Below are 70,275 nucleotides of genomic sequence, written 5' to 3'. Positions count from 1 at the left end.
CTGTGTCATCTGCACCATGCTGGGACAAAGTAGATATGACTGAAACCATCCTTATGTTCATCCCGCCACGCACTATTGTAATAATCTTTGTAGAAAATATGGCTTGTGAGGTGTCATTTGAAAACTAAGAACATCCTGGTCAATAATATCAAGGCAAAACATATGTAGCAACAGTCTATGGACAGTTACGAATTCCCCCTGTATGATGTTATAAGCACACAAGTTGTGAAACAGCTCTCTCCTAAACAAAGGAATGTGTGTTTACCTCAAGCAACACGTAAGTGATAACCAGGGTCCTCAGGTCACGAGAGGAAGAAATGGCAGGAGTCGAGGCAGAGCTGCAGTTCAGCGTAAACCGGGGAGAAGATAGAGCATGGAGCCACCTTCCCCACCAGACCCCATGTCGCCTTCTTGACCGTTTGAATAAACTTTGCTTTGAGGGATAATCATCAGCAGAATCCACTTCGAAGGGTGGCTGAACTATGAAAGTACCAGGGATGGCCATGGCTGGGCATGGGACACTGGGCTGGGGAGGATGGGACTCTGAGGCAGCATGGAGCATTCTCTGTCTCTGCCACTTGGCTGGCTGGTTCCTGCTGACATGCGCAGGGACTAGCTGATTGCTATATGTGGGGCTGGAAGGACTTTTCCCCCAGGTCACCCTGGCAATGACCCTCGAGGGGTTTCACCTTCTTCTACAGTGGAGGGTGTGGGTCACCTGCCAGGATCGTCTGCATCTATCTCACCTAATCATGCCCCTGACATTGCAGGGCCTCAGGCATTGGTTCACCTGGGTCCCTCCTGTTCTCTGCCTGAGGCACACAGTAGCTCTGTCTCTGGTGGGTTGTAATACTTGGTCTCATTGTGGTTGTGGGGTTTGGTGTGCAGGTGCTGGGTGGAATGTGATAGACAAGAGGTCAGACTAGGCGATCTGGTGGTTATACACGTATTACAGAATGTGGTTTCACTCTGAATTCCCCAAGAAACTGACACAAAGCTTTAGTATAGTGGCTAACAATGGAGTGTCCTCAGCAGAACTCCAGGCTGGCTCCTCAGAGCAGTGGTTTCCAAACTGCGGGTCGCGACCCAGTACTGGGTCGCGGAATGGAAGGCACTAGGTCCTGGTGGCTCTGGTTGGCACCGCCGACTGGGCTGTTAAAAGTCCCGTCAGCGGTGCTGCCCGGCTAAGGCAGGCTAGTCCCTACCTGTGCCGACACCATGCTGCGCCCCGGAAACGGATGGCAGCAGGTCCAGCTCCTAGGCGGGGTGACCCCACAGTGCTCCGCATGCTGTCCCCACCCCGAGCACCGGCTCCGCACTCCCATTGGCCGGTTCCTGGCCAATGGGAGCTGGGGGGAGGGCAGTGCCTGTGGGCAAGAGCCATGCGGTGCTGCTGGCGTGCCTCCACCTAGGAACCGACCCGCTGCTGGCCGCTTCCGGGTGCCAGGACAGGCAGGAAGCCTGCCTCAGCACTCCCCCTGTGCCGCTGACCGGGGGCCACCCAAGGAAAGCCCGTACCCCAACCTGCACTCCAATCCCCTGCCCCAGCCCCGAGCACCCCACAAACCCAGAGCCCGTTCCTGCACCCCAAACCCCTCATCCCCAGCCCCAGCCCAGAGTCCTGACCCCTCCCGCACCCCAACCCCCTGCCCCAGCCTTGAGCTCCTCCCACACCCCAAACCCTTCATCCCCAGCTCCGTTGGGTCACAGACATCCAAAATTTTCTTCAACTGGGTCGCCAGAAAAAAAGTTTGAAAACCACTGCCTTAGAGGGTAGCTGAATGCTATTACACAAACTTAGCTCTGTCCCCCCATGACAAAAGCTAACCACAAAAGGAGATGTGCAACAAACCTCTGGAAAATACAGGACTCATCAAGGGAAGGTTTTCCAGCCAGAAAGGTGGACCAGTATGGCCAGCCTCAGGAGACCAGAACTCATGAGTTTTTCAAAAGGACTGTTCAGAGTTTGTTGGTCTGTCTCTTGCCGTTTAACTCCCCCTGCCCATCCCCAGTGTGTGTGAGAGAGGATTAGTGTGGCCAGCGCTCCCAGATGAATTGAGTGAGGTGATTCCCAGCTGCAGAAGCTGTCCCCTCACCTCTGCCTGTCCCTGCCCTGCAATGAATTCTGCCCTCGCTCAGCCCCCATGCCATTGGTTCTGCCCCCAACCTCCTCCCCGCTCCTTCTGGGGCACTTCACCCCGTTCCCGCCCCTCCCGCAGTGGGTGCAGCAGGAGGGAGAGGGAGATGTGGGGGAAGGGTAGAGGCGCTGTCCCATCCCCATTGCTCACGGCGGGAAAGGGGGAGAGCTGTCCTTAGCTGCTGGGCACTTTAGATCCCTCCCCCTTCCCATGAGAACAATGTCCGCGCATGGGGTGGGGGGCGAGGGGTTGTCCTGCAACAGCTCCGATTGGTTGCTCTGCCCCAGGAGGTGGGCACCTGGAGCAGGCAGCCAATCAGAGGGCTCAGGTTCACCAGTGGGCTGAACCTCCTCGCAACACTGCAGACTGGATGCAGTCCGGCCGAAATCCCACCCCTGCGAGAACACCATGAGAGCCGGCAGCCCTGGCAGGGTGACCAGACAGCAAGTGTGAAACCTCGGGACAGAGTGTGGGGGTAATAGCTGCCAGTATAAGAAAAAGCCCCAAATATCAGGACTATCCCTATAAAAATCAGGATATCTGGTCACCGTAAGCCCCGGAGGCCTCCTCAGTTCCCTTCTGCAGCCGGTGCTTCAGTGTGGCTCTCTGGCAGGGTCTGCCTTCACTGGGGGCTCTTACTCGGGTCTCGACCCCCGACCCTGATCCCATCCACACACAAAACCCTCTCACCCCAGTGTGGTGGTGCTTTACACTGGGCTGACTGGCCTGGCTGGGGCTGGTAACCTGCACAAGTGCGCTTAGTAGAGCCCCGTCCCACTGTCACTGGGGCCGGTAACCTGCCCACTTTGCAGCGAGCACGCAGACTAAGCCACTCGATTACTGACACTGCCTCCTCACGCTTCCCCCCCGTGCCCAGAAGAACAGACAGGTTCCCCCACAATTCCCTGGGAATTAATCAATGGGCATCCCAGCTCAGTACAGCACAAAGCCCCATGCGCCCCCAGGAGACCTAGCCGACACACACAGGAGAGCACAGCACCAGTGCGGACGCGCTAACTCAAGTCTGACGCTCCCACCCAGGCGAGGCTAAGCCAGGTCCAGTCCCCCCATGCTAGCTCAGCGGTGAAGACATGCCCTGGTGGGATGAGAACACTTGCCAGCACACAAAGCGTAAGGAAGTGACATTATCCGTATCAAAAACGCGAGCATTCAACAACATCGCTGACTTTTCTCGGAGTTAAAACTTCCTGTGCCATGACAGTCGTGCCATGGCAGCCTCTCCTCCGCGTTAATCTCTCTGCACGGGCTGGGCACCATCGCGCCAGCAGACTCAGGGTCGCTCACACCGTGACGTTCTAGGAGCCAGCAGAACAAGCTAACACCCTCCTCCTTCCACCCCCAAACTCAGAGGACTAGCCAGTATTTGGTTAAAGGCTGGCTGATTAACACAGCCGCTGGCTCTTTGGGTGATGGCCCGGCGGTGGGACGGTCAGCCATCTCTGCAGACTCCTGAGTCCACCATTAAACGTCTTCCCCTCACTCCCGGCCTGCAGAAGACTAGGGGAGCAGAGTATAGAGGCCTGCTTCTGCTTCTCCCTTGTTTTCTCTGGGAGGAGGAGCAGGCTGTGGCCGAGGTTCGGCACAGATGAATAAGAGTTTAACTAATACCCTTGTTCCCTTTCAGCTCAAGGAAGGGAAGGGAGGGGCAGATTGCCCAGCAGGCTCTTGGAGTTGTTATGATAGCACTCAAGCCGTGCTGGAAACGGGGTTTCATGTCAAACCCATTTTTTTCCCCGGAACATTTGTATTGACAAGACAAGCAAAGACTTGTTATTCTGTACTGAGAGCACACGGCTGGGGTGGGGGTCCTCAGCGCCCCAGGGACCTCCATTCTCCCCAGCCACGCATGCCACAGTTCCCTTCTCACCTGGGACTAAGCCTGCCTTGCAGCGGGGGTCAGAATGCAGGGCAAGCAGGAAAAACAGCAGACAGTGCCCGGGCCCCCTTGTGTACCTTCAAGGGAGCTTTGCCTTTTCCCTGGGATGCCAGGTACCGTGGTGTAACAGGCGCCTCTGTTCTCCTCTGGCCGAAGCAGGGTTCTCAAATCGGGTGGACGGTGCACTCAATACGGCCCCAGCCTCCCTCCTGACCGTGACAGCAACAGGCCCCAGGTGCAGCCAGCGCGGCATGCGGGCACAGGGAGAGAGTCCATCAGCACTGGGAATTCCTCAATGGAGTGTGTGTCTCCAGGCAAACACAGAAACCCCGAAGGGGAGGGAGTGCAAACACAACACTCAGATCCGATTCATCCCGTCAGCCTGGCTGTCCCCTCGCTTGCACAGGGACTGGAGAAAAGCCTGTTCTTAAGCCAGCAGAGGACACGACACAGCTTCCAAGTCAGGATCGCTCTCAGTTAAGGGCCATCGCTGTCAGAGGAAACCGACCTGTTCCATGTGGAGCCTGGAAACAGTCACTGCTCAAATATCAGACCAGCCAGCGGCAACGAAAGGCAGGAGACTTGAGCATCAAGCTGCCGAAAAACCCGTGGTACGCAGCCCACGGCACAGAGGCACTGCCTTTCCCAGCCACGCTGCCTCCGACCTGCAATGCTATGCGAGAGCAACTGCCCAGGACAAATCTGGTCTTCATTATCAGTCCTGAGTGAGCTGAGCTCATGCATCCCTGGCTTACCCTGCAATCAGAGCAGCACACATACCGCAGTGCTGAACACCCAGCTGAGTCCGCCCGGAGCTGGTGAAGTCATGCGAAGGATAACGCGCCATGGAGGGAGGCAGGGAGGTGGCATTTGGTCTCCAAACATAGAGTTCTCCCCTCACTATAGGTCGTTTCCTCCCACCGCAGGAGGGCCTGTCCTAGGGTCTGTCTACACTGTGAGCTAGGGGTGTGATTCCCAGCTCGCATACACACACACCCATACACACGCTCTCTCTAATGCTAGCTAACTTCATGCTACGAAGAGTCGTGTAGTCACAGTACCACCAGCATGGGCTGGCTGCCCAGAGCACAAACCCTTCCAGGCCCTGAGGACGTGTACTCAGCGCAGCTAAACCTTGCTTCTGATGCCAGTGCTCCCCGGCTGTGCTATGACTTTCAGCAGGGGCCATGATGGGGGTGCCAGGGCTCACTTCAGGGGGACATTCAAGGGGCAGTGGGTGTCGCTATAGGGGGCCTTCAGGGGGTGCTGGGCTAGCTGCAGGGGCATTCAGGTGGTGATGGGGCTGGCTACCGTAGTGCTGCTCAGTGGGGAGCAGAAGCAACAGTCTTTCCAGTGGCTGGTTTGGGGCTGGTTCTTGGTATGGCCCCTGCACCTGGGTCGGTGCAGTGGGGTAACCTCAGCTGGGTTGGCTGCTAAGTTAGAAGCTGTGGGCGTGGGTCCCAGGTGGGGACTGGACCCTCGGCTGCCCCTCTCTCTTGCCAGGGATATCTCCTCTATGCCATAGGATGGAGGCACTGTCTTGCCACCTCCATTCATGCTGGAGCTAAGCTGCTCCTGCACCCAGATGCCTTTTCACCCCTCCTGCTCACCTGAGCATTGTCTCCTTCCCAGCATAGACGCCAACTCTGTGGGTGCTCCAGGGGTTGGAGCACCCACAGGGAAAAATTAGTGGGTGCTCTGCACCCAGCGGCAGCTCCCCGCCCCCCACCCCCGCTCCTCCACCTCCTCTGCCTCCTCCCCCGCTCCTCCACCTACCTCCCAGTGGTGGGGCCAGGGTGGGATTTGAGTCGAATAGGGGCAGGGAGGGGGCGGAGTTGGGGCGGGGACTTTGGGGAAGGGGTTGGAATGGGGGTGGGAGGGGGCAGGGCCGGGGGCAGAGTGGGGGTCAAGCACCCACCAGCACCACCAGAAGTTGGCACCTATGCTTCCCAGCCACCCTCCTGAAGCTCAACCCCTGCCCCCTGCTGCACTGCCCAGGCCTGGGCCATAGAGCGGGACCTGGGCCGGGCAGCTCTGGGGATGGAAAAGCGAGGGAGTCTCTGGATAGCGGTGCAGAGGGGAGGGGGAGTCTCTTGCTGATGGTGGGAAGCTATTCCCTGTAAATAGGGTGGAGAGCGGAGCATTTACATTGGGGATATTAGCACTGCATAGTTGCCCATCTCCCAGCCCACACTAGGCTTGCCAACAGGGACCCGGGGCCGCAGACGGAGCCTGGGCAACGCCATCTGGGTTTGCGGAGTTCGAGCCCCATCCCTTGTGCCCCTTGTGACCAAGAACCTGCAAGCCACAGACTGTGTGTTGCTTCTCCTGTCCAGAGGGCTAGAGCCGAGGCTATTGTCACATGCTATAGTGAGGCGGAGTGACCTCCCTCGGATCATTATAGCATTCAACAAATAATTCATACCAGTGTGCGTCTTATTAACAAACCCACCACACTGCAAATACCAAAGAGTCTGTTATGTACACATGTAGAGCGTCAGGCAATTTAAGGCTAGTCTGGCCCATTGTGAAATATCTAGTCTGACCTTGGGCACAACACAGGCCAGAAAATCCCAGCCAGCGAAGAGAGGAAGGGCAGTAAACTAGCAATGCAAGGGGAAGGAGGCAAACGAATCCCACCCAACTAGTGACCAGGGATGAGCTAAGGCAGAAAGAGACATCCAGTCTTGATTTAAAAGCTCTGAGTGATTGAAAAGGTAAGTTGTTCCGATGGTTAAAAACTTTCACTGTTAAAAATCTGCCTCTTGAGTTAACTATAAATGCAGTTAAAAGAAGGTTGAATTAAGCAGGCTAGTATCTGCTTACACTATAGAAAATTGTTCAGAATATATTTTTAAGAAGATCTTAAAAAAAAAAGGTTAAATGAATGCCCATGCGTGATAAAGTAGATTATTGTAATGTTAGAACACTGAAAAATTCTGTTTAGTGCCTCTTTCATCAAAGCAAACTTGCTAAAATAAGTGCTCTATTCTGCGCCTGGGGAATAACGTGTGTGTGTGTTCTAGGATAAATCAGAGAGATTTTATTCAATAGGATTTTCTCTTTGTGTGCTGCCCCTCTGAACAGTCAGCCTGGCAGCATATGAGGATATAGGATGAAGAGAAAGCAGCAGAAAGTAATGGAGGGTGGACTAACAATTTAAAATGAATGCGTCTTACCAGGTACAATCAGATGAAATCTTTGGGGGGCTTTTTCTTCAGTCTTTTCATTTTTTCTCTGCTCTGCTATGTTTTTTCCCCCATTATCACTTAAAAAGCTGTGTTGCCAACTCTTGTGATTTCATTGCGATTTTCACAATATTTGGTCTTTTTGGTAAAGTCTCAGCTCCTGGAATCAGGTGAATAGGTGAGAATCAGCTTCCATTATGAAAACGTTTCTAGACCCTGTAGTTGCAGAGAACTGGAAAACATGACCTGAGTGTGACCTAAAGGCTCTGAAATCAAATGGCCAAAAAAACAAACAAACAAACAAACCCCAAACCCACCGCTGTAACAGGGAGGCACTCACTTCTTGTGAGTGCCTCCTTGTTCGCACATGTATCTGCATCTCTCTGTTTATGGTGACCCCTGTTGGCGGTTTCTCAGGTGGTTTTGATAACTCAACCCTTTGGCCAAGTCACACACACAGTCGGTGGGCTTTCAACAAAACCAAACCCCTTCCAGGCTAAACAGTTCAACAGTAAAAGTCTCAGTCTGCAGTCTTTTCACAGGCCCAGCCCTGGAATTGAGCCATACCCCCTGGGCTTTCTCCCTGGAGGCAATGGTTTCGCCTTCTCTGGGCCCTTCTGCCCGCAGCTGGGCCACTAAGTAGTTCAGTTCCTCTTCTAGGGATGTATCAAAGTCCAATGCACTCCAATATTCAGGCCACTTCCCCAGTGGCTAATGGGAGAGACCCAGGTCCTAGCCCAGGGGCCCTATGACTAGCAGCCACATGTTGTTGTGTCTCCTTTAACAAACTGTGGCTCCAGTTCCCTGGGTCACTTCCCCGTGGCTCCAGCCTTCACCAACGCTTCACCGTAGGGCTGTGGTCTTGGGCTCAATCCCAGCAGCCACCCAAGAGCTCCTTCTTGCTCCCCTGGTCCCCGCCAGCAACTGCTTTGTCTGCGACCCTGTAGCTCACTCAGCCATCCAGGAACATCATCCATTCTCCTCCAGCTCCAGGCAGCAACTGCCTGACTCTAGCTCTGCAGCTCCATTTATATGGCCACCCTGGGCTCTGATTGGCTGCTCCCTGCAACCACTCTAGGACGCATGGAGGACCTCTATTGCTCCTTTCTGGGATGGGGTGTGGTAGAACCCCGAGGCCTCCAGCAGGGAGCCTCTGGGCCTGGTACACCCTGTCACACTCACATAAAATGTATTATATTTTTTAAATCTCATAAATTTAAAGTTAATCTCGTGATTTGGGGGGTTAAGTTCATGACTGTTGAATTGCTGAGGTTGAGAATACTGAATCCACTTTGGAAATATATAGAGGAAAGGAGACACAGTGTCAATCACTTAGTATCTAAATTATATTCTTCTGTGTTGTGAAAACACGCTTTATACCTAAATAGTCTGATCTTCCGAGGTACTGAGCAACTCACAATCTTACAACTTCAATTAACTTCAGCAGGAGCTCTGAGCCCTCAGTATCTCTGAAAATCGGGCCAGGACTGAGCATGTGTGAATGTAAGTCACCCTGGAAAAAAACATATTTCAGATGGAACCACAATGAGAGGCCTCGTGTGCAAAATGATAGGTCTGGGATGCTCAGGCAGCCCACTGATTGGATTGCATTATAATAACTATTACAAGGTTGAAAGTATTGGGCCGTAACCTGATGAGAAGAACCATTGCATTATTGCATGACTCCAGTCTCGGAGAACAAGAGGTCTGGCCATTTGTTCTTGTGGTTTGGCATGTTAACGTTATTTTCCATAGATATGTGTTCGTATTTTTAGGCTGATAGATACATAAGAATGGCCATACTGGGTGAGACCAATGGTCCATCTAGCCCAATATACTGTCTTCCAACCAGATGCTTCAGAGGGAACGAACAAAACAGGGGAATTTATTGAGTGATCCATCCCCGTCATCCAGTCCCAGCTTCTGATGGTCATTGTACAAATCTGTACAATGGTATAAGAATTAGAACAGTCCCACACAAACTGGATTCCTGCTGCAGTCTGGACTGCAAATAAAGGACCAGGGTATTAAAAAGGTATTTAAGAAATATCTAATCTATGGAAGAACCTCAATTCATACAGGAGGGAAACTCGAATAATGAATGAACAGAAACCTTAGCTAGCCCAAGACATCCGACATGGACATGAAATGGCATGTGGTGAGGGCAGGGGGGATGTAATTAAGATTTACTTCAACCTCCCAGATAGTGATTTGAAAACCCTGGAAATGTACTGTACTATGGAAAAGGAAATCACAGAGAGTAAATTACTGTGTCTTGAGCCAACGGGTTTGACGTCTCTGCTGGAAACTATTTCACAGGCTTCTCTCAAAAAGGAAGTTTGACAACTTAAAACAAATTAGTCCCTCGGATCAAGTAACAGGTTTAGACACTGGCAATCAGGACTAGTTATTACTAAACCCCAAACATTTGTGGGCTCTCTTCTCTGAGGATTTCTGGTCCCTTTATACAACATTTCCCGGAAGGTTATTCAAGTGCAGTGTGGAGGAGCCCACTGTGAAGCAACTGCCACATTGTAGAGTTAAGCTCTCACATGACAGGAAATGCAGAAGGGGAGGTTAAACGCACAGCCTTAATACTGATAGTTTGTGCCCGGCATCCTGAGCCTGTGGTTACTTACTTGATCATAGACTGGTTCTCAGCTAATACAGGGTATTCCTGATGTGTGAGTATCTAAATTATACTGTGTACCTTGACATGTCTTGCATTTACATTATACCGCTCTCTGAGGACTAATCCGCACCCTCCCATGGTGATACATGGTCGCGCTAATCAGGGATCTTTTCGCACTCAGTGGACAATACCAGAGGCTGCTGAGGAAGGTGGAAGACATGACACACCTGGCTGTGCAATACCATCCTATGACAGACGATCTCCTCCTGACCTCAGCAAGCGGTCAGCCTATGCCCTGAAGCATGAAGCTCAATAGACATTGTAGATTCTGGTCCATGTTCTCACCCCTCTTCTGGCCACTTTGTGCTTGTTACAGTTCAGGGGTGAGCTGCACTTGTGACCTCTGTCCCAGTCTCCCTGTGGGCATTGCTCTCCCTGAGAGGCCTACACCTTTGCTTCTCTCAGAATAGAATCCTAGGGTACACCTCACTTTTGACAAGACTGCTGGATCACAGCACCCCCTTTTCCCAGCCACACTAGCTCCAGCAGGTTCAAGTGGTTTTGGCCCCTGCTCTAGAATCCTTTCTGGAAATTGTGAACAGCTTGTTCAAAACAGAGTGTGGTTTATTTATCCCTGGGAACATCACAAGCAGAGAGAAGGCTTAAAATAACAAAAGCCCAAATGCATCTGATCTCACCTTAAACTTCATAGACTCATAGATTCCAAGGCCAGAAGGGACCATTGTGATCATTTAGTTTGGCCTCCTGTGTAACACCAGCCAGAGAACTGCCCCCAAATAATTCCTAGAGCAGATATTTTAGAAAGACATCCAACCTTGCCCTTTCCTTGTCCCAGCCACACCTTCTGAGGAGTCAGAGGTCAAGGCTGCGTCTCTGCAGATGCTCTATCTTAGGCTGTGCCTCTGAGTTAACATTTATTCATTTCAAACTTCCTTTGTCTGCCCTGGACCCCTCGTCCTGGTCCAGGCTGCTAGAAGTGTTGGTCTTCTCTTTCAGTCTACATGCTGTCAGCGTCTGCAGGAAGGACCCCGATGATCATACGACCTCTAGCAGAACAGCAAACTAGCATATAGGGACAGAGGGGTTTTTTTTTCAATTAATCCTGGTATCTCCCATGCTCATCACGCTATCGCCCAGTGGTTGGGGTGAGAGGGAGAAGTTCAGCAACTCTCCAACGGTCCCTTGGAGACTCTTGTCAGCTGATGTCAATCTGAGCAACTGCAAAGCTGTTATAATTTGTGCTGGGGATATGGTCAGCTCAGGCGCCGACTCCGTGGGTGCTCCGGGGCTGGAGCACCCACGGGGAAAAATTGGTGGGTGTTCTGCACCCACCGGCAGCTCCCCACCCCGCCCCAGCTCACCTCTGCCTCTGCCAACTCCCCTGAGCGCACCTTCCCCACTTCTCCCCCTAGCTCCCAGTGCTTCCTGCTGTGAAACAGCTGTTTTGTGGCAGCAAGCGCTGGGAGGGAGGGGGGAGGAGGGGGAATGTGGGGAGCTAGGGAAAGAGGCGGGGCTGGGGCGGGGATTTGGGGAAGGGGTCCAATAGGAGCAGGGAGGGGGTGGGGACTTTGGGGAAGGGGTTAGAATGGGGGTGGGGCAGGGCAGGGGTGGAGTCGGGGTGGGGCTGGGGGATTGAGCACCCACCGGCACCAGGAAAAGTTGGCATCTCTGATGGTCAGGGCACTTTGGGAATCTCAGGACAGGGAAGAATTGGAACTTCTGTTCTTATCCATCAGTCTCTGGTCCTTCCTTAAAATTACTAGACTATACCCTCAACAGAATGCAGCAGACATGGGTGCCACAGGGAGACCTTGGAAGAGACTAGTTGCAGATTTATGCAAATTCAGAGGACATCATTACCTGATCATAGTGGTATATAGAAACAATGTACTGGAAAGACAGAACATGTTGCTGTGTTATCAAGACAGAGAAGTGCACTGTTGCTCATTATAGTATTCTGGAACAACTCGTGACGGAGAATGGACCACAATTCACTGCAGCACAATTTGAGTCATTCCAAACAAAATATAATTTTGATCTAATTACTTGGAGCCCACAAGTGAACGGAGAGCAAAGTGAGCTGTACAGACAGCCAAGAAAATCCAACCATTCTTTGCTCTTCTGAAATACAGATCAATGCCAATAGCAGCTACTGGATATAGTCCATCACAAGCCCTGATGGGAAGACAAGTCAGAACTACTGTTCCAACTTTGGGAAAGAATCTATCTCCAAGTAGCCAGACAAGAAGAGAGTAGCAAAATTAGATAAAAAGGCAAATGAAATCTTATGAACACTTTTGCAACAGATATCACTCAGTTAAAGAACTGCCAGGTCTAGAACCTGGTGACTGTGTTCATGTCAAATTGGTTGGAGAAAAGGGATGGACTTCTCCATCTGTCATAAAGCAAAAGAATTCAGTGCCCAGATCATACAGCATGTGACTGAGAACGACAGTGGAGAGTTCAACAGAAACTATCAACATCTACAGTTTGTTCCTCGGAAAGAACAATAAACAGAGCAAACTTTACAGATGGCAGATGCAGAACAAGAAGATGACGACTCAGATTACAAACCAATCACTGCCAGCCATTGCAACTAATGGACAGCCAGATCATCAAGTTGTTATGCATTCGAGTTGTGTAATTAGAAAACTAGTATGATTCAAAGATGCTTAACAGACTGATCCCTACTGAACTTCAAAGACAGCATATTTACAGTGTAAATTGCAAATTGTAGGAGCGTAGAGCTTAAAGGGGGAGATGTAATGGAATGCTCAATTGTATTGTACCATTCAGCCACTTGGTGGTGCTGTGTGTAAAATATCATATTTGAAGGAACCTCAGCCATACCTGGCAGAGCATTGAAGGATCTTGTGATGAACACAGGTGGGGTGTATAAAAAGCAAGCTCTGTGACCAGTCCAGATCTGGTACAGGAGCATGACAATCCCCAGTCGATCTGGATTGGCCCAGCAGCCCAGTGTGTAAATTAGGAGGGATAGAGTACAGCTCTGTCTTGAGCATCTCAGGCCATGTCTACTCTACAAACTTTGGTCAACACACATCACACTGGTGTAAAGCTGCCGTACTTAGTGTATTACTCCTGTGCGTGCATGCTTGGCCGCTTGCATCAGCACTGTATGGACTCACCAGGAGTGCTTGGGTTGCTGCAATGTGCAGTGCACTGTGAGTAAGCATCCCAGCGTTCCACGCACCACCCTCCAGCACAATGCCTTCTGGGGAATTGCAACAATGCATGATGGAGTACTCATGAGTTGGGGGGCAGGCTCGGAGCAAGAGGTCAAGTTCCCATCATTCAATGTTCTCCATCCCATAATGCCATCCCGATGTCACAATTTTTGTGCCTTTCTTTTAAATCCCACGAACGGTGATGCACTTGTCGCTGTCCACCATCTTTGACAGAAGCATGGAGCTTGCACAGCCGTGCACTATTGTCATGAGTGTTGCAAACACAGGATGAATGATCCTCCAGTATTTGCAGCGCTGCCAGAAGAACTGCAACAACAGGGGGCATGACAGTTTCTTTGACAGACAGCTAAGGGAAGTTGGGAAAAACAATTCAAGGTTGTTGGTGGCATTAATGGACTGGCTGCGGACAGCGGTATCCCGCTTCCGGGCCCAAGAAGTGAGCACTGACTGGTGGGATCATATCGCAATGCAGGTTTGGAATGACGAGCAGCAGGGTACAGAACTTCTTGCCACAAGGCCACATTCCTAGATCTGTGCCCGGAGCTCACCCAAGCCCTCCAGCACAGGGACAGCAGAGAGAGAGCTGGACTGAGAGTGGAGAAGCGAGTGGCGAGTGCACAGTGTGGAAGCTTGCAATGCCACAGTGCAACTGCTCTGTGGCAAGTCATTTTGGAGTTAGAAAATCCACTGCAGGGGCCACTGTCATGCAAGTGTGCAGGGCCATTACTTGCCTCCTCTTATACAGGATTGTGGCTCTTGGCAATTTGCAGAACATCATGGATGGATTTGCAGCTATAGGGTTCCTGAAGGGCAGTGGGGCAATAGATGGCACACATATCCCTATTTTGTCACCAGCCCACCTTGCCACAGAGTACATCAACAGAAAGAGCTTGTTTTCCTGTGGTTATGCAAGCACTGGTGGATCACCAGGGATGCTTCACGGACATCAGTGTGGGCTAGTCAGGGAAGGTGCATGACGCTCGCATCTTTTAAGACCACAGGACAGTTCAGAAAGCTGCAAGCAGGGACTTTCCTTCTCAACCAGCAAATTACCACTGGTGATGTTGAAATACCAATGGTGATCCTGGGCGACCCAGCCTACCCCTTGCTCCCCCACCTCATGAGGCTGCACACTGCCTACCTCAACAGCATCAAGGAATGCTTCGACTACCACCTCAGCAGGTGCAGAAAGACCGTTGAATGTGCTTGTGATAGACAGAAGGGATGCTGGTGGTGTTTACTCACTAGATTAGACCTCACTGAGAAAAATATCCCAAAGGCCTGTTGTATCCTGCAAACTAGTTGTGAGGCAAGGTGGAGTTGCTGCCAGGGTGGAGGTGGAGCAGCCGTCTGCCGGGTTTGACCAGCCGTCTGCCAGGTTTGACCAGCCGTCTGCCGGGTTTGACCAGCCGTCTGCCGGGTTTGACCAGCCGGACATAAGGGCCATTAGAAGAGCTCAGCGTGGATCTAGTGGCTGACGGAGTCACAACGGAAAGCTAAAGAGACATTTCAGAACTCCCTTTCCTTATTCCCATAAGAGTTTTAAACAAGACATGCTTATTGCCACTGCAGCTTTGGAGTCACTCCCGGAGTGAGGGGGTGGGGGGGCAGTGAACGAGGAGGGAATTGATTGGTCGCACAGTACAATAAGACTTTGGACTCTGTTTCCATGGGTATGAGCACAGGGCAATGGCACTGCACACTTGCACCATTTTCCACTGGTGGCCGTGGTTTCAGCTAGCTCCTGCCTGAGGGCCACAAAGGCAGAGATTGCACAGCTGCTGCTAGGGTCCCAAAGCTGCCTGGGTCTGTCTGGCGCTAACCTGTGTGTTGCAACGGTGCTTGCCACAGTCATTGTGGAGTGGCGTGAGATCAGCCTGCCATCCCTAGAAGCCTTCAGGACAGGATTGCAGAGAACCGCCAGGAGAATTTCATCGAGCTCTCTCAGGAGGATACAAGGGACTTCCCTGGGTACACAAAGACGCTGCTTCCCATCCCCTGCCTAAGCCTACAAGGGAATGAACAGCAGATAACAACTCTACCTCTGGTTGCGGTAGCGTTTCCTCTTCTCGGGCCAATAAAACAATGCCAAGTAGGTATCTGTGCCCTGCTAACTTGGGGTTGGGCCAGGTGCTGTCTGCACGTTTACACGTTTTAGGGAGAATGCACGCACCCCTTCCCCGAGGCTCCTTCCCCGGACCAGGCTCGGTTAGCGGAGTCTCAAACAGATCCTGGCTCCTGGCATCGCTGGACCCCACCCGCACTGTGTGTCCCTTCTCCTCCTCGCTGTTCGCAGCGGGGGCTCTGACAGTCCTCACGCGGGGGCTGGGTGGCCAGGCAATGTTGTCTCGCGGTCGGGGCTAAGGCCCATGACCGGCAGGGGGGTTGTTGGAAGGTGAGCACAGGCCCTCCCACTCCACCAGGCTCCGACCCAAGGCCCTTTGAGGGCTATCAGTGCAGTGACAGCTGAGGCTGCTTAAGGCTGCCCTCCCTGGGCCCCTTCCTATCGCCCCCGCAATTGTCCCAAAGTCACCTTTCCAGGTTCAGGCGGTGCGAAGGGCGCCTCCTGGTGGCAGCATGCAGCACAGTAGCCCCTTCTCTGCTGGGCAGCAGCTGCCTCCTCCCACGCTGTGGTCTGGGCCACCCGCGGGCCAAGGGCTTTCCCCTGCCGGGGTAGACCAAACAAAAAATAAAGGGGGTTGCCAGAGTTCATATGAGGGGGGCTGTCTCTCTGACAGGCCCTCCCTTTCCTCAGGGAGGGCCCTTGGGCAGTTGTCGTAGGGAGAGATTTCTGCCTTCCCTCTGCTCTCCCCTGCTGGAGCTGCAGGTCACATATGTGCTCTCTTCCCTGGTGCGCCACCAAACGAGCTGCTCCCCTGACTGTTCACTGCTCCTCCGGGGGAGCATTTCCGACAGGTGCCACGGGGCTGGGCTGGCTGGGCCCACAGTAGTTCCTTAACCCCTGGTTGCCCAGGGTGGGGTTTGTACACCCCATCATGGGTTTCCTGTCTCAGGCTCTACTGAGGTACGAACAGTGGCCTGCAAGGTGCTGATGGGGTCTCCACCAAGTATGGCATGCAGCTCGCTGTCAAAGCAGCAGGTCTGCAGCTTGGCCCCAGATTGACTGTCGGCCTCCCTTGGCCTGCTGCAGTTCCTTCACTGTCACGTGGCTGATCCCTGTCGACCCCTCCTCCTGCATCCCCCATGCAATCTTTTCATACAGGTCCATGTTTCCATGGCTGGGTCTGCACAACCTCTGCTCCTCACAGGCCTAGGAGAGGCAGTACCTCCTGTCTGCTCCAGGCCGGAGTGGGTGGCATGCTCGGTGGGCAGTTGCACACAACCAGGGAGAGCTGCTAGGTGTGCTCGCCACGCTGGGCAATCAGAGAAAAGCCTTTCAAAAATATGCGGGGGAGGGGGGCCTTCCAGGCTCTGTGACCCTTGGGCAAAGGCATTCACAAGTCACTCATGGGCATTCTGGGACAGCTGCTGGAGGACTGTTAGGGTCGAGACAGGTTGGGCGGTGTCTACATTTCCACCATGTCAAACACAGTATGTGGCCCATGGCTCAGTGCCATTCAGGAGGTGGTTTTACCATGTCGCTGTAACAGGGCGCTTACATTGCTGGGAGACAAATTTGAGCACAGACACATGCCCCACAAAGGCGATGCGTGGTGACTTATGCCAAGCTAACTCTGTAGTGTAGACCAGGCGTAAACATTCAAATGTATAATTATTATTCAGCTCTCTCCGGCAAAGAGCCGTTTCTCACATCGTTCACAAAAGCCAAGAGCTAAAAGCAAGGAAATGATTACTTAAGAGTCTCATAAATCTCCCAGTGCCAGCAGAGCAAACCCAAGTGCATTCTTCTTATCTAAAGAAAGGCCTGTTTCATGGTAACATGATGCCCTGAGCTCGGACACAGAATAAATATTATCCGTTTCAGCAGCAATCTCCGCACGTAAACACAGCACAAAGGCAGACGGAGATGGTGCTGAGCACACATTGCTGCACCAGAGTTAAGGCTGCAATGTGGTTTCTGCGTAAAGCTTATTTTTGCCTATTCTCAGATATCCACATCGACAATCTGAGACCCGCTATGCCAGCTCTGGTAGCAAAACAGATTTTTGGGGTGCAAATTTGAGCTACTCTGCTCCCAGGGTGCCTGCGATACAGACTCCTCCGCAGTTACCTGGCTTGAACCCTGGAAATGTATCCTAATGTTTTGGATCAGAAGGGAAACAGCCGGGGCAAGATCCATCTCGGACCGATGGGACTATGCTGCCTTCGGTGTGAACTAGTGTCCGGCACCATCAAAGGGAGGATTTGGGGGCTGCTCCTAGTCTGGAGCCCAGTGCTCTGCTTGGTGTTAATGGGGGTTGGCAGCGGTGCTGAGGCTCTCTCCTTTGACGACTTGGTGGCCCTCCATCGAGTCATTGCAGCCTTAAGGCTCTCTCCAGCATCCTGGCTCCCAGGGGTCTGCAGCTGTCTAGGAAACAGCAATGCAACCCAGCAGCAAAGCCTGTGAGCTCAAGCAGGGGCAGCGCTGGCTCGGAAAATCCTGCTGGAGCGTTAGCAATACCCAGGCTGGAATTGCTGTTCAGGTAGAGTCAGGTTGCAGGTAAGGTTTTACTGAAAACTGAATCTTGCATCTTCTCTAAAAATCTATCAAACCCCGGCAGGTCAGCGGTTCCAAGAAGTCCCTTCTAGCCCTGGCTTGACTCAAACTCTGCTTCCTCGTATAGCCGAGCCAGCCCCCAGCCACCTCACCGAAAGACTGGCAGACTCCATGTGCTTTGTGACGCTGGCTCTACGCCGGATTCCCGCATGCCCACCTCAGCAAAGCACAGGGAGACTGATTAATCTGCCTAGCACGTTGCCTGGAATGACATTTCTGTGGAACGTCTGAGCCAGGGCACTGCAGGAAGGGCAAAGCTAGTTAAAGTCATGGCCTAGAACCCAGGAGAACTGGCTTTGATCCCTGGCCCTGCTACAGTTTTCTGGGCAAATCACATAAAGCAGCCTCTTGGGAGGAGACTCATCCCTAGCCACTGCTGGGCTTTGGGGAGCTCTTGTTTTTTCCACCGACAATAGTGACCATTATCCAGGTGTTTGTGGAACAGGCTCGCAGCACTCCCATCTCTGGGGACTTGTTGGACTTAAGCACTGGAAGGGGCAGCTAAGCACCTACGTGAATCAGGCCGCAAGGTGCTCGTTTGAATATTTAAGGCAATCAAGGCTGGCATCGTTAGCAGGGGCCGACGTCCTGAGAGCCCAGGAGAGACGACAGGTGGGCAGCGCTCAGCCATGGAGGGCCTTGGCAGCGAAGACGAGTTCTTTGCAGACGTGATGGAGGAGGGGGAGCTGGTGGAAGGATGGGCAGAGAGGTGACCTGGTCAAAGCAAGGAGCAGGGAGAATGATGCAGCAGCTTTGTGGGTGGGGCTTTGTCCAGGACGGAGTGGAGATGGGGCAGGAGCAGAGGGGCGAGACGAGGGTGGCCTGGATGAGTGGGGATGGAGAGGCCAGGCGGGTTTTAGAGCTGGTCTGTAGGAAGCAGTAGCCTGGCTGTGTGAGGATCCAGCGAGGGCTGAGTGGAAGTGTGCAGGGGCAGGGGGGGACGACACACTGAATGTCTTTCCACAGCTGTTTAATCTAACCTGGGACACGGCCACTGCACTGCTATCACCCGCGTCCACAGGCAGCGCGCGAGTCCTCCACCTGGGGAGGCTCACACGCGAACACCAGAAGCAACATGGAAGGGGGGGGCACCAGTGCCCTGACCATGGCCCTGCCCCACGGCCCTGCCCCCATTCAGCCTCTTCCTGCCTCTCACGCCTCTCCATCCCCTTCCCGGAATGGGGTGGGCCACCGGGGGCCACGGCCCCATCACTTTTCCCTGCCTTAGGCGAGCGACGGGGGGGATGAATGGGCAGAGGCGTGAGCAGTGGGAGGCCTCGGGGGAAGAGGCGGAGCCTCAGAAGAGGCGGAGCAAGGGTGGGAAGAGGCGGGGCCTTGGGGGAAGAGGCAGAGTGGGGGCAGGGTGGAGCGCAGTGGGTCCACCGTCCAGGTGCCGGTGGGCCCCCTATATCTATGGAGCTTCGCTTCCAGAGCTCCAAAGGCAGCAGTGGGCCAGTGGGTGTCCGGAGGGGTCACTTTTGCTGCACCCATGGCATTTCCTCCCTGCATGGCCGGCCTTTTGGGGGAGGTTTAACCTCCCCAGCCTCTTATACGGGGTGCCCATGCCAGTGTCTGGTTATTTCTGAGTCACAGCCGGACGAGTTCAACGCTGCTTATGCCACAACTGCCGTTTCCTGCCGTAACATCTGCCGATTTCTTCCCAGGGTGACCTGACCTCTGAATTCCCAGGTTCACACCCGTTTGTGTGTAAAGTACCACGCTCCTGTCTTGTGCCTTGAAGCTCTAGTAGGACAGCGTTGTCCGGGAGCTGGCATTCGAGGGCCAGCGTACGACAAAGCCCTGCAGTGCTCCCACGAGAGCAAGAAGGGGAAGCGCTGGCTGCGGAGTCCAGTTTATTGTTTCCAATGCAAGCTACAAAATACTTTGCATGTATTTTCACGATAAAACAATAGTCATTGCAATTAATAGAGTCACCCTTTCATCATTTGCTGCACCCGGGAGTACAGAAAACATGACAGAGCTAAAAGTTTCATTATGGCCAGATCTCAGAAATCATCAAAGCCCCAAATATAGAGTACGAGTAATGCAAAGCCCTCCCTCCCCACACTGTAAGCCAGGTAAGGGCAGCGCACCTTCACGGAGGGCACCATGAAAGCAAACAGAGGCTACACAAGGGCTCCAGAGAGCAATGCTATGGGGCCGCCCATGTTGTGACCAGAAAGGAATGAAACCTGCTCTGGTTCTGCTTGGTCGCTCACCATCTGGCTTAGAGCGGTTTCAGGGGCCTGTCCCCTCAGCAGCGCCAGGTTACGACTGGGCCGTTACCTAACTCACTAGAGCACCCAGATCACAACTCTCAGCCCTGAGAAACGGCACCAAACCCACTCACCTTCCCAGCCTCCCGTGTGGATTACTGCCCCCAGGCAGTGCTTTGCGCAGGATGGGGCCGAGGGACAGCATCCGCTCCATGCTGAACCCCTCCCGTTCCTGGGACGGGGGGGGACAGCCGGGGTCCTGGGGGAGGATGCTGCCTCCCCTGGGGTGGCCCCTGTGATTGTGAGCCCCCCAGCCCAGCTGTGATGCTGGCCTGCTACTAACTCCCACTGGCAGCGTCTCGCTTTCAGCTCGAGGGACAGAGGCCGGTGTTTCCGGGCTCGGCTCCTGCTGGCAGCATGGGGCGTGCCACGCTGGTCACACAGGCTCTGCCTGGGGTCCGCAGCCAGGCGAATAAGCTGCAGCTGTAACAGAGACCTTTCCGCTTAGCCAGTGCATTTGCGCCTCAGCCACCGGGGGCTGGCCCGTGATTACAGGGCGTTGCCAAGTACAGGGCCAGACGCCTTCGAAGGTGGCACCAGTGGGCTCTAAAAGAAGCCCTGACGAGTGCAGGGGCTGGAGGCCACGGCATGGGGCTGGAGGCATGACGGAAAGTCGGGGGCGGGGGGGGGAGATTCTCGGGGCTGTGACAGTGCTGAGGCTCTCCCCGCTCACCCCCAACTCCCGGAAGGAGGCAGTGGGGTCTAGTGGTTAGAACCACGGACCGTGGTGCTGGATGTGTCCGAGGTCAGGCTTACTTCTCCGGGGTCGGGGGGTGAGGGCTTGAGCTGGGGACGCTTGTGAGCGTATAGAGTAAGCACACCTCCCAAACCACTCCAGCCTGTACTCCGGAATGAAAGCTCGAGTAACCAAATGCCCCTGCAACAGGGTGCTCTGCCCCTTTAAGGGCTAGGGAGCCTGGGGCCAGCCTGCCCTCTTCAGCCAGAGCCCCTTTAAGAACAGGGACGGGATGATCAGACCCTGCAGGGGAGGCGGCAGGTGATTCTGTAAAGAGCTGAGCAAGCTCTGGTGGAAGAGGGAGCTGTGGGAAGTGGGCTTGTGGCAAGGGGCAGTAGAGAGATGCCAGGGGAAAGGTCTGTGGCTTTGGTCAGGGACACAGCTTCGTTCTGATGTCACTTTTGAGTTTTTGGCTTGAAGAATAGCCTGTGCTCCAAAGGGAGGGCCTGAGCAGACACCGGTGTGCAAGGACTCCTCCCCAACCTTCCAAACGGGACCCGAGTGTAACCAATGCACTGTCAGCCTGCGTTTGCCGAGAGCCTGACACAACAGCTCCGGGAGGTGGGAGCTGCCCTGTTCACCTCAGTGGGGGTTAACTCCAGTCCCCAATGGGGATGATTTAACTGCCAACTTTGTTAACTCTTTCTCTGCTCATCAAAGCATGTAAGGAAGGAGACAGGTGACCGTCTACTGAAGCTCGGCACAATCTAGCGGGAGTGACAGCTCAATTCTGTGCCCCCAGCACGCAGAGCTGGGCCTGGGTGCTTCTGCGTTTCCTAAGTGAGAAGGAAAAGAAGCAAAGCGCAAGTTGACTCACAGGGGCCAGCAAAGCATCCAAGCCCAGCAAGAGGGAGCCAGGGGCTGGCGGAGCCCACATGAGCTATATGCTACCCCAGCTGGCAGGAGTGCGTGTATGCTGTCTCACATGGGCAGAGCTGCGGAGCGTATCACTGCTTCCCCCCGCCCATTTGACCCCAGTGACTGGTGGAGCCCGGAGCGAGGCTCCAGGGCGCTGGAGACAGGATAGCGTCAGTACGGTGGAGATGGGAACATGCAGCCACCTGCAGTGCCTAGTGAAAGTCCCTCCCACACCAACCCTGTCCCCAATCAGGCTTGTCTACACTTAAAAGTTAATTTGGATTAAGGGAGGGATGAGTTTTAAGTGCAGCAGCTATTCCAGATTAACTGTGTGTGTAGACAGGCCCTGACAGAAGCTGCCCACAGACGTCCCAGGTCCAAGTACTAAGCACTGAGTGGACTAGAGTGGAGGCCACTGTTGGGAGTCTCTTCGATTAGTGTAGGCCAGTGCCCAGATGCCCAGGTGAGGGGCATTTACACTGGTGATCTAAACACACAGAGCTCCAGCAATTGCTGGGAAGATGCAATGGAGGTGTCCTGAGCTCTCGTCTCCCGGCTGGTGTTTGCCTTTACTGCTGATTGGGGGACTCTGCCCTGCATTTTATTTTCAGCTCCTTACCCAGCTCGGAGCTTGGCTGGTCACTGTTGTTGCAACAAACTCCCAGTGCTAGGCTGATGTGTCTCTGTGCTGCCCTGCAGGCAGGGCACGCCCCAGCCCCTCGTACGATGACACTCGCCTGACACAACAAAGCTGGACACGGGACGGCTCGCTCCAAGAAATGCCGAGGCTGGGGGCACCAGCCGAGGGGCCATTGCTCGGGAGCTCTTCCTCGCTCCTGCTGCCAGCTGGGGAATGGGCAGTGGGGACTGCAGAGCAGTGCCCCCACCCCCTCCTGGGAGGTCTCACGCTGCAGACAGGGGGTGAGAAATTGCCTGTCACAATCCACTTGGTCAGCCAAGGCCACCAGACCCCCGTCATGGGGCAGCCAGGCCACGGACCGAGCCACTAAACTGCCAGGCTGGGAGGAAAGGGCCCCTTTTGCTTTAGGGTTTGGAAGGGCTGGGTTTAGGATCTGGTTATTCCCACTGTGCGGAGGGGCTTGGGACAGGCACTGATGCTATTACAGCATGCATCCAGCCCACCTGCTTGGAGTTTTGAATAGCTAGCTCCACCGGCTGATGCCCGCTGCTGGCCCAGTGCAAACCCAAGCTCTGAAAGGCCTCCCCACCCCAAGCTCTCTGACCGCACCTGCCAGTCCTTTGATTTACCAAGCCAGACCCCGCGAGGTTTGACCCCAGGTGGCTAGCTCCAGATGAGCAGCCGCTCTGCAGTGACGGCTGAGCACGCTATCCATCTGAAAATCTGGTGGGTCTGTTGAACTGAATTAGCCACCTGCTGTTGCTAGGTCCGGCAGACGTACTCATCCTGCCGTGCTCGTCCAGAGCCATCAAAGGCTGCAGCTCTGGCTGCTCCGTCCTTTCCAGGCTGCTGTCGCTCTGAGGCCTGCTGCTCCTCAAGAGAGGGTTGGGGAACTGAAAGCAGATGCGCTGCTCTGGCATCATCTGTCTCTCCAGCTTGGGCCCTTCGTCCGGCACCGGGCCAGCCACCATCTTGGCATGCGGGCCTGGCTCAGCCCCGGGCGGGGAGGCGACACTCTCCAGCGAGGAGATGCTTTGCTTCCACGCGGTTTGCATGTCGACTGGCACAATTTTGGTGGTTTCTGAGGAGATGTAAACAGCGAGGTCGCCCCGGTCACCCTTCCAGGGCAGTTCCTTCTCGGCCGAGGTGGGCGAAGGGGGGATGATGCGTGGGCTCGGGCAGATGTCCAGGCTGCCTGTGGGGACACAGGCAAAGGAGAGTGAAACAACCAGCTGCTAGGGCAACCCCTTCCTGGGCTCTGTCCAGCGCATCCTGACGGTCGGGAGCTGATCTCCCCTGCAGAGCCCCAAGCAGGAGGAAAAGGGCCCATGTGGGGCCAGAAGCCGTGTGCTGCACAAGACGGGAGACAGCAACACAGCCCTGGTATGGAAAGGGGAGATGCCCGGCTCGTATCCGCCCTGCTGGTGACTGAGCAGTGATGGAGAAGCACAGGAGTGACGCAGGAAAGTGGCTTTGCCACTAAGAGCTGGCAATGCAGAGGTTCTCATACTGGGGGGGATCCCTGGGGGAGGGGGGGCACAGAATGTATTCAGGGCATGAGAAGCTTTAGGGAAATAAACCTCACTGGGCGCATTTTACTCACAGCTATGGGTAACTAGCAAAGCTGAGCAGACACATCAGGTCCTCAGACGGCGCTGTACATTTGGACGGATTTCCGTCCAGCTCCTGTAACCCACACACCTGGGTGTGGAGATCTGTCCCTCTCAGAGACAGATTAATGAGTCTGCTCGACAGCCTTAGCTAAGGGCCACGGGGCTTTTAGCTCATGCAGTAGAGGCTCCTGCACTTAGCTCCAGAGGTCCCAAGTTCAATCCTGCCCCCGCCAAGTGCTGGCCGGGGTCTGTCAGTGTTACAATTGCACAGCACTATACAAAGCCGTTGCCATCCGTACGTTAATCCACGTGCCACGACGCCGTGTGAACATCTAATTATGAGCACCCAGCGCAGGTTTGCTTTTGCCCTTCCTACAATGGACTGTTGGCTGTTTTTATTCATTAGTGAGAGTTGTGTGGCAGAGGAGGGCAGCAATCAAACAAGTTTGAGAACCACTGTGTTAATGCAAACCAGTGCTGGACTGAAAGCAGCCTCCCCGCCCCCCGCACGGATTTTATTCTTCACTGACCACCTCCTATTAACAAGATGGCTCACCCACTCACTCAGCCCCCTGGCCACCCCAGTCACTCAAGTGGGAGCATTCCTGCTGAGGCCGGAGACGCCAGGCCCAGACTGGGAAGGAGTGGGGGTCTTCTCTTCTCCTCGTCTCATGGGCAAACAAAGGCAGGGAGAGCAGCCTCTAACCCGGGGGTTAATCCACAGAGCTCCCCCATGAGAACAGAGCTCCCCGTCCGGCCCCGCTCTCTGAACAATGTCAATGCCCGAGGAAGCCTGAGGTTTGAGTCCAAGCAGCAGTAAGCACAGCTGTGGAGTGTTCAACCCAGGGCTCCCTCCCAGGCTGCCAGGGCTAGGTGGGAGGGTCAGATGAGCTCCTTGGGCCTAACACAAAGTAGTTCTAGGTAAAAGCACTCTCGTTTGTACCAATCCTTTACCAGATGGAGGAGCTGTGTCCCCAGTGATTTATTCCTGATGCCGCCTGAAAAACAAACCAGTGAAGTTACCACTGCGTTGGGTTCCGAAAACCTGAGTAACGAACCCTGCAGCGAGCAGTGACGGACGCCCAGGTACAGCCTGGCTCCTGGCTCGAGGCAGGACAGTTCCTATGCCGTCCGTCTGTCCTGGCACAGCGCCCTGCGGCAGCACCGCTGGCCATTACCCTGCTGTCAGTCAGCCCTCCAGCTGCCCCGTGGCACTCAGCTCAGGGCTCGCCGTGAGCCAGGCACACTCTGCTCCTCCCGGGACAGGAAATCACCCTTCACCAGCCCAGCCTCATTGCTGCAGAGACTGCAGCTCTCCATGCCACCCCTGCAGCACTAGCCCCGTTGCAACCGCTGGGAGAGCGCCCCCTACCGGATGCCTTCTTGCCCTGCAGGATCTCGTCTGCTGCTCGAGCGATGAAGACGATACCCTCATCATCCTCCTTCTCTGTCTCTGAGCTGTCACTCTCCTCACTGTCGGAGTCGACTGCCACTAGAACGGCAGCTGCCGTGAGAGAAGACGGGGAAGCGTAGTGGGCGCAGGCCTCAGCCTCCCTACACGGTCAGTGCACCTACCCACCAGGCCCGCTGCTGCAGCCTCCAGGGGAAAACCAGCCCCAGCCCAGCCCACCTCAGGGGAGGCCAGTGCTGGCCTGGCTCAGCCCTGCCCGCCCAAGCCCAGCCCAGGGGGAAGCCAGCACCAGCCCAGGAACCGTTTCCAGCTGCTCCGTGGCCTCTCACAACCTTCCCCCCAGATCCTGGGCTTCCTGAAGCTCCTCCCTGTGAAGCTGCCACCCTCTGGGGTTGGAGGGGCAGAGTCTGCTGTAGCCACCGCCTGGGTCAATTGCAGCACAGGGCCCAGGGTGCCAGGGCCAAACCTGACTTCACACCCCCTGGCACTTTCTGGCTAGGATTTGGGGGCCTCACACCCCCACCCTGCCCTAGGCGGGATGTGACGGCCCACCGCCAGCCACTGGAAATGCCCAGTGAGGCGAGCATCCCCGGACCAGCTTCTAACACTGTCCCTGCTGAGGAGCCCCACCCTCCAGGGGAGCAGCCCGCCTCCTGCCCACTGCTCCCTCCCAGCTTGAGCTGTGCCAGGCTGCTCGGGCACATCGACCCCTGCTCTCCGGAGACGAGAGCTGGCAGGAGGCTGGGCGTGGGGGCAGGAGGCTGCAGGGATAGCAGGGAAGGGGGCATGTTGCTTTCCTGTAGGCTCCTATTCTTACCGGTCCCTTAAGGCCCTTCCTCCTGGGAACACATTGTGCCAAAAACCATAGGCACCATGTTCCAGGGACTGATCCTAGTGGCACAAAAAGCCCACTGCCCTCCCCATGCCCGGCTCTCCCATGCCCCCCTGCTGCCCCTAGGCCTTACCCGTCTGCTGCCAGTTAACGCTTCTGGGTGGCTTTCCGTTGGGCAGCTCGGTATTTGCCACACTCTTCTTCTGCTAATGACAAGAAAAGGTCTTGGGTCAGATCCCTGCTCGGGAGCCTGGGCTGAGTCCCCCATTCCCCGAGTCACTGCAGAGCCATGCTGCCCACGCAGCGCTCAGCAACTCGCCAGGGGCGCCACTCCCAAACCGCCCAGGGTCGGCTCTAGAGCATACACAACGCTCATGCACTCCCCCCCACACCACAGCACTCACGTGTCTGCACACGCACACAGACAGCCCTCCCGTACTAGTGTGCAAACACACACACACCTTTAGCCCTTAGGGGTCAGATTCTCAGCACCGCTCTAGCCCCTTTGCCGTGCTCCGGTGACGTGAACAGGCTGGAAGGGCAGTTTAATTGGCGGTGATGAAATACACCCCTGTGTTCACACCCTACACGCTGTTGTAACAATCACAAAATATCTGGAAACTCATAGTTTGCTGATCAGCACTGTCCTGATAAAAGGTGTGTGACGACACTGTATGTAAAGGGGTAAGACCCCCCCGTATGATGTTATTAGCACGTTCCAAACCCCACAACTCCCAGGAGAAGTCGGCAAACAGGTCTGTCCAAAACAAAGGAAGCGTGTGTGCCTTAATTTGAATTTAAGCCGTAAACAGAGCCATCAAGCAGGAAGGGAAGACAAAGGAAGCTCAAACAGGTGACAACAACCAGCAGGGAACATCCTTCCACATAGACTCTTTGTCTCCTGGCTCTCAGCTGGAAATGCTTTTCAAAGAGGGACTAAAAAAAAGGAGGGGCAAACCCCCAAGGCTCCCCTCTCTCTCTCCCTGCCCATCTCATTCTTTGTCCCTGAGAAGACAAAGGGAGCAGCCTGCTGGACTCTGGGGGATACGTCCTGACTCAAAGAGTTTGGTCAGTAATGCTGTTGGAAACACGTGGTGAGAAACTTTCCTTGAATCTAATGTAGTTTGTTAAGTTAGGCATTAGGAAGAGTTTTATCTGTTTTTTCTTGTAACCATTTCTGACTTTTATGCCTCATTGCTTGTACTCACTTAGAATCTCTTTGTAGTTAATACACTTGTTTTATTGTCTTATCTAAACCAGTGAGGTTAAGTTGAAGTATCTGGGTAACTCCATTTAAGATAATAAGCTGGTATATTAGTCCCTTTAGGGAATAATGGAATTGACATATCTGGACTGTCCAGGAGAGGGCTGGGCAGTACAGGACGTACATTTATGGGGAGAAGTCCAGCACTGGGAGTGAGCTGAGGTCACCCTGCAGCAGAACCAAGGCTGGTGAGAGACAGGGTGTGACTGGCAGGCTGCAGTTACACACTGACACACCTGGGAGTGACCTGAATGCTGGCAGGCTGCTTCTGAGCAGCCCAGGTTGGGAGCTATGACAGTAAGGCATTGCAAGGCACCCCAGGCTATAAGGCGGGGGGACACAAACCCTCCACTGGTTGGGACTGTACCCCAGCATGTCACACTGGTCTCCTGAGGGTCTCCCTGTTTCTAAAAGTCAAAAGCTTCCGTGGAAGGCAAAGTGGACTTTGTGTGCCACCCTGAACTGAGAGTCACTGCAAAATTCAAAGCCATTTAGGCGTCACTGAAGCAAATTGCAGCTGACAAAGACGTGACAACTGATAAAGATCAATTAATTGCCAATGTCGTTAACTATTCATGGTAAATGGCCTATGATGGGATGTTACATGGGATGGGATCTGAGTTACTACAGAGAATTCTTTCCTGGGTATCTGGCTGGTGAATCTTGCCCATATGCTCAGGGTTCAGCTGATCGCCATATTTGGGGTCAGGAAGGAATTTTCCTCCAGGGCAGATTGGAAGAGGCCCTGGGGGTTTTTCGCCTTCCTCTGTAGCATGGGGCATGGGTCACTTGCTGGAGGATTCTCTGCTCCTTAAAGTCTTTAAACCACGATTTGAGGACTTCAATAGCTCAGACATAAGTGCGAGGTTTATCGCAGGAGTGGGTGGGTGAGCTTCGGTGGCCTGCGTTGTGCAGGAGGTCGGACTAGATGATCATAAGGGTCCCTTCTGACCTTAATGTCTATGAATCACACCCCACCACTGTGGCACTGATCCCACCTGATGTGGGTGTGGCTAAAGGACTGAGAGCTGCTATTACTGGAGAATCCCATGCACAGGTGCTGGAACTAGGGGTGCTGGGGGACTGCCGCACCCCCTGGCTTGAAGTGGTTTCCATCATATACAGGGTAAACAGTTGGGTTCAGTGGCTCTCAGCATCCCCACGACACATTGTACCAGCCTCCCTGGTTACATGCGACTGTAAGGTCATGCATCATCCCAGAATTAGAGCCTGATTACGCCCCATGCATTGATGAGTCATTCTTGAGCTAGGCTCCAGCCAATCCACCACCCCAGAGCTAGTCTGGTGACTCTCAGGGCACGTAGATGAGCCCGAGACACGGCAGCTCAGTCTGATCCACTTCATTTCATGGCTTGGAACTCTCCCCTGCCTGACAGTGGTACAGACACCACAAGCCATAGCCTGCTCCAGCCCCTGTCCCATCCCTGTTCCAAGTCCTTCTCCAGCCTTGCTCCATCCCTACTCAGGATTTCTGACTCTGGCTTTGAACCTCTGGCTCTGACCACTAGGCCGGACCATCTCCATCATGGTTTCTGACAGCAACAGCACGTAATACAAACACTGGAGAAGAGAACCCTGCTTGGACTGTGCCTCTCACTCCTCCAGGCAGCCCTGCGGCCGAGAGGAAGACGATGCCATGCTGGAGTTGGCGAAGGGTAGAAGGCAGAAGCTTATTTGTGTCACTTCCAGGGCTGTTTCCACTGAGGGGATGTGAAACGGACTTGGAGCCTTACAGGAGGGACAGCAATTGGGCAGTGCACACCATGAGGGTGTCTTTCCAGGAGAGGACACAGGGTGAGTGCACTGGCTGGCTTTGTGCATGGATCTCATTGCCACAGATGCACCATCCACTTCCTGGTCCATCGGAATGGATTTGCTGGGACTAGGGGCGCTGGACATTTGAAGAAGGGGTCCCACAAGGTCACTAGAACCGTAGGAAACCATGTGACATATAACTCTCCTCATCAAAGGCCAGATTCACGGATGGAGCCGCTCCGCCTGGTACCCTGTTTAAATGCCTAGCTTGCAGACGGGCCAGCCCAGAGCAGCAGGCTCAAAGCACCAGAGTCCGGATCCCCCGCCATGCGGGGCTGTCCCCAGGGCCTGTCTGCCATGTCGGCAGGTTGCCTGCTGTCCCGTGTGCTCTGGCTAACACAAGGCTGGTTTCCACTCTGCTGCCAGCCAGGGGACAGTGGCTGGTGGGGCTCTATCTAGCAGAGCGAGGCTGGCCCACTCCAGACACATAAGGCAGATGGGGCAGCACCACCCATGGGGAACTCACCTTTTTCCTGCCATCTTTCTTCAGCCTGGCCTTGCTCTTCGCGGAGCGGACGTTGTGCTTCGTGGACTTGAAGGTTTCCAGCCGTCTCTTCATGTTCTGCTGGAATATCTCCTTGTCCTGCCGCTCTTGTGTGCTTGGGGAGATGAAGTGGCGGCTGTAGCTGGCCTTGTACTAGCCGAGGGAGGAGGCAAAGAAACAGAGATGGACCCCGCTCTGGACAGCTGGGGTGAGTCATTCATTCTGGGGCCGTGCACTGCTCGGCCATCCCCACCCCCTCAGGGCCTCTGCCCGCTGTGGCTGGCTTCTCCACAGGCCTAGCGCCATGTGCCCCTCAGGCCCGGCCCATGGCTTCCACCCAGCCACATGGCACCATCCCAGCGACGGAGGAGAGGAGAGGACAGGGGTGGCAAAGGCACAACAGGCTCTTCAGGCTGCCCTGCTCAGCGAGTGCTCACGCCCCACGGGACGAGATGGGCAAAGAGAAACCAGCCCCACGGGTTGCAATGGGAGCTGTGTGCCTAAACCCCCTTGGCAGCTTTGAAACGCTCAGCTGTTGACGTCTTCAGAACTCAGGCACGTTCTTAAAATTGGGGCAAAGTTAATGCCCCTTGGCGGCAGCGGGGCCTAGGCCCAGCAGCCCGGGGAGAGCTTGCGTTGCTGAGAGCGGACAGGGCCCCCGGAGACGCACCACAGGGGTTCTTTGTCCGCGATGCAAGCTGGGAGGGGCCGGGCAGTGACAGCGGGGTGTGGGGGTGTTTGCGTCTGTCTGTCTGGGCATGGGCTTTAGCCCCATGTCCGGTCACGGTGTGGCATTGCCTGCCATGCTCTGCAATTCCTAAGGGCCGGCTGCGCTGGGGCATTCCTCCCTCCAGAGCGGGGTGACTGGGGGCATCTGTCGACGCGGCGAGCCCCCAGCCGGGGTACACACACTCACACGAGCTAGCGCACCAGAGGAGCCGTGTGGACGTTGTGGCTCGGGTCGGAGCACCAGCCGGAACCTGCACTCACCACCCTTGGGGCAGGGCAGTGTGCAGACAGGACAGCGGTGCCCCTGGGGCGGATTTCTAGTCAGAGCCAGAATCTGTAGTGCCAAAAGTGGGAATTTGATGGGACCAGATGGCTCTTTGGAGCCATGGCCCCACAGCTGGGAGCGGGCCGCCACCCCGACGTGCCGACCTCTGCCAATGCCCGTCAGCACAGCGGCCCCCGGCTAACGCAGCAGAGGGGAACGTGGCGGGAGCGGGGCCTTTCCCCACAGCCAAAGAGGCCAAACGCTGGCTGTAACTTTGGAAACTGCTGGCTCCGCACGGCCCCAGACATGCGGCTAGCCTAGGCCTTTGGGGAAGGGGCAGCCCCAGCAGACCTCGCCCCCCACCCCTGTTAGTAGCAGCAAGCTGCTCCCTGGACAAGGAGAGGCCCACAGCTCAGAGGGGTTTGGGAGATGCTGGTTGGGAGGAAGCCCCTGGGCAATCTAACCAGGGGCCTAGTGACTTGTTCTGGGCTTGGAGCCCTTAAGAACGACCAGCAGGCGGGACTGATGCAACCGCTCATGCTTAGGATGGGGCCAGCTACGGCCAGGCTTCTCCCATGTCAGTCCCGGTCCCTCCCCTTGTCCCCTGCTAGCCTGCCCCAGGCCGATGCGGCCGCTCCGGGCACTACACAGGGCCTCTCCCTGGTTTATTGTTTTGCTCTATCTCCCCTGTCCCAGGGATACCGGCCTAATGGTTACTCCTCCCCTGCCTGTTTAACTCAGTGCCGTACCATCGTCCTGGGCACAGAGACACGAGCTGTGGGTGTGAAGCCCTGTCCATCTCAGTGCTCAGCAAACTCCCGGGGCTCCAGGGCCAGGCGATTCTGAATAGTTCTGCTCACCATGGCCCTGGGAAGGACACGTACAGGGGCGAGGCTGGTGCATTCAGCGAGTGCTCGCCCAGCACTGGGCCAGCGCCATGCTCTGGTGGGAAGTGCCATGGGAGCAGAGGATACCCGGAGTGGGTAGGGCTGGTTGCTATGTCCCCCCAGTGTTTCCTACGGCTCACTACAGCTCCTGTCGATGCTGCAGCATGGTGGTGACGGGGCACAGGGATGCTCACCCTCCTGCGTGGTTTGTAGAGGCTCCCGCATAACACATGGTGCATCACGGCATCTTCCTTATCCCTCCTGCTCCTCACGGTGTCGATGACCTGCAGATCCAGACACGCGCCGCTGCCGCTTTCCCTCCTGCGAGGGAGACACGGGCAGAGCGCTCAGCGCCAGCCGCTGGGACAGGCAAGGCAGAGCCGGGGCGCGGGCGGGGCGCAGTCAGTCTGCCAGGGCCGAGGCAGTGGGTGAGTTCTGGGCGTCTCCGGGCCGGAGCCATCACAGCGCACGGCCTGGGCATCGGCACAGCCCCGCAGAGCTCCCTGCACCCTTGGGCGCCGCACTCTGCTCTCCAGCGCCCCCGCTGGCCAGTGCTCAGGGTTAGGCTCGGCCCCTCCGCAGGGAGGAAGCAGGTGTGCGGGTGCGTGCAGGGTGCCCGCGGGCATGTGGTGGGTGCCTGTGTGCACAGCCAGGGGGCACGTCCGCGGCTCCTACACACTCAGGGCCAGGGCTCCTCAGACTGGCCACTCACCGCAGAGAGAAGCAATTCCCTGACCCACGGGTACCTAGCTCAGCTCTGCCTAGGCCAGCTGACAACTGTCCCCATGTGCCAGCTCCTGGCCTCTCTGGTGCCACCCAGCCTGCCCCGTCCCTCGCAGTGCAGGGAGCAGTCCCCTCCGCCCTCCCCCCAGCTCCACTCCTGCCTGCTCCACCCCTCCCCTCCCCTCCTCCCCCCACTCAGCCTCTAGGGGCAGACGTGGGGCCAGAGAGCAACACTGCTCTGATGACAGGTTTCAGAGTAACAGCCGTGTTAGTCTGTCTTTGATGAACCTTGTCAGAGCCCAACCCCGCTCCTTGCTCCAGCTGGAGCCCTGCGTCTCCCATGCTCCTCTTATCTCCCCAGTCGCCCCTCATCCCCCTGCCCCACACCCCTCCCATTGCCCCGCTGAACACACCTCCCCCAGCCCCTCTTCCAGGGAAATATCCTTCAACACCAAGGAGCGGAGAGGAGCCAGGAATGGAGTGGGCCTGTGCGGGAGAGCATGAGGGAGGAGTGGGGCTGCGTAGGGAGCCAGGGAAGGGCCAGGGCTGCGCAAGGGGCCAGGCAGGTGTAGCAGAGATCAGCGCTGGCTGACAGCGTGAACGCACTGTCTGCACTTCCTCAAAACACGTTGGGAATTCACACGCCAAAAACTTTGTTAGCTTAGAGACGCTCCCATTTCCTACCCTTGCAGAGCACTAAACCACCAGGAAGTCACCAGTTAAGGCAGCTTCACCCGTAGCAACCTCGGCTCATGGGCCTGACCCCCGAACGCACTCACTCGCTTCCAACGTATGGCAAGGGACAAGGTGATTGCCCACAAGCGCAGGAGAAAGATCTGCTGCCCTGGGGCGGGACACATCAGCCACAGCCTGGACTGTTTGCTGGTGCACAGAAGGCCCTGGGACGGCAGGTTAAGGAGGGCGCCATTGCTCCCAGCAGCCACCCCTCTGCAGAGCCAGGGGCGGGAGGACCGGGAGCTCCCGGGACAGGACAGCAGCCCCATCGCCAGCACACTCACAGGAGGTTTGTGACCGACGACTCCGACATGGAGGTCCTGCTGGGCATGGAGGGCAGCGTGAGCCTCGAGGCGGAGAGCACATGGCCACCCTAAGGGGAGCAAGAGACCAGAGCAGTGTCAGAGCCCTCGCCTGTGCTCAGGAAGATCCCCCCGCAGAGCTGAGATGGGAGGTGCCAGGATTCGGCTGGCACATTGTGTCCCTTGCCGGCCACCAAGCCCCCAGCTACCCTCTGCTGGCACCACCTGCCCCTCTACCCGACCTGGGGGCTGGGCAGAGCTGTCTGCCAGGGGGGTTAGCCCCCCACTGACCTCACCTGGGGGCTGGGCAGAGCTGTCTGCCAGGAGCAATTGCTCCGTGCCCTCAAAGGTATTTGGCAGTTTGTGTTCTTTACTATTGATGGGCCACTCAGGGGCAGCGCCTGGGGGCCCCAGCCAGGGCGGAAGCATGCCCCGGAATGGGCCTGGACGGGGGGGGCAGTGCATGGGGAGTCCCGGGCAGGGGGGCAGCGCCCAGGGGGAGTCTCACTAGCACTGCTTTCTACCCCTGGCCCCAGGCTTTACGGGGCTGACAGCTGTCCCTAGGGGAACTGCTCTGGCCTGACGAGCTGCGACTGCCAGGGCTCTGGCTGGGAGTGGGCTGCCAGCCTGGGAGGACTGGTAGCCGGGGTAGAGCTGCTCCCTGTGCCTGGCGGAGAAGTGCCCCCAGCAGGGTCGGTTCATCCAGGAGAGCTGCAGGGGTCAGCCCCGCCATTCCCCAGTGGAGCTGCGATCTAGCTGCCCCCTGGGCAGGGCCTGCCGTAGCTGCTGGGGGCTGCTCTGGTACCTGATCCACAAAGCTGATGGCATCGCGGATATTCAGCTTGCAATAAACGTCCCAGATTTCGTCTTTGAGCCGATAGGCCGATTTCCGCATCAGGAGCTGGCTCAGGTACCTCTTGTCAAACTGCTCCCATCTGGCACAAGAGGGAGGAGGGGGTGGTGTGAGCTCCCGTGCACGGGGTGGCAGGGATCTCAGGCCAGCCCCCTCACCCCAGCGCAGCTGGAATTCCAGCCGAAGGGGCAGGGTAACAAGGCATCTCCTCTACCGTTCAGCCACGTGCCCAGGACACAGGTAAAGCAGCAATCGAGCTGGGGGCGGGGGGAGGGAGGGATGAGACTATTCCATGGGGGTGGGGGCAATGCTCATTCAGGGGCAGTGAGGGGATGGGGTGGGGAAGGGAGCAGCCCCTACTCAGCCCCGGCAGTCGCTGGTACAAGGAAGCAGCTGTGCAGCCACTGCGGGGAGGAAGATCTGGCCACTAGAGTGCGATGCTGGCTGGGAGCTGGGGGAGTGGCCCCCCATGCTGAGAGCACCGTGGCTCCGTACGGCAGGCAGTGGGGAGGCTGCCGGGGGCCTGGCCTGAGCTGGCGAGGGGCGGTAGGGCAGGGAGAGTGTCCTGTGGGAGGGGGCGGACGGCAGGAGGGGACCCGCAGGGACTGGGCAGGCACTCCCTGCCTGGAACCCCTCCCCATCAGGAAATGGGCTTAGGGATGTGGTGCCTCATGGGAGCTGTAGCTCCAGAGCCCTCGTGCCCCACGTCATCCCGGGGGCTCATGCCTGGCTGGACTCCATCTCCCATGGAGCCCCGCGGTCTCTCCCGCAGCCAAGCTGCCACGGCACGTCGTGGACTCTCACAGAGCACGGCAGAGGCCCAAGACGGGCGTGACGTTGCACTCCATATGCTTTCTGAAAATATGGTTCTAAGTGTGAGTATGACGTAACTGGAATACACATTATGTAAAAGGTCTCTTGCAAGGTATCATTACAAAGCTTATAATCTACTGAGTGTGGTCATCCTATTTGTATGAACGTGTCATTCTTGTATCTGAAACTAGAAATATGTAGCATAACTCTGAGGTCCTATTGTAACTATGCAAAGTGTGGGCCATTGACCAGGACAATTGACTATAAATGGTTCTGTTTACCTGTAAGCCTGCCTGTGTACGTGTGGGCCAGCCTGTGGGTAATGAAGAATGAGGTCTTACAGTGACATGTGACTATGTCACTTGATACTGGAATCCATCTTAAACCTGATGCTTTTCTATTTAGAAGGAGGGGTGGGGTCCCAAAAAGACAAAGGATTCCCGCCTTGTGCCAAAGCTATAAAAGGGGGTCGAGCAGGACAAAGTGGGTTCCAGTCATGGCAAAGCCCCTGCTTACCACCTAATATGCCTGCTGGAACTAAGAAGGACTATACCAGGGGAAAGGATTGGACCCAGACTAGGAAGGAGTCTAGTCTGTGAAAGAAGTTTCTTAGAACACCTCTAAGGGTGAGATTTACCTGTGTTCAGTTTCTTAAATGTATTAGGCTTAGACTTGTATGTTTTGTTTTATTTTGCTTGGTAACTTACTTTGTTCAGTCTGTTATTACTTGGAACCACTTAAATCCTACTTTTTATACTTAATAAAATCACTTTTGTTTATTAGTAAACCCAGAGTAAGCGATTAATACCTGGGGGAGCAAACAGCTGTGCATCTCTCTCTCAGTGTTATAGAGGGTGGACAATTTATGAGTTTACCCTGTATAAGCTTTATACAGAGTAAAACGGATTTATTTGGGGTTTGGATCCCATTGGGAACTGGGTGTCTGGAGATAGGTGACCTGCTGAGCTGTTTTTAGTTAAAGTCTGCAGCTTTGGGGGCGTGGACCAGACCTGGGTCTATGTCTGCAGGTGGCTAGCATGTCTGGCTCAACAGGGCAGGGTTCTGGAGTCCCAAGCTGGCAGGGAAAACAGGCTCAGAGGCAATTTCAGCATGTCAGGTGACAGTCCCAAGGGGGTCTCTGTGACCGAACCCATCACAACTGGCTCCTCCCACCGGCCTGGCCTGGCGCTGAGAGAGGAGGACACCACAGATTTAATGGCGTGCTGAGCAATCCCGTCTTGCACCTTCCCGGCCCCATAGTCACAGTCCAAGAAGCTGGGAGGTCAGGGTTGGGGGCTGGGTGGGCAGGGAGATGAGGCAGTCAGGGTTGAGGCTGGGGCCGGGGTGTGTGGAGAGATGAAGTTGGGGTGGGTGTGGGTGGGGATATTGAGGGTGTCGGGGGTTGGGGTGGGGTGGGCAGGGAGATGAGGGTGTCAGGGGTTGGGCGGGGAGATGAGGATGTAAGGGGTGGGGATGGGCGGGGAGATGAGGGGTTGTGTGGGGTGACGAAGAGGTCGGAGCTGGGGTGGGGTGGGCAGAGGCGAGCAGTTTGGGGTCAGGTTCAGAGCGGATGGGGAGATGAGGGGGTTGGGTGACATGCGATGGGAGGGGGCTGGGGTGGGTGAGGGCGAGTCCCCCCCAAGCAGGTGCCATTCGCTCTCGGGATGTGATCACGGGGACGGGAAGGCCCGAGACCCGCTGGGATGCACCGGTCCCCTCAGTCCAAGGGAGCAGGGCCTGTGGCGGGGCCCTGGGGCAGAGAGCAGAACTGGGCCTGCCTGCCACACACCAGCCTCACGATGCTCCTCTGAAGCCTGCCCAGAGCGAGGAGCCCCCTTCCAAGCCCCTGTAGGGCACCGGGGTCCCCACTCAGTGCCCCACAGCTGGCACGTTTGCCCTGTGCACAGGCCCCAGGGAAACACACAGGGCCAGGGCGCAATGAGGGGAGGCAGACTCCCGCCAGGGGGCGAGCCAGGCATGGCGGGGGGCCAGGAGCGGGCGAGGGTGCGGGAGGGGGGCTCCAGCACACGTGGGCACTCACTTGTCTCGCCAGTAACGGTAACCGTGGTGACCGACCACGTCCTCCACCGCTGCCAGAATGTGGTCAAAGGCCTTGGAAAGAGAAAACACAGTGAGTGGGGGGGGGCCTGGGGCAGAGTCCGAGCTGGCGCCCCATCCCTGCTGGAAATTGCCCCCGTCAAAAGGAGAGCCCTGGGCAGGGCCTGTGGCACGCAGGGCCGGGGAGACGCCGGCCATCCCGGCTTGGCCCCGCTACCTACGTGCTCGTGCAGTTCCTCGTTCAGCGTCGGCTTGTGATGGTCACTCCGCTTCACCTTCAGCCACTTGACCAGCGGCTTGATGGTCAGACCCTGAAACGGCAGAGCAGGGCTGTCAGTGGGGGAGCGTCCCCAGCCCCAACTCCCCCCAGCAAGGGGAGTCTGCCCCAGCCTGGGCAGCACCTATCCTGGGCCTTTGCCACTCTGCTCTCCCCTCTTCTGAGTGCTTGCCTGGGGGAGCCCGCCAAGCCATCCGCCCCAGGGCACAGGCAGACCGGGCTGCTGGGCCAAGATACAGCAGGAGAAAGGAGGTGCTGTCCCAGGGGCCTTGGCACCAGGAGATATGTGTCTGCAGCGAACCAGGGCCTCGCTGCCTCTCGCACGCTGCTGTCAATCAGAATTGGCTCCGGCGCCATCCAAGGGACGCTGGGGGCAGGGAGAGGAGAATTGGTCCGTATGGCGGCGCAGGGAGGTGTTAAAATCGGGACTTCGGTACGAGCTGATGAGCTGAGCTCCTTCAGAAGCTGCCTGCTACAAGCAAAGCTGACAGATGCCTGGGTTCTGGGGCAGGGAAGAAGCCCTTGTTAGAGCGGCTGCTGGTGCCGAGCAGGGGAGGGGACACTTGGGACCGGCAGTCCCCAGCCAGGCGGTTAGCTACCAGCCGGAGCAGTGAACCACCCAGTCATTCAAAAAATAAAATCACGGACAACTGCAGAGGAAGCAGAGTCCAGGGCACACAGCAGAGCAATGCTCGAGCCAAGGGAAGGGGAAACCCAAGCAATTCCCCCCTGCATGGCTAGACATGATGGAACAAATGTGAATCACAAAACTTGCTGGGGCTAAATCCATCCCTGGGGCAATTCCAGCAAAGACAGGAGAGTCACACCAGGGTGGACCTGACCCATTGAGTTCAACGTGATCAGGACCGGTCTCCTCAGGAATCACAGAACCACGGGCAGTGAGCAGCACGGGTTTATAAAGAACAGATGTCTTGCCAGCCAGGCTCGGTTGCTGGCTTTGGAGCGGGGCTGACAGGCAGGCTGCAGCGGGCAGAGAGCAGCACAGGGCAGGGCAGAGCACACCCGGCCTGGCATGGCTGGGGTGAGCAGAGAGCAGCACAGGGCAGGGCAGAGCACACCCAGCCTGGCATGGCTGGGGCGGGCAGAGAGCAGCACAGGGCAGGGCAGAGCACACCCAGCCTGGCACAGCTGGGGTGAGCAGAGAGCAGCAAAGGGCAGGGCAGGGCAGGGCAGGGCACACCTGGCCTGGCACGGATGGGGCGGGCAGAGAGCAGCACAGGGCATGGCAGGGCAGGGCACACCCGGCCTGGCACGGCTGGGGCGGGCAGAGAGCAGCACAGGGCATGGCAGGGCAGGGCACACCCGGCCTGGCACGGCTGGGGCGGGCAGAGAGCAGCGCAGGGCATGGCAGGGCAGGGCACACCCAGCCTGGCACGGCTGGGGCAAGCAGAGAGCAGCGCAGGGCAGGGCAGGGCACACCCAGCCTGGCACAGCTGGGGTGAGCAGAGAGCAGCAAAGGGCAGGGCAGGGCACACCCGGCCTGGCACGGCTGGGGCGGGCAGAGAGCAGCACAGGGCATGGCAGGGCAGGGCACACCCGGCCTGGCACGGCTGGGGCAGGCAGAGAGCAGCACAGGGCATGGCAGGGCAGGGCACACCTGGCCTGGCACGGCTGGAGCGGGCAGAGAGCAGCGCAGGGCAGGGCAGGGCAGGGCACACCCGGCCTGGCACGGCTGGGGCAGGCAGAGAGCAGCACAGGGCATGGCATGGCAGGGCACACCCGGCCTGGCACGGCTGGGGCAAGCAGAGAGCAGCGCAGGGCAGAGAAGGGCACACCCGGCCTGGCACGGCTGGGGCGGGCAGAGAGCAGCGCAGGGCAGGGCAGGGCACACCCGGCCTGGCACGGCTGGGGCGGGCAGAGAGCAGCACAGGGCATGGCAGGGCAGGGCACACCCAGCCTGGCATGGCTGGGGCAAGCAGAGAGCAGCGCAGGGCAGGGAAGGGCAGGGCACACCTGGCCTGGCACGGCTGGGGCGGGCAGAGAGCAGCGCAGGGCGGGGCAGGGCAGGGCACACCCAGCCTGCCCAGGAACTCCACGGGGCTTTGCCTCGCCAGCATTTTAGCGAGGTCACAGTGCCACCTAGTGGCCACGCCTGAGTCTCACCCTGGGGCCCGTGGGGCGGGAGAAGCACAGGGCCCATGTAGCTGTTCCCTGCACATGCCGGTCGACAGGCTCCAGTCTGGCCTGCTCACAACTACCCCACCCTACGTCACACGCGTGTGCTCGCAGTGCCTGCCCGTGCTGCAGGGTCTGACACCCAACTCCTAGGCGCAGGCCTGAGCGGCCGGAGAGCGAGGGCCACGCACTAGTACTCACGCGCAGCACAAGGGGAGACCCCGCAGGCACCCTGCGAGCACCGCTGCCCAGCGGCCGTCCGGGTGGGCGGCAGGGCCCCACGGACTCACCCTCTGCTGCACTGGGCAGGGGGCCAGAGCCTGCGCTGGGAAAGCAGAGGGGGCTGGAGTCAGCAGGGGGCCCGGGCCAGTACTCACAGGTGCATCTTTCCACTCCCCTCCTGACGCTGGCTCTCGAGCGGGGCCCCACCTGTGCAGGCTCGGTCTGGCAGGGCAAGTGGACGGGGCCGTGTGGCCTGGAGCTGGGCTGAAGGGGCAGGGGCAGGAAGGGGCTCTGTCTGGCAGGGGGGTCAGCACTTGCAGGGGGGAGCCTCCCCAGTCGCAGAGTCTCTGCCAGCGTCCCCAGCAACAAAAAATACCCCTGGCGAATGTAGGTGAGTCCTGCTTCTTATTCCTGACGATTATAATAATACTGGGTTGGCGACCCTACCTAGAAAACTTGGAGCAGCTTCTCCTTAGGCTGAACTCAGTGGAAGTGACAGGCATCAGGAGCAGAGCGCGGGGTGGGGAACACAGGGAGGAGGGGGGCAGGCACGGCCAGGCAGCTCCCCGTTAGCAGCTGAATGCCTTTTGCTCCCTCTCCTGCTGCCTCCTGGCTCTGCGCACCAGGGCTAGTGCGTGTGCCCAGCCTGCGTGCCGGGACCAGCGGGGTGAGCTGGCAGGTGCCAAGCAGAGCAGGCAGGAGCCAGGCAGGAGGGGATCTCCCGGCCCCTCTCTCTAAGGCATGTTTTGTCTAAGCGGGAGAAGGAGCTGCCCCACACAGAGAATTGCTATGGGCCCTGCGATGCCCCCGAGGGGGCAGGGCTGTCTGCCCCATATCCCAGCACCCCCCTGCTCCAGTCCTGCTGCCCCAGAGGATTGGAGTCCTGGAGTGCTACCTCCAGCCTCCTCCACCCCAGGCCTTGTACCGCCCCACGACCTGCCTCCAATGCCAGCCCCCTGCAGCCGGGCAGGAGCACCACAGCTAGCCCTGCTCTCCGGCACAGAACCAGCCTGAGGTCTGAGGACAGCCGGGCCCTGCCATGCTGACCTGCACAAGGACGGTGAAGAAGACCACCACGATGGTCGTTGCCACGAAGTAGTCCTTGGCTCGGACCTTTGCTCCGTCCAGCAGGATGACCAGGGCAAAGGCGACGGCCCCCCGCAGGCCCCCGTATGACATCACCACCTGGTCGATGCGGTCCAGCGGGGTGAGGCGGAAGCAGTTGAGCACCCAGGTCTGGAGGATGACACCTGGGGGAGAGATGCAGATGAGGGGTGGCCGCAGGAGAAGTGGCCTGGCCTGGGTGCGTGCTCTGCAGGATGCAGCCAAGGGCAGGGCTCTTACAAACCCTCTGCAAGCTCCCCCGAGTCCCACCCGGCAGATTGCCCCACGAGCCAGGAGGGGGCTCTGCACATCCCAGGGAGCTGACAGCCCCCAGCGAGGGGCTGAGAGCTGCAGACAGCACAGGACAGGAGAGCGACTGACCCACAGCCCGGAAGAGCAGGATGAAAAGCAGGGTGCCCAGCACCAGCGCCGTGTCCCACGCCCACTTGGAGGTGTCCACGGCGGAGATGCCCAGGAACATGAAGATGATGGTCTCGGAGCTGCTGGCCAGCGTTTTCATGGTGTACTTGACAGTGGTGCGAGACTTCCGGGAGATGTTGGCTTCCACATATTTCTTACAGCAGATCCCACAGAAGGTGACCCTGGAGGGCGGCAAGAGCTCGGGATAGACACAGACAGGGCCACCCCGCTCCCTTTGCACTGGCAGGCGAGTGCCAGGGGCCCTGTACGCTCACCACAGTGGGACCCACCTCTCCTGGGTCCCCCACCCGCTGCTCTCACTCAGCTGACTAGAGGGGCCGAGTCTGCATGTGCAGCACGGGGACCAGCCTTTCCACACTGGGCGGCCCCAGCCATCACTCAGGCGGTGCTCCTGCCCCACGTGGCGGCCCACAGAGCCCTGTGCCATGCAACAGTCACACCCGTCTCATGTCCAGCTCCAAGGTGCTGCCGTCTGGCATCATGTGGCTGCCTCCGTGCCCTGGCAGACACAGGCCCGGCCATGGGATCTAGAGACAGGGCATACAGCACCTGCAGTGTGTCACTGACAGCGTCAGCGACTCGCCAGGCGCCCAGTGCCGAGCTCAGAGGCCCACGCCCACAGAGTAGGACAGCAAGAGCCCACCAGCACGCCTGGGTTCGCAAACTGCCCGTAGTTCTCCACATACCATGCGCCAGGCGCGCCAGCTACCACAGCAGCTCTGCTCTCTGGGCTCTGAGAATGGACAGAGTCAGCCTCACCTGACACCACCCTCTGCCTCCCCCAGCTGCTGGAGCTCCAGTCTCAGGCCCTAAAGCCAGGCTGGGCAGAACTGGCTTCTTCCTAAAGCCCCCCTGTTTCCCCAGGAGCACTGCCTGCCTTCCCCTGCCCTGCCATGGGGAGAGCCCCTCCTAGCCCCGGAAAGGCCAGCACTCCTGCTTAGAGCAGCACATCAGTGGCAGCCACAAACGGCTCTTCCTCCTTCAGCCGCAGCTTTCTCCAGGCTCTGCTGGGCTGAGGCTGCTATACCCGCCACGGCCCTTACGTGGTTCTTCCTATGCATGGCCCTGGAGTTACTGCTCGCGGCCAGCGACTGAACAAAGTGAGAGGGAAGCATCCAGCTCAGTCCCCTGGGGCACTTGGCTCCGGGATGTTACCTGACATGGGCTGGGGCAACAGGCCATGGCAGAAGGGGGCAAGAGACCACCGTACACGGACCCCTCGCGGACGGCAGCACCCCTGGGCAGTGCCTCCGACAGGCAAGTCTCTGGGTCCAGGGCAGTTCTGTTTGGTCTGAGCTAGTCAATCCGGGCGCAGAACAACGTCTCCGAGCGAGCCCTGACGCCAGTTATCTCCACGCTGCAACTGTTACCGCCTTGGGCTGCTCGTCGAAACACCGCCAGAGGGTCAATCCGCCCAGGGACGGAGCTCTCCTGGGGCAGCACTCCGGGCAATTTACCAGGAGACAGGAACCATGACAGCACCTCTAAGCAGCTCCGGGCTGGCCCCCGCTGTCAGCCCTTGCCCTGACGTCCCTCCCCCGCAGCCTCTCCTCTTTCCCGCTGGGGGACGCTAAGAGGATCCCAGAGCGGGAGCAGGGAGCCTGCCACGACGGGGGGCGAAGCTCTGTCCCAATGCTGCCATTTCTGCTCCTTCGGCCAAGTTCCCAGGACAGAGAGTCCCTGGGAAAGGCCCTTTCCCGAGTGACAGGAATCTAGTGGCAGAACATATAAAATCAAACCAGTCTGGCCTCAGAACCCCACCCAGTGACCAGGAGATCACAGTAATAATGTATGCAATCCAATGCCCGGCTCCAGGCCACCAGCTTTGCAGCCCATGGGTAACAGCAGCTCCTGGGGCACCGGGTTCTGGTTCCACCCCCAATTCAGTTCCTAGGAAAGGGCCTGACTTCCCAGCTCACCCCAACGACTCACCTGGGGTCGGGGTATCTCAGACGGAGCATGTGGGGAGAGAGGTGGAGACACTGAATGCAAAGGGAATGCCTGGGAATCCCAGCGTCTCCTCCGGGTTCAGGGTGTTGCTGTCTCAGGCAAGGCCGACAGCAAGGACTGAACTCCAGCCACCTATGGGGTGGGGGGGTCCATGCAGAGCAGTTGTTGCTGCCCCTTTCCATACATGCTGGGGTGTGGGGAGAGGTGCCATCTGGAATTCAACCAGGGTGAATATTTCCTAGCCACTGACTGGTCCATTTACAATCTCAGGGGCCTCACTGGTGGGAGCCGGGAGGTTTTGTGGTGATGGGATGGGGCTGAAGTTTCTTCTCTCCCACTGGTTAGTGTGTCAGAACTACAGCAAGCTGAGCTCAAGGTTTTCAGGGCCATGGCTATAGGCAGGGTCTCCCCCCGGGAGAGCTCAGGTAGCAGAGCAGCCAGGGCCTGGAGAGTCAGCGACGGAGGGGAAAGCTAGAGAGTGGTGGAGATCAGCTCCTGGAATGAGTGAAGAACCTTGGTGGGGTGCAAGCCCTGGAGATCCCCTTACAAGCAATTAACCCGTCTATTGGGTGACGGGATCAGAGCCATTGTGTGGCCTGGCTGAGCGGGTCGCACAGGATGGAATTAACCCTTGGTGCTACAGAGAGCCGGGCACACTCCAACAATCAACAGAGATGCAGGATATTCATAGCACTCGTACAGACATCTGCCCTGCTCTTCACAGGAGACCTGAGACTGAGAGCTCAGAGGCTGCAGGTCGTGGCGGGGGAGGAAAGATCACTGGGGTCTGGGCCGCGGGTGGGGATCGAGGAGCAGCGTGACCGGGAGGGCGGGGGGCCGCGGGTGGGGATCGAGGAGCAGCGTGACCGGGAGGGCGGGGGGCCGCGGGTGGGGATCGAGGAGCAGCGTGACCGGGAGGGCGGGGGCTGCGGGGAACCTGCTCCCACAAGGATGCCCCACGCCAATCGCACAGGGCCCAGCATCCCTCCCGCACCGGCCGGGGGGGGCCGGCCCTCACCCAGGGAAGAGACCTGCAGGGGCTGGATGTGCGAAGTGCGGGGTACTCACGCGAGGATGGAGGAGAGCGAGACCATCTCGGCGGCGAGGTACGCCATGTACGCCAGCAGGAAGACGAAGAGCGGCTCGATGATGCGCACGCGCTTGGTGAACCTGGTGATCAGGGCCAGCAGGAAGGCGAAGAGCAGCCCCACGGCGGCACCCCCGAGGCTCACCACGAAGAAGGAAGCTGGGGGGCACAAGAGCAGATCCCCACGGAGCGAGTCGTGCCGGCTGCAGCCTGGGCTCTAGGCGGCAGTGTGCTTGGCAGCCCTGAGCCCTGCAGAAGGCAGCTTGTATCTACCACCAGAGGCAGCCTCTCTCCCGCTGCTGGGGACCTGCCGGCTGGGCCTGCCTCTGGAGAGACCTCTCCCGGGGACGGCTGCGCCCCAAAAGCGGTGAACCCGGCTCACCCCGCAGCTGGGTCGCGCGGCACGGGGGACTGCTCTTTCTTCCCCACTGACAAATAAACGCTCTTCGGAGGAAATCCCGTCCCAGCGGCACAGAGCCCGTTAAAAATGCAGTGACAGAGGCGGAGCGAGGGCGGGGCCTGGGAAGAGGGGGCGGGGCAGGAAGAGGTGGAGTGAGGGTGGGGCCTGGGGAGAGGGGGTGGGGCAGGAAGAGGTGGAGCGAGGGCGGGGCCTTGGGAGAGGGGGCGGGGCAGGAAGAGGTGGAGTGAGGGCGGGGCCTTGGGAGAGGGGGCGGGGCAGGAAGAGGTGGAGTGAGGGCGGGGCCTTGGGAGAGGGGGCGGGGCAGGAAGAGGTGGAGCGAGGGAGGGGGTTTGGGGAAAGGGGGTGGAGCAGAGGCAGCAAAAGGCAGAGCGAGGGCGGAGCCTTGGGAGAGGGGGTGGGACGGGAAGAGGTGGAGTGAGGGTGGGGCCTTGGGGGAGGAGCAGGGGCAGGAAGAGGCAGAGCAGGGGCAGGGCCTTGGGAGAGGGGACGGGACAGGAAGAGGCAGGGCAGGGGCAGGAAGAGGCGGAGTGAGGGCAGGAGCCTCGGGAGAGGGGGCGGGGCAGAGGCAGGAAAAGGCAGAGCGAGGGAGGGGGCCTTGGGAGAGAAGCAAGGGCAGGAAGAGGCGGGGCAGGGGCAGGGCCTTGGGGGAGGGGAGGAGCAGGGGCAGAAAGAGGCAGAGCGAGGGAGGGGGCCTTGGGAGAGGAGGAGGGGCAGGAAGAGGCGGGGCAGGAAGAGGCTGGGCAGGGGCAAGACCTTGGGGGAGGGGCAGAGCAGGGGCAGCAAGAGTCAGAGTGAGAGAGGGGGCTTTGGGAGAGGAGCAGGGGCAGGAAGAGGCGGGGCAGGGGCAAGGCCTTGGGGGAGGGGAGGAGCAGGGGCAGGAAGAGGCAGAGCAAGGGTGGAGCCTGGGGGGCGGAGCAGGGGCAGGGCCTTGGGGGAGGGGGCGGAGCAGGGGCAGGAAGAGGCGGAGTGAGGGCGGGGCCTCAGGAGAGGGGGGCGGAGCAGGAAGAGGCGGAGCAAGGGCAGAGCCTTGGGGGAGGAGCAGAGGCAGGAAGAGGCGGAGCAGGGGCAGGGCCTCAGGAGAGGGGGCATGGCAGAGACAGGAAGAGGCGGAGCAAGGGCGTAGTCTGGGGGAGGAGCAGGGGCAGGAAGAGGCAGAGTAGGGGGCAGAGCAGGGGCAGGAAGAGGTGGAGTGAGGGCGGGGCCTCAGGAGAGGGGGTGGAGCAGGAAGAGGCGGAGCAAGGGCGGAGCCTTGGGGGAGGAGCAGAGGCAGGAAGAGGCGGAGCAGGGGCAGGGCCTCAGGAGAGGGGGCAGGGCAGAGACAGGAAGAGGCGGAGCGAGAGCGGAGTCTGGGGGGAGCAGGGGCAGGAAGAGGCGGAGCGAGGGCGGGGGCCTCGGGGTGGGCTGGGGATGGAGCACCCCCAGGAAAAACTAAAAGTCAGCACCTGTGCCTCCGACTCTCTCCCACTCGGAGCCGTGCGTGCCCCGCGGCGTGCCGGCCCCGCACAGATATGGAAAGCCGGCGCACGCAGCGTCGTGAAATGGGGAGCAGGGAGCAGCCCTCTCTCAGGCCAGAGACCGAGGCGTGGGCCTCCTCAAGGGACACAGTCCTGAGGCGCGGCAGCGTCTGCTGAGGAGGCCTCCAGCCAAGACAAAGGAGCCCCTCTGGGAACGTCCCAGCACTGCCGGGCGTGGCAGAGTGAGAGATATTGGACAGTCCACTGGGAGTTAGGCGTTCACCTCCTGATTCAAAACGGGGCGGGGGGGGCTGCGGCCCCTCCCCAGGATCAAAGGCAGCCACCAGACCCCGGGGAACAAAAAGCAAAACCTTCTCCTGTGTTTTTCCTGGGGGCCACCCACTGCAGCCTCCATCCCCACTCCATCCCCTAGTGGCCAAATCTCCTGCTTGCCCCCCGGGCAGCTACACAGACAGCACGCAGGGGCAAACTGAACGTTTAGGGACAGCAAAAATCAATGGAATTGAATCTATAAATAAATTCCCCAAGAATTACAGGATTGGTCAGGGAATCGGTGAGGACCAGGGGGGTCGGTGCTGCATAGGGTCACACACCCAGATATATCCCAAGGTGCTAAGCTATTAATTGTTTAACAGACTGTAAAAGGCAGCTAGAGACTGAACGGGGCGCCTTTTATTAGCCTTTGTAAATATCCAACTCTGATGTTTCACTCCATATTCTTTGTGAAAATATGCTTATGATATGAATATGACATAACTGAGATGTACTTTATGCAAGATGGGTCTTGTAAGATATCATTGGAAAGGTTATGATTTACTGAATGTGATTATCCAATATGCACGCCTGTATCATTTCTGTATCTGAAGTTAGGAATATTGACTACGTATCTGTATTTCAACTATGCCACTTTGGGTGACGCTCATTGCCAACAATTCAGGTACCACAATGGAAAAGCCAGACAGGGCGGATGGCTCATCAGCGAGGACAATGGACTGTGAAAAGCTCGGCCTTCCTGCCGATGCTCTGTACTGTCACTGACTCATGAATGCTGTGATCCTACAGAGTCAGGTGATCTTTTCACCTGATACTAAACATTACCTGGGACTTCTTGTAACTTTCCACCGGAAGGGGAGGGGGGTCAAGTTTGGGAAACAAAGGATTCCCGCCTTATGTAAATCCTATTTAAGGGTGGGGAGGAAGGCAAAAGGGACTCCTCCTCTGCATGGCCTGTCTGCCCAAGAAGAAAGACGGCTAAAGCTACCTGAAGGGAAGGCAAGGGGTCCAGTCTGAAAAGGAATATAACTGGAACTCTGAACCAAAGAAACTTTGAAACCTGCCTAAAATAACATTTAGGGTGAGAATGTACATTTTGTAACCTGTTCCTTAAGTATATTGAGCTTAGTTTGCGTATTTTGCTTTATTTGGTCAGTAATCTGCTTGGTTCTTTCTGTTATCTCTCATATTCACTTAAAATTCACCTTTTGTAGTTAATAAACTTATTTCTTGTTTATAATGTAACCCAGTTCCTGTAATTTCTAATGGGGGGGCAAGAAGGCATGCACAGCTCTCTTCACTTTGCGGAAAAGGGCAAATTTTATGAGCTTGTGCTGTACAAATATTTCTATACAGTGCAAGACAGTAGTATTTGGGGTTTGTCTCCCAAAAAGGCTGGGCACGTGAGTGCTGGGGGAGCCCTCTCACAAAGAGCTGACTTCAGTCTGCCTCTGCAGCGGGGTGTGGCCCTACCTGTGTGTCTGCTGCAAGAGGCCGGAGAGCCTAATTTAGCAAAGCAGTGAGAGGGAACCCAGGCTGATTGAGCAGGGGAGGTTCAGTTAAACCCCAGCACATCAGGTGGCATCCCAGAAGGGGAGTCCAACCCGTCACACCAACCAATCAAAACAAGCCTTCACCTATGGCTGGAGACCAGAGGCTAATGTTTGCTGCTGTATGATCTGTGAAACGGGACATGGGCACATGCTACAAGCTGCCCCTCGCAGCCAGATGCTCAGGGGTGGGTTGGGACTGGCCTCGTAACCTCAGGCGTCTCATTTCCTGACCAGAGCCCTTAGCCATGCAAGCCTGGTTAAGATGCGTTGGGCTTGTATAAAATCATAGAATCAAAGAACTGGAAGGGACCTCGAGAGGTCATCTAGTCCAGTCCCCTGCACTCATGGCAGGACTAAGTATTATCTAGACCATCCCTGACAGGTGTTTGTCCAACGTGCTCTTAAAAATCCCCAATGATGGAGATTCCACAACCTCCCGAGGTAATTTATTCCAGTGCTTAACCACCCTGACCGTTAGGAAGTTTCCTGGGCTTTTGGTCCCTATCCCCTGTCTGTCTCTGTCTGGCTGTTGTCACAGACCTCCTCAGGGGCGGGGCTGCCCATGGGGCAAGCGGCCTGCACATCGGGGTGCTGTCAGACACAGCCAGCCAGCACTAACATCTGGCCAGGTCTATGCACAAAGCGAACAGTTAGCAGACTGCACCCTGGCAGTCTCCCATGGAGCTGGCAATGGCACCTGAGATCCGCTTCTACAGCCTCCATTTAGACTCACTCGACTCACCCCGTTTCTGGCTTACGGCCACGAAAGCTGGGAGAGAGCACTTGGGTCACACCTCTCCTGTCTCTGCCAGCCGGCCATGGCTGCTCAGAGTACATGGTCCCGTCCAGTTCGCACAACCCAAGCGATGGGACTTCCAGCCCCTCCCCTGGGAAACCAGTCTACCGCAGTCCCTTCCAATGGCATGGCATCTGCCCAGCTCACCAGCCTGCCCGTCCTGGGGACGTGACGCATGCTGTCAAAGCAGCTGCCCTCCTTGTCAGCTGCCCAGGGCTGTATGGAGGGCACTTGCCTGCACTTGCCAGCCAGCCTTGTCTCCCCAGCAGGGGAAGCTGGCAGCCATGCCTGCTCTACACACCTTCCAGCAGAGAAAGAGCAGGCCCGGGGACAGCATGGCTAACAGAGAGAGGGGCTGGAGACATACTCACCGACACCCTTCAGGTAGTCTGTGGCCTGGACATGTGCAGGACCCATCTCCACAAAGGAGTTAAACACTTTGTACAGCACCTGCAAGACAAAGCAACAGGGTTAGCCCAACACCTGGGCCCAATGGACCAATAGCCCCTTCTTGACATTAGCCTGCGCTATCCTGGGCAATGTGAGGATGTGTTTCTCCTTTTGGGAATGGGATACCTGGCCCTGCAGACCCTACCTCTTGGGCGGGTGAGAAGCAGTGAGGCTGCAGACACTATGCTCTCCAAGTGCCGGGCTTCCCGGCTGAAGGGCCAGAGTGGGAGTGTAGGTCTCCTGCCTCCACCCACTCTGGGTCTGCCAGGGGAGACTGCCCAGCTAGTCCTGTGCTGGGCTCTCCTGAGCACACACCGTGAAGTACCGGGGGCGGTGCAAACGCCTTTAGCTTGTCTCTTGACCCAGCTATGAAGCCACATTGTTCGGGTGACCGGCTGGCCCTGCTCCTACTGTATCCTATCTCCAGGCACTTTGGAGGCTCCCTTGCTCCATCCCCACGGCAGGGCAGGTCTATCAGGGAGATGGCAAACCCCCGAGCTGGGTGCAGTCCTATGCCCTGGAAGATAGGAAGTCCCACAAAGGAGTGGGCTTGGGACACACAGACGGCAGAGACCACAGAGAGTGGGGGAGCATGTCCTTTCTGGACCTTGGGGCCAGGGACTTTCTGCACCAACCAGCAGCTCTAGGACTAGAGGAGAAGCTCCTGCTAGCTGCCAGCTGCAGCGCAGACGTCTCAGGCCTGCAGCCAGAGAGAGCAAGACCCACCTCTCCCCCCGCCCCAAGCACCGAGCCCTGGGCGGTGCTCACCACCGTGACGGCGTCGTTCAGCAGGGACTCCCCAAACACGATGATGAAGAGGGTCTCGTTGATGTGGACTTCCTCGAAGACGGCTAGCACGGCCACAGGGTCCACAGCTGAGATGAGGCTGCCGAAGAGCAGGAAGTCCATCAGGCCAGCTTCCACGCCCTTGTCTGCCAGGACAGAAGCACACCGCTCAGCACACCGCGGGAGGGGGCGTGGACTGGGCCTCAGCCTCCTGTATCTCCAGCAGCACCCGCCTCACACCGCCAAGGGGAAGCGGATGAGGCTCCACGCCTTAAGGGCTCAGCCAGACCCACCAGGGAGTGAGAGAGGCAAAGGAGGGAGCCCACGGGGCGCTGCACAGAGCTGGGGCAAGTGCCTGCACTGGGGAGGCTACTACCATGGCACACAGAGCAAGGCCAGCCTGGCAGGCCCTGATAAACAACCAGCCTCGGGTCTGCTCCGTGGTGACCATGGAGTGGGCAGGAGACACCACGTGTCTGTCTCTGCATATCACGGCAGCCAGGGCACAATGCGGGGCCCCTGCTGTCGGCAGCAGCTCTGCCAGAGGGCTCAGAAGGGACCCACCCTGTTCCTAGAAAAATTCTCCAGCCTACATTTTGTCTGCTTGGTCTCTGTTCTGAATAAGGAGGACCCAGGCCACTCCAAGAGGAAATCTGCAGATCTTGAGTACGCTCAGTACTAACATAGGGTGAAAAATGCAGTTAATTGGCAGACTGCCCAAGAGTGCTAAGATGGTGCCCTGGCAAAAGGCCCAGTAGGTGAGTGGATTGGCAGAATCATAACTCTGAAGTCAACAGCAACAGTGAGCCTGTGCAGAATGAAATGGGGGACAGAAAGGTCAAGCAGCCTCAGCCTGAACTGACATGGGCCGGTGTGGGGCTGCTTCTTCCGGTAGCTGAAGATGAGGGGATGTGGGTTAGAACAGTATAAATTTCATTAAGATAATGTTGAAGTAAAAAGAAATCAGTACAGAGTTTAAGCATAGAAGTTTCTGGTTATCAGGGAATAAGGTACAGATTATCAAGGGGTGCGAAATTCGGTTTAGGAACAGGTGGCGTAAGGAATACATAATCTGCAATCTCCCCGACTGGGGGTAAAAGGTTAACGGGTCAAAGCACAGACATTGAGATATGGGGTGTATGTTGTCCATATAATGACTATGTTCTGGTGTGGAGTATAATGAATGGATACGATGATGGGGATGGATCCACCCTCATTTGGTGGGATTTAATGTTCAGTGAGTTTATGGTTCCAGTTCATACGGTCCAATGGAAAAAGTCTCTCAGTCCCTTTCCCATAGTGGACGCACGATGTCGTTCCGGCTCACACCTCCTGGTACTGTCGGTGGCCGGTGATGTGTTCGATGTAGATGTCCCTGGACCATCGGATGGTGTCCGAGACCTTGAGGCGCCGCACGAGCCGTGCGTAGTGTCGACTGATCCCACAGGTCCACAGCACTGTGCTGACATGCAGCCAGTGAGTCAGGAGCCGGGGAGGAGAGCGGTCGGGAGAAGACGGACTGACAGTGGGGAGCCAGCAAGAAGAACTGCTGGAAAGGAGTTAAAAGAGCAGCTGCTGGGAAAGAGAGAGTGGAGAGCGGGCAAAGGAGTCTAAGGAGCCGCTGAAGAAATTTTGTAACAGAGCGAGAGAAGCCGCCGAGACCGTTTGAACCAAGGGGCAACAACTACGAACGGCGAAACGGAGCTGAGGGAGAGTGACTTTGCAACACTAACAGCAGTTACACAGTTGTGAAGAGAGAGTCAGTGAGGAGTCCGGTGGCATACAGACGAACACGGCTACCCCTCTAATACCTGAAGGGCGAGTGACAGCTTAAAATCCTGAGGAGAACCCTGTTGGGAGAAGCTGCTTCAGCAGCAAGAAGCAGCAACTAAAGAAAGATGCCAAAGGATTTATAAAATACGTTAGTTTTGTTATAACTATAGCGTAGGGTAGGATTTTGAATGCGTGTGTGGGCACGCACACTAATAAGAATGCATAAGATATTGTTATGAATTTAAATTTACTTATGTAAAATCTAAAATATAATTGAAGAACTGCTGTCAGTGGTTGGTTACAGACTGGCCATTTGTAGAAAAGTGCTTCGCTTTCAATCATTTAAACTGTACGCTGTTGTGGTCTGGATGCTCTTTTAACTTGCAATAAGGGATGTGTGTCTTATTTAGGACTTTATATTGTATTAGGGATTATTAGTTACAAGAATACTCCTGTGTCAATCACTCTGTCAGAAGGTTAGAGCCATGTCCTTCAAGTGTTTCCTTAACAACTCTGGAGACCCAGACCCCAGGAAGAGCGAATTGAGGAGGTTATTTTAGGGGCACCCCAGAGCCTAAATTTCAGGGTAACACCCTGGCAGAGCTGCTTGGAGCTACCCTTGACTGTGGGGCTCCCTCTCTTCCACATCACCACCCCCCCTTGTCTGCCCATCCACACTTGCTGAGATGCTGGAGTCCAGATGGGGTTACTGCTAGCAGTACTGGGACCCCACCAGCTCCCAACAGGAGGGCCAGGGCTGGAGATCATCTCTTCCGCCCCCCAGCCTGGGGAGGATACCCGAGGAGGGGGTCGTGAGGAGGTTGTGGGCTGAAGAAGAGAGAGAATGTATGTGTGAAAACCTTGCCCTGGGGGCCAGGGAGTGGCACTGACTTGTCCTGAGGGAGCAGCAGCCTCTAAGAGTCACCGAGTAGCCCCTTGGGGAAAGGGGTGAGTAGCAGGGAGTGGGGGAGGACAAGCTCTGGGATGGCGATGGCTCAGCCTGAGCAACGACTGCCAGCCAATGCGTCAGCCAGGTGCGGGGCTGTAACGGGCAGAGCACAGACGGTGGCCACCCAGGGGCTCAGAGGCACATGGGGATGAGGGGTCGGATAAGAGGAACTTCTCCACTAAAATGCCTGGGCTCCCCAATGGTAGGTGTGAACCTCATGGAGCCTCCGGCTGCAGGACCATGCCGTACCTCATGGAGCCTCCAGCTGCAGGACCATGCCAGGAGTATGCAGCACCCCTGCCCTTGCCCAGTTTTATTCCTTTCTCATTCCCTGGTTTGTTGTTCAATGAACCCCCAGATCACTTCACAGTGTCAGAGGTGCTGAGCGAGAAGGAGCCTGCGGTCAGTTTGAGGTTCACTCCTGGGCTTGAAATGAAAAGCAGAGGCAAGGGGAGCACACGGAGCAGCAAACAGAGCAAAGGCCTTTGTATGTATTTTGTGAGCACAGTAGAAGCTTGACTAGGTTAAGAAGGGGAAAAAGCCAAACATGGATGACTTGCAAGCTCCACGACTTCCCAGGCAACATTGCAGACAACGGGAAAAAATTCCAACAGAGGTTTGAATTGTATTTAGCAGCAATTGGGGAAGAGGAGAAAAATGATAAAGTGAAATCATCAATCTTTTTGCATGTTGTTGGGGAGGCAGCATTGGATATTTATAACAACTTTACATTTGAGGAAGATGAAAGCATGAAATAAAATACTCACTATTTGAGGAGCATTTTGTGATATCCTATACTTGGGGGAGCACCCTGCAATTCCCATATTCCTCATTTATATACAATTGTATGCCATGCGAGGTATCAGGGGAAAGTTTATGATCTGCTGAAAGTCATTGTTCTATCTAAATGTGTGTATCATTAGTGCATATAAAGTTATGAGATTGTGTTGTATGGGTGTCACTAAAACATGCTGCAAGTTGGGGAATCGGGCAGATATTAGCTCCCCAGAGATAAGAGCAAGGAAAGTAACCAACACCCGAGCGGGTGTCAAACAACCATCAACAGCCACTGTCCAGCAAGGGAACTACAATGCAAGGACTCACCTGCATGAGGCCATACCAGGGGAATCGCTCAACCTTGCCTGGGGATTCAGCAATACCCCCCAGACATGCCAGGATTTGTGTTCTCCAAGCACATGGACTCAGGGTATAAAACAGAACACAGTGGCCTCACACTTCGCCTTTTCTTCCCCCCCCCCCATGCTGCAAGCAACAAGGACACTGAAAAGACTGAAGACTCCAACAGAGGACACTGGCCCAGGTTTCAGGTATGAAATGCAATATCCAGTGGGGTGAGAAAAACGTCTTAATCTAGATGTTGCCCAGTCTAATAGGTCTGAGAGTTTAGACTGTGTGCTTATATTTTCTTTTCTTTTGCTAACCACACTGACTTTTTGCCTATCACTTATAATCACTTAAAATGTATCTTTTGTAGTCAATAAATCTGTTTTATTGTTTATTTTTACCAGTGAGTTGCCTGAAGTATTTGGTAAATTTGCTCAGGTATATCCACTTTCCACTGATGAAGTGGTGAACCAATTAATAAAACTTGCACTGCTCATCTTGAGCAGTGGAAGACGGTACAATTGGAGGGTGCAAGCTGGGGAGGAATTGGCTGGTGCCTTTCTCTGTGTGATTCATGAGTGGCTCTGGGAGCATTCATGCAATCTAGCTGGGCGTAGGGCTCCACATCCGGTTGTGCTGAGTGATAACAGCGCCTAGAAGGGTTTGCTGCTTGTCACTAGCAACGCATAGTGAGAGACAGCCCAGATTGGAGCGTCAATGGGGCACAGTGGTTCCATGGTTCCAGGTTGCATCCCGGGGATCCCGTCACATATTGCATGCCAAAGAGGAATGAGACCTTTGAGACAGACAAATTTTATACGTGCATGAAAAACTGATGACACCGGAGAGCAATATGTCACAGAATTAAGGAGCATCACTAAAACCTGTGACTTTGGTGAGCTGACAGATTCTCTGGTCAGAGATAGAACCATTTGCGGCATTAGAGACACTGGGTTAAGAGAGAGACTGCTCTGTGAAGATTTAACTTTAGAAAAAGCTCTCCAGATAGGCAGGGCAGCAGAAACTGAAAGCACAAGCCAAAGAGCTGAATTCACCAGAAGGGGTTATCGGTGTAGTAAGTACAAAAAAATATAGCCAGAAAAGGTCAAATCAAAGTGTAAGCAGAGTCAGGATGAGCTCTACCCTGACATCTGGTGGCGAGTCATGGTGGGTTGTGGAAAAGACCTTCAGGGGCTGATCTCATTTGCATAGGCACACCTACCCTGCCTAGATGGTCACTTTGGCTGCTGTAGGAGCCCCAGTTTCTCTGTTATTGGGGCAAGAATATACTGTTATTATCCTGATTATGTGAATCAAGGACAGTGGAACTGTACTCGGCCTTTTGTTATGATGGAGGGACTCACCAACAACTAAGCAGCACTCGCTAGGCAAGGGACATGGGTTCCAAAACTCTGTGAATTGAGAGAGGTTGGGGACAAGTATTAATACTTGGTGGCATGAGCCCCTTGGTGAGTGCCTTACATGCTAATTGCACTTCCTTGTCTCTCCACTGTGGAATATCAGAGCTAATTTTGATTCTAATAGGAGTCTAATTATAGGCTACTAAGCTGAAATCACTTTGGACCAATGGTGCACCAGCACTGAGGCTCCTCTACTATGAGCTGAAATCACTAAAGAGCTAAAATTACTAAGAGCTGAAATCACTGAGTGTTGTGTTAAGTAGTGGGGGGACTTGAAGCTATATTGCGAAGCAGTTCACGGGATGGTTGGTGGAACGGAGTGGCTGCCAGAGCGGAGCGATTTGTGGGATGGCTGGTGGAGCAGAGCAGAGCCCCACGCAGAGGTGGGGCAATTGGCTTCAGACCATGTAAGGTGCCCCTTAACCCCCCCATTTCCACCCAGGTTGAGAGGTAAAACTCTGCAGATAAACTTTTGAACTCTGGGGCTGCACTGACCAGGGACAGAGACTTTTGGGTTGTTGGACTTTTGGGACTTTAGGTGATTTTTGGGTTGCTGGACTCAAGAACCAAAGGCCCAAATTTGCTTGGGGTGGGTTTTTGCTCATGGGTTCTGTTATGAATTCTGTTGGTGGTGTTTCCCCAACATAATGCCACATTGTTTCTCTCTGTTATTAAAAAGCTTTTGCTACATTCAGACTCTGTGCTTGCGAGAGGGGAAGTATTGCCTCTTAGAGGCGCCCGCGGGGGTGGTATATATTTGTCCCAGGTCCCTGGGTGGGGGCTCGAGCCGGTTTTGCATTGTGTTATTGGAATGGAACCCCTAGATACTGAACCCGGCCTTTATTGCTGCCAACTATGACGGGCAGAAGGGTTACAAAAGCGTGGAACCACTCGCTATGAAAACCACTGCTGGGGGGAGACTGGGTATAGACAGCTACGTGGAAAGTTATGATTCACAGCATGGCCCCAAACAGTGTGTTGCCTTTGGGAAACTCTGTCATAAATGTGGGGAAAATAATCATTTTGCAAAATGCTGCAGATCCCAAAAGCAGAAAAGTGAAGTGCGTTAAGTTGAAGACCACCTGGCCGTTTCTCGTCAACGGACAGACGAGAAACTGGCAAGGCGCAAGAGAACTCAGCCTCTAATGGAAGGCTGATCCTTAGAAAGGGATCCTTAGTGAGAGGGTCCCTCATAAGGGCCAGTATTACGAATATAGGAATTGTGAGGCATGCTTGCGAAGCACGGGGGTCAAGAATGCAGTGTAGGTGCATGTGCAATTCACCACAGACTCACTCATGGGTTTTTTAAATTCCTTTGTCATTCCCCGGCATGTGGTTTAATGAACACCCAGATCATTCCAGGCCTCCCTGGGATGAGTGGGAGAGATGTCCAGTTCAGTTACCATCCAACTCCGGCTGCCCTGCCACCAGCCCCACACGTTGCAAGAGGGGCAGACGTCCCCGGGGGACCCAGCTCACTTACCCATCAGCCCCGCTTGCTTCACGCCCCAGAGGGCCGCTCCGGTGGTGAAGGAATTCCACAGCGTGCCAATCACCGCGTAGGTCAGGATTGCCCCGAGATTGTCAAAGAACAGCCGGCTAGGCATGAAATAGCCCGAGTCCAGGACAATGGGGGGAAGGAGGAAGAGGAAGAACAGGCTGGGCTCCAGCTGGTACTCAGCTCTCTTAGCGATGGCCAGAACAATGCCCCCGAGGCCCAGCCCCAGCAGGATGAGAAGGCAGCTCTCCGGGACCACGGACGTCACCTTCCTGGACAGCTGGAACACTGCAGTGTAGACAGGGAACAGGGCATCACTGCGGGGCCTGCAGCCGGGCAGAAGGCCCCAAGCCCCAGCTTACAACGCTCTGGGAGTGTGCCACCATCCCCAATGCACTGATGCTGCAATAGGGCTTCCTCAAAGGACTACATGGGGTCCCGGGGAATGAGGAAAGATCCCAGCCTGCCCCAGGGTCACGTACACACGGCCCAGCCGGGCACCGGCGTCCCAGGACATCCCAGCCTGCCCCAGGGCCACGTACACACGGCCCAGCTGGGCACCGGCGTCCCAGGACATCCCAGCCTGCCCCAGGGCCACGTACACACGGCCCAGCCGGGCACCGGCGTCCCAGGACATCCCAGCCTGCCCCAGGGTCACGTACACACAGCCCAGCCGGGCACTGGCGTCCCAGGACATCCCAGCCTGCCCCAGGGCCACGTACACACGGCCCAGCTGGGCACCGGCGTCCCAGGACATCCCGCCTGCCCCGTGGCCACGTACACACGGCCCAGCCACGCACCGGCGTCCCAGCACATCCCAGCTGCCCCAGAGCCACATACACATGGCCCAGCCGGGCACCGGTGTCCCAGGACATCCCAGCCTGCCCCAGGGCCACGTACACACGGCCCAGCTGGGCACCGGCGTCCCAGGACATCCCAGCCTGCCCCAGGGCCATGTACACACGGCCCAGCCGGGCACCGGCATCCCAGGATATCCCAGCCTGCCCCAGGGCCACGTACACACGGCCCAGCCGGGCACTGGCGTCCCAGGATATCCCAGCCTGCCCCAGGGCCACGTACACACGGCCCAGCTGGGCACCGGCGTCCCAGGACATCCCGCCTGCCCCGTGGCCACGTATACACGGCCCAGCCACGCACCGGCGTCCCAGCACATCCCAGCTGCCCCAGAGCCACATACACATGGCCCAGCCGGGCACCGGTGTCCCAGGACATCCCAGCTGCCCCAGGGCCCAGCTGCACACGGGTGTCCTGGCTCTCTATACAGCTGGCTACAAGGCACTCCTAGTTCAGGCTCTAAAGAAGCAGAGACGTTCAAGTCCCTCGGTTCTTTCAGGCCCTTGTCTGTCGTGCTGAAAGTCAGTGGGGTGTTTATTATCCGACTTCTGGGTTCGATTAATTCCCGGTTAACACAGAGAAATTCATTTGCTGTTATTTTCTTCTAAATTGTCACCTTTGGTATTGTATAGAAACCAAAGAATCAATCGATCAGTCTTTCTCGTTTTCCTGCAGGCAGCCCCCGTTCACCCCAGTCCTGCAGCCCAGACACCTCCCTGAGGAACGGTCAGAGGGACTAACGCCCCCTTCGCTCTCCAAGCAGCATCAAGAGCCTTCCCTGCAGCGGCCTCAGCCAGCAGAGAGGACAGTGTCGGACCACTTGCTGCAGAACACACACGATCAAATCCCCAGACAGAGGCGCGCAGCTTTCCCGCATAGTGACTTATCTGCAAAAAGTGCAACATGCAGAAAGGTGCCAGCGTGGCACTGGATTGAGAGGGTTTTTTAAAGAGTTTTATTCCATTTAGGGTCTTGGAATGAATCTTAAACGGCTACCAAATGGGATTGTTGGGCAAACGGCTCATACTGCCACACCAATCCGTCAGCTGTGTGACAAAGGCAAAGAGCGTGCATACAGCAACACCGGGCAGGACAGAAGGGTCTCCTTGGCGTCTCCTTTCTAGCAGGCCCATCTGGGACCTGCCTACCCCTCTGCCGCTGTCAGACCCCAAACCCGGACTCCTGCAGCACATGACGCTGTTGCATGCTGCTGACCTTGTCTCACTCACCCTCTGCCACCCAAGACGGCCTCCCCAGGAAACGACAATGCAGCGCAGGGCCCTCCTGGCCAACGTAGCGAAGACCAGTCATGATCTTCCCCAAGAAGCCCCCAAGCCAACAGGCACAGACAGTGACTTCTGCCCAGATGATCGGTACCTGGCCTGATAGTAAGTGCACTAGAGGCCTCCTTTTGGGGCGCTACGGAGCCCATGTTGTTTGGGTGTTGGGAGCTTTTAGGCATTTTCTTTGAGCTTAAAAACAAGAAGGCCTGGAGCCGTGGCCACGTACGATCCCCTCCCTGGTCTGAGAGCACATTACTGATCAACACTTGAAAACCTTTCAGCAGACGTTCACTGTTCGGCTCAGCGAGATGCCCAGCACTTCCCAGGCTTGGCATGATGCTGAGCAGGGATCACTGAGCTTTGTCCACAGCTCTAGGGTAGCTCCCAAAGCCTTTGAACTCCATGCCTTTGGTCTGTCTGCAGCAGGCCCTGCTGGCCGCTCACAATGGCATGAGGATCCCTAGCTCCCAGCTCTGATCCTGGCTGGGCTCTGGAGAAGGGCTTGTAGCAGTCAGTAAACAGGATCAGTGAGTGAGCAGAGCCATCCTCAGTGAGCACAGGGAGCCAGCACAGGCCATCGGGACTCAGCCAGTCTCAGCTGCCTTGGGCCCTGCGGGTGAGATGGGATTTGCTGTCTCTGGCAGGGGCGTCTCTCTGGTAACATGGCACCTCCCTGCACACACACACACATGCTAACACAGTGGTCTCCCCATTACCAATCACTGCTGGGCAACCATCTCCTGGCTGCAGGTTGATCACTGGTGCCACCCCAAAATGCAGGCACACAAGCCTGTGCCTAACCCCATGAGATCACGGGAACTCATGGAGAAACACGCTGCGGCAGGGGAAACCAAATGTTCCCAGCACTGATTCAATCCCCGGCCCCCAGGCTGCATGACTTTCTCTCTCAGATGGGCACAGGGCACATGGCCTCTTTCCCCTCCCCAGGGCCCCCTGCAGCTCCCGCTGGAACCCCAAGAATTTCCCTCCCCAACTTCTCCCTGCAGCTTTCATTAGAGGCCACAGTCTTCTTCACTGAATTAATCACAGCAAGAAACGCTTCAACAAAGACTCAGCTTACGCCCCAGACGGCACCCAGGGCCTGTCAGTGCGGTGGTGCCTGGGAAAGACACCTCTGAACTGTAAGTGCTGCCAAGGGGCTCAGCATCCAAGATGGGTCCCAAGGGCATGCAGGCAGCTGCTAGTCACCATACCTGATTCTGATTATCCATACAAACATCCGAGCTGCTTGAGAATCCGACTAAGCTTGTGACCTCGCTGACATCTTGTGGCAGTGAGTTCCATAGGTTGAATGTGTGTTATGTGAAAAGGTTACTTCCTTTCATCAGTTTTAAATACGTTTCCTCTAGGTTTCATTGGGTGCCTCTTGTCCCCATAAGGGTTTTCTCTGGGGTCCCTGCAGGGCTCCCTCCTTTTCTCCCCTCACACCTTTTCTCTTGGGGGGTCTCACCCCTTCATCCAGCTTCAGCTACCATGTCCATGCTGGTGGCACACACATCTACTTTTCCATTCGTGACCTATCTCCCCACAGAGGTCTCACCAGCAGCTGACTCCTCCCTCTCCCTCACCCCACACATCTAGGGCAGGTCAAGATCTTTACATTTCTTCCTCCACAATGTGTCTGAGAACCAACTCTCACCCCCACCCATGACAATCTGCCCCAAATGCAGGTGCTCAGATCCTCCTGGTTTGTCAACCTCACCCCATCCTCCTCTGAATGGTTTCCCCTACATCACCAAATCAACCATCAACTTCTCGTCCTCACCTTCAAGGCCCTGACTAACGCTGGCCCATCGCCTCCCCATCCCAATGCTGGGCGTGCCCCTCACATTGTCTCTCACACAGCTGGCATATCCGGCCATCACCCTCCCTGCACCTGCATTGCTCCCAGAAACCCTCCGCTGCGGCAACACCCACAAGGAGTGAGTCAGACATGTATTTATACCCAGAGAACGATGCTGTGTGCTGGCCTGGCTGAGGGGCCGCATGATCTCCCTGCGGTGTCTCCGGCCCTGCTCTCACTACTTCTCTGCACTGGGCCAGTGCCCCCTCAGGGCAGCACGTCTGAAATGCCCTTGGGTGCTTTTGGGGGTGTGGGGGTGACCTGCCCTCTGACTGTATTGTCAGGTCCTGGCACTGGGAAATACGAAGTGCTGTGAATGGTGAGCGAGAGTTAACGGGGCACTGACCTCGCCAGCGGATATTCTGCACACGGCTCTCCTCTCCCCGCTCAGGTAAACATGCCCGAAGCCCCACTCGCCTCGCTGGGTGCGGTGCCAGGACTTAGAACATACGACTGACCCTTCTGCGGGGCACCATGGAGCCGCCGACAGAGCCAGGAGGAAAAACTGACCCCAGCGTGAGGGCTTGAAGGCCCTTTCCTGCTGACTCCGAACGCCAGGTAGGCGACTCCACAGCAGTTCCATGGAGGGCTGCAGCTTGTTCCCCCACAGCAGGCACGACAGGAAGGCTGGCCATAGACATCTCAGAAAGAGAAACGCAAACCAAAGCAGTTGTGGAGGAAAGGGTGTGCCAGGCTGGTCACGCCCGGGCCTCTGGCTCAGTGCACACCCTGCAGCTGGGCCCTGGGAGCAGCCAGTGACCGCAAATGCCTCAGGGAGAGACACGAGGTGCATGTGGCCCAGTCCTGAAGTTACCAGCACAAGCTCTGAGAAGAGGAGGAAGGAGAAAGATGAAGGCCACAGCCAGCCGTTCCACTGAACACCCGCAGGATCAGTATCTAGCGCCCTTTGCACCCAGGGCACAAACCCCAGGCAAAGAGCCATATTCCAAAGGGGAACAATTCCTGCCTTTTCCATTTTTTTCATGTACACCCTCCTCCTCCAACCGCACTCGCGCCCCCAGCTCCCAAGGCTGACAACGGCTAGCTGTTTGCATGGTGAGGAGTTGGGCCGGTCTGACAGTCTGCAGCGCAGTTTGAGAGCGGAGAGGGATTTCACTGCTGAGTCCGAATGCTCCTCCCGGCAGCAGTGGTCGTGCCCTGAGAGCAGCCCTCAGGCTAAGCCACAGCCCAACGAGTCTCACCAGGTGAAAGGGCCATTCTGTGCCCTGGAAGCCCCATGTCTGCAGGTCGCTTCCACTAGCTCCTACACCCAGACGGGCCAAAGGGCCCCGTGTGCGTGTGCAACCCCGGAAAGGCGCCGTACTCAGCTCACTGCAGGAGACAGAATCCGCTTCCCACAGGAAGAGAACTCTGTGGCGCATCCCCGAGGAGCTTAGGGGTTCCACCCTCAGGCGGGGGATCAGAGCTGTGGGACATCCAGCTCCTCCCGGCTCCCCCTGAAGACCTACACCCGTCCCCACCCCCAGTCCTCTCAGCAATGCCAGGAGTCCCATCCTGCCTGCGCATGAGGGAGCGGGAGGCGCTGCTGCAAACAGGACATGGCTTCCCCTCCCGGGGCAGACACTAATCTTAGCAGAGAGCTCTGCTCTGTTCAGGGTTCATTCCACGCCACCCCATGCTGCCCCGTCCCCTTTATCCTGGCGTCATGTTATGTGCCTCAGGCGGCGAATGGGGGGGACCGAGATGCATGGAAATGATGAAGTGAGATGTCCCAGATGATCCTGGCAAGCGACCCGCACCCCACGCCGCAGGGGAAGGTGAAACCCCAGGACACTGCCAATCTGACCTGGCGGAAATTCCTTCCCGACCCCAGTACGGTGGTCAGCTAGACCCCGAGGTGGCAGCCGCGGAGCCAGGAGCCTAGGATGGGGCAGCACTTGCTCACGGTGGGGGCGCTGGGTAAGGCGGCACAGCGGCTAAAGCTGCCTGGCACAGTCGGGATGGCTAAGGAAAGGGCAGGGGAGCAACGGGACAGTCTGAGCCGCTCTCGCCAGCAGCCGTCTGCTGATTTCTTGGAGGCGCCAGGGAGGGGGTGGGGCTGAGGAGGGCTGGGATGGAGGCGAGACCTGGGTGCCATGGACTAGCTCAGAGAGGGCATGGCCTGACCGGGGGGGCGTGAAAGAACGAGCAAAGACACTTGTGGGAGAGGTGAACAAATGGTCATCCGGGGCTAGTATTACTGGAGAGATCCCGGACCACGTGATAAGAGACAAAGGGGATAAGTAGAGAGGAGCAGAGATGGGCAGGGCCCACAAGCGGAGGATGAAAAGCTTGACCCTGAATCAGAGGCGGGTTAAGGTCACCTGGGGCTCCCAGTGCCAGAACCATGGCCCTGCCCCACCCCTTCCCCTGTGGCCCCACCCCCATTCCACCCCTTCCCCTGTGGCCCCGCCCCTGTTCCACCCCTTCCCCCCGTGGCCCCGCCCCCACCCAGTTCCGCTCCTTTCTCTGCAGTCCTGCCCTCCACTTGCTGCTTTCAACCACCGCCCCCTGCCACTGCTGCAGCCCCGAGACCACAGAAACTCTGTGCCCCCACCACGGCCCTGGCAGGAAGGGAGAGCTCGTCCAGCCCAGGGGCCGTGGCAGGAGGCGAGAGCTCCTCCAGCCCAGGGGCCGTGGCAGGCGGATATTTTTCCGGGGGCCCCAAATTGGGCAGGGCCCCTGGGCACGGGCCCCATGGGCCCATGCGGTAATCCGCCACTGCCCTGATGAGGACCGGGGGCAGTGACCCGGTCAGATCAAGGGGCAAGCGTCTCAGGGAGGCATCAGGAAGGCTGCAGGGGAGGAGGCGGCAGAGGAGCGGTGCATCCTGGACACATCCGAGAGGCGCTGGCTCAGTCTCTCTAGCTGAGAATAGCTCAGAGCAGCCTGGGACCGAGAGCAAAGGCTGCCCACTCAACCAGGAGGTGCAGTTCCCGGGGGGGCTGCAGCAGCAATGTGACAGGTGTTGAGGGCACCAGCTATTTGGGGATCATGCTGGTTGGAACATGACCAAACCCACCGCCAGCCTTGTCTTGCGTTTTTGCCCCTTTCTCCCCCAAACCCATTTCTCCTGCCCCTGCTATGACCCTTGTCTCCATGACTGCCGTTCTCTCTCTCCTGCACACAGGGTACCCCACCTTTGTTCCATTTCCTTCCCAGCCCTCTCTCCTTCCGGTCTCCTTCCCTTCCATCCCTGAGCCCCTCCTCCATTTCCCCAGGCCAGGGTCAGTGTCCCCAGAAGGTCCACGCACTCCCTGGCACAAACCCAGCACTGGCTTGGCTCTGCGCCCCGGGCTGCCCACTGACGTAGGGCACGGAGCAAATGTACTAGCCAAGTTCATGAGAGGATAATATGCCATTACTCACCTCCGGCATGGACAAAGCACTAGCCACGGCCCAGCAGCTGGCACAGAGCTCTCAGTGAGGGGACATGGATGAAACCAGACGCCAGGTGAGACTCTCCCCAACTTCTAGAGCCCAGGGGCTTTGCAGTCACACAAGTCAGGACCAAAGGGAGCCACGGGCCAGGGCTAGAGCGGGTTGTCTCTGGACAGGGGGAGTTTAGTTGCAGTGCAGACACAAGCTCATCTAGACAAGCCCGGAGAAGACCACAGCAAGGCAAGAGAGTTGGAAAAGGCCAAGCAAAAAGCTACCAGCATAAAGTGGAAGAACGTGACAGTTTCCTGCAGCCAAGGGCACCCGCCCCTCTCTGCCCTGGGCTCATGGGAAATACATTTCGGCATCCGGCTCCCCAGAGGACAGCTCTGGCCAGGAGACAGCCCTTCCTTCTGTGGCTGCCCGTGACGGCCACACAGCGGTCGTGGGCTCTCCCTGGCACTAACTGGGGGCCTCACAGCAGCTTCCGCTAATGCAGACTGTGGTGCCCACTTCCTGAGTGGGGCTAGCTGGCAAGGGCACAGTAGGCCTGCACTCTGCACTGCCAGGGAGCTCCTGGGTGCCGGGTGCTACAAAGCCCGAACATGTATGCTCGCCATCCCATGGAGTAGCCTGCAGGAATCGAGTCTAGCTGTGGGGGCAGACCATGCCCTCTTTTCGCTCTCCTCAGTGCGGGAGGAACTGGGTACCAGCTCCTCAAGCACGTGAATGGTTGTTGCCTTAACACACGCTGTGCACCATGTGGTTGGATACTCCCTCCACGAGTGCCACAAAAACACCCACAACCTGTACAAACCAATGCAGAAATGCAAACTCCTTTGTAGTCATGGTGCAGCGATCAGGGGAGGGCGGAGAGCTCTAATTTTACACACATAAAGCAGGAATCTGAGAATTAAGGTTCCCACAGCAACTGTAACTTGGCCACCCATGAATTAACTTCAGCGCCTAACCATCACAGACAGCATCCAAAATACCATGCAGCGAGGCTGATTTGCAGTTGCTATGAGAGCATTGCTGATATGAAACCACAGAAAAACCTCTGAAAAACTCCTACACCAAGGGAATAATAAGTGCCATTTTAATCAGCGACGTGCTCAAATGCCCGTGTGTGACTGCTTGGCCTTGCACAGAAAGCTGGCCTTCAGAGATGAAGGACAGGACAACCAGGAGAATGTTTATTCATTGTGAAAAACCCTTTGATTTTGTGCGACCTTGCCATAGAAATAATTGCAATCCTCCACTGTGGACAGACATGACAATTATGCATCACTCCCAGAAAACTTCAGACAAGGAGCTCCCGCAACTTAAAAGTCTCTGAATGGAGCACTGGCTTCAGCCTGAGCTCTGGCACCTCCAACGAAGTGTTGGAACAGGATGAAAATTCTCCACTGGACACAAAGGTGGTTGTTCTGACAAGGATGACCCTTCTCCTCACAGATTTTGGTCTGTTCTTTTGCCTCTACAATTTTAAGCATCCCAGGAGCATGGCACTGAGAAGCAGTCTTGCTGGTCCCTGAAATTTCCCAAGTGGTCACCAGCGAGGAGCTAGCTTATAGACCAAGAAGTAATAAGACTTCCCCAGACAGGCAGGTTCCGTGGCTAGACGCCGGTATACAAGAGACTGCCTTTCAGCGTATTCCGGTGCTTGTGAAATGGACCTGCGGCTAGAGGAGCAGGGATCTGTGTGGGCTCTACCCACTGCAATAACTAACTGTTTGGGGAGAAGACCTCTCACTGTCAGTAGCACTCCAGCTAACACACACCAGGCAAGGGGGCCCCTTTACAGCGTCTCGAGTTGAGTACTTTTGAAAACAGGACTCTCCCTCTCCGCCAGCCATGGTGGACGTTGAACCCTTGCGTAGCTAACTTGACACCATCAACTGGGGGGAACTCAGCAACAACTTCTGTCAGCTCAGAATCCCCCCACCCCCACCCCAAGGGAACAGCAGAAGAACTAGCTGGCTGTTTGCTCACACTTCTCACGCAGGGCCCCCCCTTAGCAGATTTAAGACCCAGACACGTGCCTGACAAACACGCAGCCAAGGGATCCAGTTCTCTCCCTGGTTAGCAGAGCTCCAATTCCGCGGGGCACGCGAGAGCCAGCAGCTGGGTAAGAGTGTTTGTCATGACTCCAGTGCTGCCCTTCAGGGCCCTGCAGCCACTCCTCTTGAGCATCAGGATGGCCTCCCTGCTAGCAGAGCTAAGAGCCACCACATGGATAACAATCGTATCCACCCTGCCGACAAGAGCTGCTAGCACTGGGGTCCCCAACGCGGTGCCCGCCGGGGCATTTTTGTGCGCCCGCAGGACACCCCACCGCCGAAATGCCGCCGAGAAGCATTGCCGTTTCTCGGCAGTATTTCAGTGGCGGGGTGTCTGGCGTCCGCCAGTTTTCTGGGAATAGCAATATGCTATTCCCACAAGAAAGGTTGGGGACCACTCTGCTAGCACATGCAGGCAGCACCAACCCCCCTCCAGAGGCAGTTGCCCCCAACAGGGAGCACTAGCTGCTCCAATCCAGAGACACTCGGGCCCCTTCTAGCTTCTCTCCTCTCATTCTACCTCAGTCACGTGGAAATAGGACTCAGACCAGGGACAGGGAAGACTCAGTGGAGCCTGGTGTCACAATTTCAGGGCAGCTACATCTGTATTCCCCATCTGGGGTCCCTTGAGGGCAGCCACTTAAGGTTTCCAGCCCCCAGCTGCTCCTTTTCTTGGGCAGAGACCCGCAGGGGTTTTAAGGCTGCACAGCTTCCTGCATTACACTGCGATATCCCCAGCAAGCCAGACTGCTCAAACAGACGCTTTGCTGTCTCTCGGAGCACTACAAGCAGCGTATTGCGAGCAATCACAAGTCACCGTGCAGCCCCTTCTCAGCAAACACATCTACTCTTAAGGTGAAAGCATTACAGAGAAACCACATACAAATAATAAATGATCCTACAAGCATGCTAAAAGCTTAGCAGACCCTGCAGTCTTGTGGGGTCCTAGTAAATCAGGGCCTTCCAACCCTTCCCAGGAAGGATTGGGACCCCCTTGGACAGAAGGTCCTGTCCGGTTGCTGGATCAGAAGCAGGCCCTGAGTCAGTTTAAACTCGGGCTATTGATCCAAAAGTCCTTTCTTTGTCTGTTTGCCTCTGGAGAATCCAGTCTGAAGCGGTATGTGAGCCCGTCCAGGAAGGTGGTACTTTTCGGGTGGGTTACAACCTGGCTGTCTTGCCTTAATCACCAGCCACCGGGTTTAGTCCCTGGAGGAGCTGAGCTAGCCCTGCCCCATGAAGCAGAACACAATCACCCAGAAACCATTCATGTTACACAATGGACCCCAGAGACACGGCAAGGGGTCGCCCCATCTGTCACCCCTGTAAGGCGACTTCACCATCGATAAAGCAATAGCCTGACGAGCTTTTCCCTGGCTAAGTGCGTCTGAGCTCTGCTGGCTGAGGGCAGGTCTGGGCTCCACCGCTGCTGAAGAGAACAGAACCTACTGTCATTTCCCTGGTACCGCAAAAACAAAACCATGTCCTTACTCAGATCTGGGAGCGACTGACCTAGCAGCCCCACGCTCACCCTCCAGATGTGCCCCAGCACATTGTCACCCTGCCTGAGGGCCTGTATCACCAACCCCTGCCCCTCCCTTACCATACCCAAGGGGTTGGGACCCCCAGCTCCTCCTCGCCCAGTGCAGCAAGCGTTTCCCCTCAACCAATTCCTCTGTATGTGCCGGGCTCACCTCTTGCCTGGATTATCATGATCTTCCTCTCTCGGGACACTCTGCTTCTCGCCTCCACCTCGCGCACTTTATGCAGAATGTGGCTATAAGAATCCCTGTCCTCTCCCCCCTCCAGCCAGGTCAGCACTACAGTAGCTGGAAAGTTTCCACCAGAATCTCTCTCCCCCGGAAAACACCCAGGCAATGATACATATGGATCAATGTCTAATTTTTTGACAAGAACTTATGAGAGGGTTTTAATTTGGTCATTTCAATATTTCTGATTTGGAACAAAAGGAAATTTCAGAATATCAGAACAGAAACTCTGAGCTTCAACCAGCTCTAGTCACCACCTTCTCGTGTCCCTCCATGACCTTGTCTCACTCTCACCGTCTTCATCCTTATGACTCTCTAGAATTTCTCTGCTGTGCCAAGGGCTCTAGTCCTCACCCAGGACTAGGCATGCGGTGCTCTCCCTTCCGTGCCTGCCAGAGTACACAGGGGAAATGTCTTCCTAACCCTCGCCAAGCAGAGCCCGTTTTCTGGTGTGAGGCATCAAGGTTTATATCGCTCAGATATTTCTATCCTATCTCATGTCATTGTGGATGTTCATTAACCCTCTTTGAATAACACGATGTTCTTGGCGTCAACGACATCTTGTGGCAGTGAGTTCCACAGCTGGGAACTGTGTAAAAATGTTAACAGCTTTAATTTGGTGCCTTTGAATTTCATTGGGTGATTTGTTATAGGATGATGAGAAAGGATGAACAGGAGCACCTGAGAGACCTCCTCTAGGTTATCCATGCCTCTGCATATAGACCAGTCATAGACCCTTTTATTCATCTGTCACCTAAACTCTATTGCCCTAATCTATTTAATCTCCCTTCCAGCAGAAATCTTCATATGCCACTAATCACTAGAGCCCTGCAAATCTGCAGACATCTGCGGACCATGTATGAGGATCAGATGCAGATACAGATTTTGTAACCGCGCTGGGCTCTACCGATCACGTTTACTGCCCTTCTCTGGGCCCCTCTAGTCGGCTGTACCCTTTCTGAGGCAAGGGGACCAGAATTGTTGGAGGTTACCACTTGTACTCGGGAGCACCCACAATGCGCTTGGCCCTGACAGGAGGACCCAGCCCTGGCCTGACCAGCTTGCAGTCTGAGCACACACCGAGCAAGGGGAGAGAGGACAGGGCACTGCCCGTACCGTGGCATTATGATCTAAGCCGGATTATTCTCCAGCTCCTCCTTTTCCAATCCCACACCCCACTGTTACAGGAGAAAACCCCCCACTGGTCCTGCCCGCCCTCCCCCCATAATGGGCTTGCAACCCCCTGCCAGCTGCTGGTCACCCCCGGGTTGGAAGCCCAGCTCCATCCCCTCTTCATGCGTTCCCCTGTCGGCACCCTGCCCAGCGGCCAGCCCCAGAGGAGCTCAGCGCACGGTGTCCCCGGGGTGCCTGCCGAGCTGCGCCGGCTCTGGGCGGGGAGAGGCACCGGCAGTGCCGGGTGGGGGCCGACCCGCTGCGGGCTCCGCACTGGGCTCCCCCCGCAGCCGCCCGGTGCCCCCTTCCCCGGGACTCCTGGGTCCTTGCGCGGCCAGACGCGGAGCCCGGGCTCTCCCGGGGGCGGCCCCGGGACGGGGCAGGGGGGTGGCCGGGGCGAGGCCGCAGGAGAGAAGCGGCCGGGATCGGGGGCAGGGCCACGCACCCCGGGCCGGTCCTGGGCCGGATCCCGCGGGGACTCACCGATCTTGGCCAGGCTGGCCACCAGGATCCAGCCCGCCACCAGGCACGGCGCCTGCACCTCCCGCCACTGCCAGCGGAGCAGCGGCGAGCCCGGGGCCGGCCCCGGCCCCGGCGAGCTCCCGGGGGCAGGGGCCAGCGCGGGGCCCGTGGGGGGCTGCATCGCGCCCGCTCCGCTCGCCGGGCGCCGCCGGGCTGCGCCGGCCCCGGCCCCGGGAGAGAGCGGGAGGGGACGTCACGGGCACGTCGGGCGGGACCGCCCCCAGCGCCCCCCCCCGGCTCCCGAACCCCCCAGCTGCACCCCCCCGCCCCAGCCCCTCAACCCCCCTGCCCCCCCCGGCTCCCGAACCCCCCAGCTGCACCCCCCCGCCCCAGCCCCTCAACCCCCCAGCGCCCCCCCCGGTCCCGAACCCCCCAGCTGCACCCCCCCGCCCCAGCCCCTCAACCCCCCTGCCCCCCGGCTCCCGAACCCCCCAGCTGCACCCCCCCGCCCCAGCCCCTCAACCCCCCAGCGCCCCCCCCGGTCCCGAACCCCCCAGCTACACCCCCCCGCCCCAGCCCCTCAACCCCCCTGCCCCCCCGGCTACCGAACCCCCCA

The 70,275-nt window shown here is 56.9% G+C and overlaps 1 protein-coding gene across 5 annotated transcripts; it reads right to left on the bottom strand.

Moving 5' to 3' along the window:
• Nucleotides 1-19,599: 19,599 nt before the first annotated feature.
• SLC9A5 (solute carrier family 9 member A5) lies at nucleotides 19,600-69,840 on the bottom strand (the record flags this gene model as incomplete). Of its 5 annotated transcripts, none has more annotated exons than XM_084644417.1 (17): nucleotides 19,600-22,541; nucleotides 23,055-23,468; nucleotides 25,259-25,390; nucleotides 26,263-26,335; nucleotides 29,696-29,866; nucleotides 31,789-31,915; nucleotides 33,337-33,425; nucleotides 34,160-34,289; nucleotides 37,062-37,132; nucleotides 37,300-37,389; nucleotides 40,761-40,963; nucleotides 41,199-41,419; nucleotides 44,277-44,454; nucleotides 49,185-49,263; nucleotides 50,032-50,195; nucleotides 56,801-57,103; nucleotides 69,681-69,840. In XM_084644417.1, the coding sequence occupies 17 exons, from the start codon at nucleotides 69,838-69,840 to the stop codon at nucleotides 22,537-22,539; spliced, it is 2,610 nt and encodes an 869-aa protein (XP_084500543.1). In that variant the 3' UTR covers nucleotides 19,600-22,536. The 5 variants fall into 5 exon arrangements, with proteins under 5 accessions (XP_084500543.1, XP_084500541.1, XP_084500542.1 ...); XM_084644415.1 differs by having other exon boundaries at nucleotides 19,600-21,551; XM_084644416.1 differs by having other exon boundaries at nucleotides 19,600-23,468.
• Nucleotides 69,841-70,275: the final 435 nt, after the last annotated feature.

The sequence above is a fragment of the Lepidochelys olivacea genome, assembly GCF_965140295.1.
Source record: "Lepidochelys olivacea isolate rLepOli2 genome assembly, chromosome: 12".
In the NCBI taxonomy this organism is placed as follows: domain Eukaryota; kingdom Metazoa; phylum Chordata; order Testudines; family Cheloniidae; genus Lepidochelys; species Lepidochelys olivacea.
Note: the sequence above shows the minus strand (reverse complement) of the source record. Positions and strands in the feature narration are given on the sequence as shown.